This window comes from Hoplias malabaricus, chromosome 3, assembly GCF_029633855.1.
Source record: "Hoplias malabaricus isolate fHopMal1 chromosome 3, fHopMal1.hap1, whole genome shotgun sequence".
In the NCBI taxonomy this organism is placed as follows: Eukaryota; Metazoa; Chordata; class Actinopteri; order Characiformes; family Erythrinidae; genus Hoplias; species Hoplias malabaricus.
Window position 1 is genome coordinate 2,346,400 of NC_089802.1, and position 71,544 is coordinate 2,417,943.

The following is a 71,544-nucleotide window of genomic DNA, read 5'->3' on the forward strand; positions in this document are numbered from 1 at the left end:
CCACAAGGTTCATGTGGAGCGTATCGTTATGAGGAGAATGGATGGAGGTGTACTGCAGCACCATGTCCTTGTTCTGTAGCTAATCAATAGCTTACGGCTGGAAAGTGGTGCTGCTAACGAGCTCTTCTGACTGACCACAGCTCATACACACTCAGCCGTAGAGAAAGGATATACATCGCAGGTCAAAGGTCACCACTTTCTGCCTATAATTCAGTGCAGTAATGTGTGCAGGAGCAATGCGTATCTTTGGGTCACCTCACTGTTAATGGACTGTTTAACTGTGTAACCTGTGACTTACAGAGCGTTCTTTTACTGGATGAGATCGAACTTTAAAGGGCACATTTTCTCCCTCTTCTCCACAGTGGAACACAGTTCTGTTTCTTAATGAAACGTCTGTGATCAGTGGCGGATGCTGGTCTTTCAATGAGGGGAAACTCAATTTCGGCCTACATCATAAAATGTGTCGGTTTATTTATACGTAAATTCTACCCTCCGTTCCTTTTCAAGAAAATGATCTGTGACCCTGTCGTACCAACAAGGCGTCTTTTCCAGGGACTTGACTAGTGTCCTCTCAATGGCCAGCAGAGCTAGGCTTAAACGGCCTTGGCCCATGTGAAGTGTGTCCGCCTGTGCTCCCACGGATCTTTACACCAAAGGATCGCTGATTCGCTCATTTCACTGTCAATCAAAAAGGGATTCAGCCTCAGACAGATCATCCAATCATCAGGCAGAAGCTGAGCGTCCGGGCCAGTCGAGGCCAGTCCACTGCCCCATAGACCCCCAGAGACGCTGAGCGTCCGATGGGCGGGACAAAGCCCAGCATTTATCCAATGACTCGTCTCGTTTCGCTGCACTTCGCTGCTTCGCTATTGAACTCTGTGGACGCTCAGCGTTCTCACTGTTTAAAGCACTGTGAAGCTGCGGGAATGATTGAGAGGAAAGCCGCGTCTTTACCAGTGATAAGAAGCTGATTCTGAAAAAAAGTTGAGCGTGTTGTAGTGCATATTTATTCAATGACATGTACACACAACAGTATATATTTGATCAGTTATTTTTTGACATTTTAGTGGAAGCTGAGCTTCCCTTGCAGTCTTAGAGCAATCACCTCTGATCTGTGACCTGCTTTGGTCCAAACCCCACGAGCCCCACAGCAGTGTTCTCCCCCTGTGTAAACAGCCCCTGTTCAAAACGCCCGCTTTCAGCACCTGTTCCTTTAAATGATAATGAGCCGCTCGCTGTTCACCCCGACCCCGAGCGCACAGCAGTGAGGAGCGAGGAGCAGCTCTGGTTTTTAGCCGTTTTCACTTGATTCTCTTTCTTCTCTGTTTTTACTCAGTGCTCTTATTTCTCTGCGCTCGTTGTGTCTGTTCTGCTGAGTTTAACCTAATCCAGCGCTGTGATTGGACAGACTCAGACGAGGGGGCGGGGCCATTCTAAAGTCTCTGCACTTGACATCAGAAGCGGAGCAGAATTGTAACTGGGGTCTTGTTTCACAGTGTTTGCTCCAGATCCACACTTTAATGTTAGCTTGCACTGAACAAGTTGTTTTATCATAATATGGGCTCATTTTAGATAAAGATTTTAAAAAGCTTTAATGTCATTGAATATTAAGTTCCACTTTAAATGTTGTACAAATGATGCAGAGCTTCTGAATGAACACAAAGCGGGGGTTCGCTTCACTGAGGATTTTTCAAAACAAATTGTGACAAAAATGTGACTGTTGTGCTGTAATAGATCAGACATAAATATTAGATAATAAATTCATAATAAACCATCTAAGAAGGGTTAAGCTTTATAAAAACACACATTTTATAACTCTACTGTAGAGTAGCTATTAGCATGCTAGCAGGACTTCTGTGTGTGTGTGTCCAGGCCTTTTCTTAAGGGCAGACACTTATTCTGTGAATAGTCCCAGGCCTCGTAGCGGTGCTAAGAGAGGGAGAATGGGGCGGAGGGCAGGGGGCCGTGTTTGTCTGCTTAAAGTGTGATCTGGATAATAACGTTTTCATCAAAGGCAGCAATTACGCTCATTAAGCTCGGCTAGTTTAAGGCATGGAGTGGCAGGGACCAGTGAAAGGCCCTAATCCTTTCGGTCCATTGTTCCCTTTTGCTCTCTGTCTCTCTCCTTTTTTCTCCCGGCTCGTGTTCAGGGTGGAGACCAGGGCTCTGTGTGTAGCCTCCGAATTAATGACGCTTTCTCCCTAAGCCTTCTCCACTGAAATGATGCAGCACCCGCAGAGCTCCAGAGGGCTGTTACTATAGCTACACTTCTCCGAAAGAGTGCTATCTTTTCTCCAGCAGCAGCAGAGATCACTCTCTTCTCGCCGTGGTGGGCTCTAATGGGCACCGGCCAGATCCCCGCATTAATTCCTCGTTGCTTTTCACATGTTAATGGTTTGTTTTGTGCACCGCAAAAGTGCAAACAAGCCAATGAATGAGGCGCTTTAGTGCTTTTGAGCCCTGGCGTGGTTTTTAAATGAGAATCACATTAAGAGAATAAGCTCATGTGGCTCCCCCGGCAAACAGGTGCATCGTGGGAGCTCATAGGTGAAAGAGAAGTGAACTGAGACAAAGAGGAGCACACTGCGAAAAAGGAAACATGGGTCACAAAATATCACAGATTTCAGGCAGCAGTTTTGTGATTGGTTATAGTCTCTTCACCAAATGCTAGGGTGTTAGGAAGCCTCATTTTAAAGAAGTTGTTTGTCAAAAAAGTACAATAAAATAAACACATTTACATGACCTTTCACTGACCCCAGGTGCAGACGGTGAGGTTAGAACGAAAGCTGTGAGGCTAACGTTGCTAATGAAAACTGGAGGTCAGTCGTCACCCAAAGAGCTCAAAGTGTTTCTGATAAAACACATCACCACAACTTCTCTCAAACTGCAGCCAGGTCCCGGTGCTTACCTCCCAGAGCAGGGCGTGGGTTTGATGATAGCTAACTGACTGTTACAGCCGTCATAAATATTACAGGACGTGTGCAAGACCAGACTCCTCCACACTTACAACGATCCCTGCCACTAAAACTGACGTTAGATCAGTTCCAACTCCGGACGTGGTACATTAAATTGTGTAAGAGGTCACACACGGCACTCAACCCCTTGAGGGCCTGGTTTTTGAATGTATAAAGTGCATTGTCCAAAAAGGACGAGCGTAGCATTCGGGCTCACAGAGCGTTCATTCGCTTTCACAGTTCATGAGTCAAACTACGTCCTAAAACACACCGACACGTCGTCTGTGAGGCACTTATTAAGAACTGGATGCTGTTTTTGTGGTGTAAACCTTTCAGTGACTATTGACTTCCAGTACTTGTTAGCAACATTAGCATCTTAGCTTTGGTTCTAAAGCAATGAAGCAAAACTCTTACTGCAGACGACTGCATGTGGGGTCAGGGGAAGGTCATGTTTATTTGATTTCTTCTCTGAACTAATCCTTGGTTGAGGAACTGTTCTCAGTTCAGACATTGAGGGTTTTTATAAACTCCAGCAGCACTGCTGTTTCTGATCCACTCTCCATGTCAGTGTGGTTTTAATTTAGTGAATGTAAGGACGTGTTTTTACACTGCTATAATAATTATATAATAAATCAAACTCTCACTATCGTCAGTGCGGCTGAATTATTGGTGCTCGGTCCAAACTGAAGCACAATTACACTGCAATAAATCCACACTATCACCGACAGGCCGTAATTACCGGTTTGTAATGGACCTTTTCTCCAGAGTCACAGCGCAGTTTATGGGTGTTGCCCGCCACCTAGTGGCCAAAGTGTGTTAAAACGAGTTAGAAAGGTGTAAATAAGGGCACACATTTCATGCAGTGTCTCGAGGTCCTGGGTGTAATCAGTTGTGGACTTTCCCTGAACCAGAGGAGGAGGAAGTGAAGGAATGAATGTTTGAAACGTATTTAAAACTATTTTATTTATTGATGGCTCACAAAACACAGCGTATTTTGATGATTGAGGGACATTCACAGATCTGGTTTTTAAAGGAATCTCTACAAAATCCAACACAAGGCACCAATTTCCTTCAGAGAATTTACTGTAAATCACCTTTAAATCCATTTATTAACATCAGCTTGTGATTTATTTTGCAACAAAACACTAGACAGTGACACTCGTGTCCTACAGAGTGTAAAATAATCTCTACACACACAGTAGCAGGGTTTGTTTACTGCGAGTGAGGTCTGATCAAAACACACTATTAATATGTAGAGTTTTTAATGAGAGACATTTTCCTACAGTGCAACAAAACACCAAAGAAATCAGTAACTGAAAACGTGGCCTGTACTTTTGATTTTTCCCTATAAACCCCATCACATCAGCCCCAGCGCTGTACAGTTCCTGTCATGGTGTCAGGGCAGTGGATCAGTTTATTCGTGGATATCTCCATGGAGCTGCATCTAACCTGCTCCAGGGGCTGGATGAGTTTGGACCATAAACAGCTGTATCTTCTACATTTCTAACTTTTTCTTTCTCTTCTTTTAAAAGTGATCTCCTCCTTCAGTCTCAGCTCTGTGCGTCGAGTCCAAGTCTGGGTTGTGATTTTACTGAAGCGCTAGAGGTAAAGGTGTTAAGCTACAGATGATGACCTCTGTACAGACGAGAGATGGGGGGCATCAGCAGCACAGAGATGGGTAAGTTTAGGAGTCATACTCCTGATCAATGAGCTTGGCCATGGTGCTCAGCTGAATGTTAGTTGTTCCCTCATAGATGGTGCCTGCAGGAGAACACAAAATACCAGCGATGAAGCAGCATCTGAGCACGAGCCCCTTGAAAGCAGACAGCAACAGCTGCCCATATATGAACACTGAGTGTTAGGCCTTACTCTTGAAGTGGTTATATTATGAACACATCCCTTTTTAAATGCATTAACACATTCATTTAACCCACACTGAGACGTTCTGATTCTGCTCCGCTTCTGACGTCAAGTGCAGAGATTTTAGAATGGCCCCGCCCCCTCGTCTGAGTCTGTCCAATCACAGCGCTGGACCCGCGTTAATGTGAGAGGGCAAAGACGAGGTTAAACTCAGCAAAACAGACGCAACGAGCGCGGAGAAATAAGAGCACTGAGTAAAAACGGAGAAGAAAGAGAACAGAGTGAAAACGGCTAAAAACCAGAGCTTCTGCTCCTCGCTCCTCACTGCTGTGCGCTCGGGGTCGGGGTGAACAGCGAGCGGCTCATTATCATTTAAAGGAACAGGTGCTGAAAGCGGGCGTTCTGAACAGGGGCTGTTTACACAGGGGAGAACACTGCTGTGGGGTTTGATACACCACACTCTTCACAGACAGTCACCCGGAGGAAACCCACGCAGACACAGAGAGAACACACCACACTCCTCACAGACAGTCACCCGGAGGAAACCCACACAGACACAGGGAGAACACACCACACTCCTCACAGACAGTCACCCGGAGGAAACCCACGCAGACACAGGGAGAACACACCACACTCCTCACAGACAGTCACCCGGAGGAAACCCACGCAGACACAGGGAGAACACACCACACTCCTCACAGACAGTCACCCGGAGGAAACCCACACAGACACAGAGAGAACACACCACACTCCTCACAGACAGTCACCCGGAGGAAACCCACGCAGACACAGGGAGAACACACCACACTCGTCACAGACAGTCACCCGGAGGAAACCCACACAGACACAGAGAGAACACACCACACTCCTCACAGACAGTCACCCGGAGGAAACCCACACAGACACAGGGAGAACACACCACACTCCTCACAGACAGTCACCCGGAGGAAACCCACGCAGACACAGGGAGAACACACCACACTCCTCACAGACAGTCACCCGGAGGAAACCCACGCAGACACAGGGAGAACACACCACACTCGTCACAGACAGTCACCCGGAGGAAACCCACACAGACACAGAGAGAACACACCACACTCCTCACAGACAGTCACCCGGAGGAAACCCACACAGACACAGGGAGAACACACCACACTCCTCACAGCCTTTAGACTGTGTCTACATCTTAAACCAGCCTCTGTTTACACAGTAAACACCACACATGGTGCTCACTCACCTATTTTACAGTCTCTGTAGTACTTCTCGATGGGGTAGTCCTTGGTGAAGCCCACTCCTCCCATCCACTCGATGCATTTAGATGTGGTTAAAGTTGCAACCTGAAAACAGCACATTAATCCACACAGTAAGAGATGGAGCCGAAAAACACTTACAGTTTTAAAAGAATTAAACATTTAAATTAAACTGAAAAGAGAAAGACTTAAGAGTAAAGTGCAGTCAAATAAAGTAAAAACATAAAAAGGACGTTAAAATGGAGATAAAATTGCAGCGAGGGCCAAGTTTTAGAGCTCAGTCAAAGGCACATGAGGATAGAGAGGTTTTTAACCTCAATTTAAAGATCCTCTGGTGGTTAAATGACTTGTTTAAGCATTAAATTACAGTCTGTAGTAATGCACTGGGGTGGAAAAGGGCCTTGGTCTGTGCCCAGTATTTGTGCTGGGGCTCTGTATTAATGTTCTACATATTTGAGTCTGTTTCTCAGCGGAATATTCAGTGCAGTTCTGCTGGATACAGACAGGGGCAGCACTGGGACCCCACATTCAGTCTGTGTAGGGTTTGGTTTGCTCTCCCTGGGTCCACCCCCGAGCCCGGGCCGAACAGGAGGGTTACGTCGGGAGAGGCTCGTCTGGGGTTCAAATGTTTCCCTCATTCTAAAAAGATAGGAGCCTAGTGTTGTTTGAGTGTGACTGAGGACTCAGGGACATTGCCACAGAGAGGACCTTCCTGGAGGATGTTGAACACACTGCGCTGGGAAAGTTCTGACCTCTGCTGCGAAGTACTTGGCCATGCACGCTTCTTTAATGAAGGGTCTCCCCGCCTCTTTCAGCCGGGCCGCGTTATAGGTCAGGAGTCTGGCCGCCTCCAGCTGAGTGGCCACGTGGGCGATCTGATGCTGCATGCCCTGTCAATCAAACTACATTATTACCATTGGTCTGTTTTAAAATACACAGATATTCACACTGGAATTTAAGGAAGGTTTTTATTAAGTTTTACCTGGAAGTCAAAGATGCGTTTACCGAACTGGACCCTCTCCCTGGTGTAGGGAACAGTGTGATCAAAACAACCCTGAGCTAAGCCCAGCATCTGCAACACACACACACACACACAGAGAGAGAGAGACATAGAGAGACACACAGAGAGATACACAGAGAGACAAAGAGACACACACAAAGAGTGAGAGACACACACACAGAGACACAGAGAGAGACAGAGAGAGAGAGAGAGAGAGAGAGACAGACAGAGACACACACACAGACAGAAGGACTGTTACTCGAAGCAGGATTACTGAGATGGTCAGATATCTGAAGCTGATAACTTCTCTTTATATCAGTTTTATTCATTCATTCATTATCTGTAACCCTTATCCAGTTCAGGGTCGCGGTGGGTCCAGAGCCTACCTGGAATCATTGGGCACAAGGTGGGAATACACCCTCGAGGGGGCGCCAATCCTTCAAAAGGCAACACTCACACACATTCACTCACACCTACGGACACTTTTGAGTCACCAATCCACTACCAACGTGTGTTTTTGGAGCGTGGGAGGAAACCGGAGCACCCGGAGGAATCCCACGCAGACACAAGGAGAACACACCACACTCCTCACAGACAGTCACCCGGAGGAAACCCACGCAGACACAGAGAGAACACACCACACTCCTCACAGACAGTCACCCGGAGGAAACCCACGCAGACACAGGGAGAACACACCACACTCCTGACAGACAGTCACCCGGAGGAAACCCACGCGGACACAGGGAGAACACACCACACTCCTCACAGACAGTCACCCGGAGTAAACCCACGCAGACACAGGGAGAACACACCACACTCCTGACAGACAGTCACCCGGAGGAAACCCACGCGGACACAGGGAGAACACACCACACTCCTGACAGACAGTCACCCTGACGAAACCCACGCGGACACAGGGAGAACACACCACACTCCTCACAGACAGTCACCCGGAGGAAACCCACGCGAACACAGGGAGAACACACCACACTCCTCACAGACAGTCACCCGGAGGAAACCCACGCGAACACAGGGAGAACACACCACACTCCTCACAGACAGTCACCCGGAGGAAACCCACGCAGACACAGGGAGAACACACCACACTCCTCACAGACAGTCACCCGGAGGAAACCCACGCAGACACAGGGAGAACACACCACACTCCTCACAGACAGTCACCCGGAGGAAACCCACGCAGACACAGGGAGAACACACCACACTCCTCACGGACAGTCACCCGGAGGAAACCCACGCAGACACAGGGAGAACACACCAAACTCCTCACGGACAGTCACCCGGAGGAAACCCACGCAGACACAGGGAGAACACACCAGACTCCTCACGGACAGTCACCCGGAGGAAACCCACGCAGACACAGGGAGAACACACCACACTCCTCACGGACAGTCACCCGGAGGAAACCCACGCAGACACAGGGAGAACACACCACACTCCTCACGGACAGTCACCCGGAGGAAACCCACGCAGACACAGGGAGAACACACCACACTCCTCACGGACAGTCACCCGGAGGAAACCCACGCAGACACAGGGAGAACACACCACACTCCTCACGGACAGTCACCCGGAGGAAACCCACGCAGACACAGGGAGAACACACCACACTCCTCACGGACAGTCACCCGGAGGAAACCCACGCAGACACAGGGAGAACACACCACACTCCTCACGGACAGTCACCCGGAGGAAACCCACGCAGACACAGGGAGAACACACCACACTCCTCACAGACAGTCACCCGGAGGAAACCCACGCAGACACAGGGAGAACACACCACACTCCTCACAGACAGTCACCCGGAGGAAACCCACGCAGACACAGGGAGAACACACCACACTCCTCACAGACAGTCACCCGGAGGAAACCCACGCAGACACAGGGAGAACACACCACACTCCTCACGGACAGTCACCCGGAGGAAACCCACGCAGACACAGGGAGAACACACCACACTCCTCACAGACAGTCACCCGGAGGAAACCCACGCAGACACAGGGAGAACACACCACACTCCTCACAGACAGTCACCCGCAGGAAACCCACGCAGACACAGGGAGAACACACCACACTCCTCACAGACAGTCACCTGGAGGAAACCCACAACCTCCAGGTCCCTGGAGCTGTGTGACTGCGACACCTACCTGCTGCACCACCGTGCTGCCCACTATATCAGTTTTAAATCTCAATATTTAGTTTATTTAATTTTCACTAAAACAGTTTATCTTCTTTACTTTTATATCTTTATATCTAAAGTTAATAATAACTTTCGTCCATTGAACTTTCTCATTATTTTGGAGCTGCTGTGACATGTACATTTCCCCTCAGAGTTTAATGAAGAGGGCCATCCATCAATAATCATGAATCCAGTAGGAGAAGTGGTATGGGACATTCCTATTGGACAGTCCTCAGTTCAGGCTTAAAATATCAGTGTTTTTGGAGAGTTGTATCCAGTTTTACTGATTGTCTCTATTACTGCACTGCTATGTTAGAGCTGTACCTGCGCTGCGATGCCGATCCTGCCCCCGTTCAGCATCCCGATGGCGTATTTATATCCCTGCCCCACTTTACCCAGAACATTCTTCTCAGGAACCTGTTCAGATACAAACATGCTGATCAGCCTCTTCATTTCTGACATTTGGTCTGTGACTGCTGGTGATTGTGTGTGTGTGTGTGTGTGTGTGTGTGTGTGTGTGTGTGTGTGTGTGTTGGTACCCGGACGTTGTCGAAGTTCAGGGGGCAGGTGGACGAGGCTCTCAGGCCCAGTTTATTCTCCTTCTTTCCAATATGAAGCCCCTCTGTGTCCCGGTCCACAATAAAACAGGTGATGCCTCTGTAACCCTGTCAAACACAACACACCCATTAATAAACTAATCTAATCTAAGAGAGAGAGTGAGAGAGAGAGAGAGAGAGAGAGAGAGAGAGAGAGAGAGAGAGAGAGAGAGAGAGAGAGAGTGAAGAGAGCGGGAAGAAAGATGTAGAGAGTAGAGTGAAGGGGTAAAGAGAGAGAGAGAGAGTGAAGAGAGAGAGAGAGAGAGAGAGAGAGAGAGAGAGAGAGAGAGAGAGAGAAGAGAGAAGAGAGAGAGAGAGAGGAGAGAGTGAAGAGAGAGAGAGAGAGAGAGAGAGAGAAGAGAGAGAGAGAGAGAGAGAGAGAGAAGAGAGAGAGTGAAGAGAGAGAGAGAGAGAGAGAAGAGAGAGAGAGAGAGAGAGAGTGAAGAGAGAGAGAGAAGAGAGAGAGAGAGAGAGAGAGAGAGAGAGAGAGAGAGAGAGACTCACAGCAGACGGCTCTGCGTTGGCCATGACCAGGAAGACTCCTGCATGCTCTGCGTTACTGATCCACATCTTTGAGCCGTTGATGGTGTAATAATCTTTATGTTTCTCTGCTCTGGTTTTCAGGGAAAAGGCATCACTCCCTGAGCCCACCTCCGACAGACAAAAACTACCCACCTGCCCCAGAGGAACATGGAGAGTAAAGGTAGTTAGTTAGTGTAGTGGATAAAACAGTCCTCCACACGATAGATTAGGGGTTGATGTGGTGTTCGGGCAGGAACCCCATGTCATACCAATAGGGGACCTTAGGCTAGACTCCTAACGCTGCATTAGCCTCTGTAACACGACTGAAACGGAAAGTGATTCTGAGAAACAGCATCTGAGTCTGTAATTCCAGTTTAACTCGGTTCCTTCATTATAACAATGATGTTTCTTGGTACCGTTTATTTATTGTTTGTTTATCACAGGACCCTCTGGGGAAAATGTGCATTTACACATAAATATTCATCCATTCATTATCTGTAACCCTTATCCAATTCAGGGTCGCGGGGGGTCCAGAGCCTACCTGGAATCATTGGGCGCAAGTCGGGAATACACCCTGGAGGGGGCGCCAGTCCTTCACGGGGCAACACACACACACTCACTCACACACTCACACCTACAGACACTTTTGAGTCACCAATCCACCTACCAACATGTGTTCTGGACTGTGGGAGGAAACCGGAGCACTCCTCACAGACAGTCACCCGGAGGAAACCCACGCAGACACAGGGAGAACACACCACGCTCCTCACAGACAGTCACCCGGAGGAAACCCACGCAGACACAGAGAGAACACACCACACTCCTCACAGAGTCACCCGGAGGAAACCCACGCAGACACAGGGAGAACACATCACACTCCTCACAGACAGTCACCCGGAGGAAACCCACGCAGACACAGAGAGAACACACCACACTCCTCACAGACAGTCACCCGGAGGAAACCCACGCAGACACAGGGAGAACACATCACACTCCTCACAGACAGTCACCCGGAGGAAACCCACGCAGACACAGAGAGAACACACCACTCTCCTCACAGACAGTCACCCGGAGGAAACCCACGCAGACACAGGGAGAACACACCACACTCCTCACAGACAGTCACTCGGAGCGGGAATCGAACCCACAACCTCTAGGACCCTGGAGCTGTGACAGAGACACTACCTGCTGCACCACCGTGCCGCCCTCACATAAATATTAACAGTGATAATGAAAACAACTTCTCTTAGAGAACACAATTAACACATGACATAGAGAGGCTAAGGGAGGGTGTCTATGTGGTCGATACAGAGTGTGTCTCACCATATCTGTAGCGAGGCGGCTCAGGTACTTCTCTTTCTGCTCCTCTGTGCCCAGGTTGGACAGCAGCGTGTTGATGAGTGTGTTCTGGATGTCACACAGAACCGACACGGACGGGTCGACCTTGGCCAGCTCCTCGATCACCAGGATGGAGGAGAAGAAGGTGGAGCCAGTGCCTCCGTATTCTGTACCGATCTCTATTCCCATCAACTGAAAAAACACACAGGAGACCAGACAGAGCATGGATCACAGAACCGCAGACTCTTAGCATCACTCACAAAACTGCTGTCAGGTGTGAGTGTTAGTGACTGGGTGAGTGTGTGAAACTGTCCACAGGTGTGAGTGTTAGTGACTGGGTGAATGAGTGAAACTGTCCACAGGTGTGTGTGTGTGTGTCTGGGTGAGTGAGTGAAACTGTCCACAGGTGTGAGTGTGTGTGTGTGAGACTGGGTGAATGAGTGAAACTGTCCACAGGTGTGTGTGTGAGAGTAAGTGACAGGGTGAGTGTGTGTGTGTGTGTGTGTGTGAGTGACTGGGTGAGTGAGTGAAACTGTCCACAGATGTGTGTGTGTGTGTGTGTGTGTGTGTGTGTGTGACTGGGTGAAATTGTCCACAGGTGTGTGTGTGTGAGAGTAAGTGACAGGGTGAGTGTGTGTGTGTGTGTGAGTGACTGGGTGAGTGAGTGAAACTGTCCACAGGTGTGTGTGTGAGTGAAACTGTCCACAGGTGTGAGTGTGTGAGTAAGTGACAGGGTGAGTGTGTGTGTTTGTGAGTGACTGGGTGAGTGAGTGAAACTGTCCACAGGTGTGAGTGTGTGTGTGAGTGACTGGGTGAATGAGTGAAACTGTCCACAGGTGTGAGGGTGTGTGTGTGTGTGTGTGTGTGTGTGTGTGTGTGTGTGTGTGTGACTGGGTGAATGTGTGAAACTGTCCAAAATAGATTTCAGTGGAGGCAAGGAGCAAAATCTCATCTACAAAGGGGGCGCACTGCAGAGAATGTTTGGGAACCACTGGATTAGACCACATTCTATTGACTTTTCAACCAGCGTAAAAAAGAGAGACAGACCCCCTGCTCAAAGAGAGAGCTGATCAGGTCACCATCCATGGCAGAGTTTTCATCCATCTTAGACACAACAGGAGCGATGCGCTCCTGAGCGAATTTCCTGACTGTGAAAAGAAACATTGAGCAGTTAAAATTCACCATTATAATCCGGTTAATGTTGCAGCTCATGTTTAAATCATGCCTTAACTTACATCAGCTATATTTTCCCCTCAAAGCTGTGATGTACAACATTGGTGTGTATTAGAGAGAGTCTCCGATGAAAACAAGTTCATGGTTGTGACAACACACAATTGTTGTAAAGGTTTATCTCTAACAGGCAGCAGGATGTTGAATTCTGTGGCAGCTGCCAGTCAGTTAGTGGCCACTGGCAGTGCCCCAAAACAAAAAGGTATTTTCCCCTGAAACTAGCAGAAACATGTGGGTGGGGGAGCGAATAACAGCACTTTCTCCTCTCTCAGTAAACACAACGCCATTGACTAAGGCATTGACTCCCAAATGCTTCTGGGTTATGTGAGTGACATGGCTGCCCACCCACCTCTGTCTGTCTGTCTGTGTGTGTGTGTGTGTGTGTGTCAGAGTTTACTGTACAGAGTCACAATTTCACGATTTATCTCGTCTTCACAAAATTAGAAATCCGTTCTGACCTGCCTCCCTCATCATGGTCTCCTCCTCGGAGAAGGTCTGCAGCGGAGGGAACCCAGCGGCCGAAGGGGCCGACTGCTCCACAGCGACTGACCGTGACGACATCGGCCTCCGGGATGAAGCCCATGGCCGACACAGCTGCCTGCTGATCTACAAACATCAAAGTACAATTGGGAAACGTCAGCAAAGGTACTTCTATTCTGTCTGTGATTTATATTCATTCAAAACTTTCATTTACTTTCTGTAACTTCTTAATCCTGTTCAGGGCTCGGTCCAGAGCCTACCCAGAAGAACACAATCTGGACAGCGCACCAGTCCATCACCAGGCATCACACACACACACACTCACACCTGTGGACAGATTTGAATAGCCACCCCACTTCCGATAATGTATTTTTCAGCTGTGGGAAGAAATCTGAGCACCCAGAGGACACCCACACAGACACAGGGAGAACAAACCACTTTCCTCAGTATCGCAGTGTCAGCAGTTTGTCACTCTGTAACCGATTCCCAGGGATCACCTTTCTGTTCATAAATGCTTCATGTAATAGACAGATTAAACCCCTGAGACGTCTGGTTCCTATCCCCACCACTGTGAACTACTCTCAAGTCTCTAAATGACCCCTCCAGTGATATCTGTGGCTGTACATTTCCTTCAGTGTTCCAGAGACAGTGTCAAAAAACGCAGATTAAGACAGGCAGGGTTTCTTACATCACACACCTATGGAACCAATCCTGATCCACCTATGCTGAAAGAAGGTTAAAGTGAAATTAGAGATACGCTACATCTAAACCACTTTTAAGGCATTAGGGTATTTTGAAATATAAATAACTTGCTATGCGAATTAGCTGACGTTGTTTTTTAGAAGGTCAATCAGCATGGGACTTTATACAGCCACAAAAAAAAAAATAATAATAAAAAAAATGCCAATGAAGTCACAATTAAAAACCCCAACTTCCCCAAATGTATTGGATGGTTCTCCATCTCCAGGTCAAAGTATTCAATTATAAGGAGTATCTACAAAACTTTTTAACAGACGGTAAGCTCGTGTGTATTAGTTATGATTTCAGTTTTATTTATCCTTTATTTAGTGCAGTGTTTGGTCTGCAGCCCGCAACTAATGACGAGACTCAGATTTAACTCAAAAATCTTCAGCGTTATCCTCTGTCAGAGCGGACAGACACACAGCAGCGGAGAGTGGATATGTAGGACATATATTTCGCCGTCGAACAGAAATTCACAGTCCCATAAATAAATGTATTTATTCACCTTTCCTAAAATCCTGCTGAAGGGCGCCGCCATCACGGAGCTTGTTTACATACGGGCTCTTTCTTTTCGTAAGGCGTTAAGGTTAGTGTATTTTTATTGACGTATTGCTTATTATTTAAAATTACACGTATTTCCCCGGTTTCGAATAGTATATTTGTAAATGGGTAAATATTTATTTTTTAACAATAGTTTCTTCATAAAATAATCTAACTTCTGTGAAATATAGAAGACTTTTATCTTGTATTCTTCCCCCAACACGGCTGTTTATATTTGGTCAGGTCCGGTCAGGTTATTACTATATATTTTTTAAACAATATGTGATTAATATTTTATACACAACGCTATTTTAAATGTAAACAATTAACATTTATTTTTGGGAAGTGATAGATGTGACGTTCCGGAGACTTTTATTTTGTTTTTCCTTTCCAACACAGCTCTTAGTGTCTTTTTATGCTCGCATCGCGAAGTAGCTCTTAGCTTAGTGTTGGAGAAATAAAACCTTTTTCTCTCTATTCTAACGGTTGACGATGGATATAAACAATTAAATCTGTTATCTATCCTATGTGTAAGGCGCTGCGCTAGAGCTGCTACAGTTACGGAGTGTTATTAATGTTTTATTGTGTATGTTTTAATCAGAGGACGCTTCTGGTTGTGTTGTGCTGCAGGTCTCCCAGTGGCAGTGAACACTAAGGTAAGTGTCAGCATTAACCAATATATTGTGACACTCTAGTGTCCACACACAAGCCTGAGGTTTCTAATTCCAACGCCAAACGTCGGCTAAAGAGGTGTAAATCCCCAGCGCTGGGGTGTGTTCCCTATACACTCAGAAACATAGTGTAAATGTACATTTAAAGGTACAGCATGCATGTTAAAGCTTGTTGTGTTCCCTATTATAGTATTTTTTTCCCCAATGAAATTTGACTATGTTGAGTTTATGTTTCATAACATAACTACCATTAATAGAAATAACAATAATAGAAATGTAGAGCTGAAACCTGAAAGGTATATGAAATCAGTGCAAATTATGTAAAGGCATTGAAAAGACCGTACCACTGGCTCTACCACTGCAGTGACAGTGTTTCTGAGTGTAGAGGGATGGAGAGCACTACCCGGGATATTTACGATGAGTTGGAGTGAAGCTGAACGATTTATTGTGATTGATAATGTAGTTTTTATTTAAAAGGGAAATTCTATAAATCAAGGTCCTGGCCTGATGTCAGTCGTCAAAAGGACTAAGAGTTTTAAAAACTCTTATTTTCTGAAGAAATGCAGGACATGTCTTTAAACTAAACCCTTATTCATTCATTATCTGTAACCCTTATCCAGTTCAGGGTCGCAGTGGGTCCAGAGCCTACCTGGAATCATTGGGCACAAGGTGGAAATACACCCTGGAGGGGGCGCCAGTCCTTCACAGGGCAACACAGACACACACACACATTCACACACACACTCACACCTACGGACACTTTTGAGTCGCCAATCCACCTACCAACGTGTGTTTTTGGAGCGTGGGAGGAAACCGGAGCACCCGGAGGAAACCCACGCAGACACAGGGAGAAAACACCACACTCCTCACAGACAGTCACCCGGAGGAAACCCATGCAGACACAGAGAGAACACACCAACTCTTTACAGACAGTCACCCGGAGGAAACCCTCGCAGACACAGAGAGAACACACCACACTCCTCACAGACAGTCACCCAGAGGAAACCCACGCAGACACAGAGAGAACACACCAACTCTTTACAGACAGTCACCCGGAGGAAACCCACGCAGACACAGAGAGAACACACCACACTCCTCACAGACAGTCACCCGGAGGAAACCCACGCAGACACAGAGAGAACACACCACACTCCTCACAGACAGTCACCCGGAGCAGGAATCGAACCCACAATGGGTTAAAGTGCTCCAAACAAGGATAACTGGTGAAGCAGCGACAGGGTCAAAGGCACACAAGGCTCATTGATGTCCTATTACACATAAGAGCTACTGCAGCACAAACTGCTTGACGCTGGTTCACTATATGTCCTTGCTTTGAGCACTTTGGTTCCGTACTAATCACCGTACACTGGCAACACCCCACAAAGACCTGAGTTTTGGAGATGGCACATGTCAAAGTGGCTTAGGTCTTTACACTCACCATTAACGCACGGCCTGATAGAGGCTACCCCACTACGACAGGGGCCACTGTAACCGGATCATCAGTGTTATTCACATCTCCTACCAATGGAAAATACTGACACTGAGTTATTCTGTTTCTCCTGTAGTGCCGTTTAGATGCGGATAACCCACTCAGAAGCTGTGACACATCACGGTTGGACCATGGACGAGAAGAAGCAGGAGTCCCTGGACTTAGTGAAGGACTTCCAGGAATATCTCAGTCAACAAACACAACACGTTAACATGCTCTCCGGTCCTGTGGATGAGGAGAAGGAACCAGAAGATTATCAAGGAAGTAAGCCATGTTCTATCACCAGTCGAATGTTTACAGGAGCAAACGGTTATTTTCTCTAGTGAAGACCGTGGCCTCAGATATTCCCAAAATAAATCTATATTACACATGCTCGCCTTGTTTCTACACTCATTTCCCATTTTCTGTGCTCCACTGACCACACAGGAGCACTTTGTTGCTCTACAGTTACAGACTGTAGTCCACCTGTTGCTCTGCATACTTTGTTCGCCCCCTTTCCCCCTGTTCCTCAGCGCTCAGGACCCCCACAGAGCAGGTGTGATGTGGTGGTGGATCATTCTCAGCGCTGCAGTGACACTGACGTGGTGGTGGTGTGTTAGTGTGTGTTGTGCTGGTGTAGAGTGGATCAGACACAGCAGTGCTGCTGGAGTTCCTGTTTGGGTTTTGACCACTGAAAAACATGTAACGGATGGATTGTAGTGTGTGATTGTAGAACTACAGTGTTCCTCTTTGGTCAGTGGAGCTGATGACAGCCGGGCCCTGTCCCGGTCCAAACCTAAATGAGGTTTAGACCAGGCTCAAAACTCCAAAGAGAGATGCCCCTCGCAATCGGCCAGAAATTTCCACAATCTTTCCTTTCTTGGGTCCAGTCGTGAAGTGTGTAAGAGTTTCGGTGATAACAGTGACATCACTTAGCAGCAGTTTGTTCGGTGACTTGTGAGGCTCAGTAGGACTGAACGATAAATTAAATACATTTAATAAATATCAATATTCAATTTGAAAGAGTGCAATTTAAAATTGAGCCTGCACTGTCAAGAATAACTTCCTAAGTTTAACTATAACTGAGTTAGACACAACGTAGTCTGATGGACACTGCTGTTTATAACTGAATGTCGGTCTGGTGTCCTCAGTTCTGCGCTCAGAATTTCACCCTGATCTTCTTTGTCTTGGTTATAAACACAGACCTGGACCTACATTTATAGAAAAAATAATCACAATTATACTGCAGCTGCAGGGCGGCACGGTGGCGCAGCAGGTAGTGTCGCAGTCACACAGCTCCAGGGACCTGGAGGTTGTGGGTTCGAGTCCCGCTCCGGGTGACTGTCTGTGAGGAGTTGGTGTGTTCTCCCCGTGTCCGCGTGGGTTTTCTCCGGGTGCTCCAGTTTCCTCCCACAGTCCAAAAACACACGTTGCAGGTGGATTGGCGACTCGAAAGTGTCCGTAGGTGTGAGTGAATGTGTCTGTGTTGCCCTGTGAAGGACTGGCGTCCCCTCCAGGGTGTATTCCCGCCTTGCGCCCAATGATTCCAGGTAGGCTCTGGACCCCCCGCGACCCTAAATTGGATAAGCGGTTACAGATAATGGATGGATGGATGGATACTGCAGCTGCGGTGGCACTGTCTGTGAGGAGTGTGGTGTGTTCTCCCTGTGTCTGCGTGGGTTTCCTCCGGGTGACTGTCTGTGAGGAGTGTGGTGTGTTCTCCCTGTGTCTGCGTGGGTTTCCTCCAGGTGACTGTCTGTGAGGAGTGTGGTGTGTTCTCCCTGTGTCTGCGTGGGTTTCCTTCGAGTGACTGTCTGTAAGGAGTGTGGTGTGTTCTCCCTGTGTCTGCGTGGGTTTCCTTCGAGTGACTGTCTGTAAGGAGTGTGGTGTGTTCTCTCTGTGTCTGCGTGGGTTTCCTCCGGGTGACTGTCTGTGAGGAGTGTGGTGTGTTCTCCCTGTGTCTGCGTGGGTTTCTTCCCACAGTCCAAAAACACACATTGGTAGGTGGATTGGGGACTCAAAAGTGTCCGTAGGTGTGAATGTGTGTGTGTGTGTGTGTCTGTGTTGCCCTGTGAAGGACTGGCGCCCCCTCCAGGGTGTATTCCGTCCTTGCGCCCAATGATTCCAGGTAGGTTCTGGACCCACCGTGACCCTGAAATGGATAAGGGTTTCAGATAATGAATGAATGAATGAATACTGCAGTTGCAATAAGGTTGAGAAAAATCACAGATATATCTTCCCCAAATTGTTCAGCCCTGATCACAACGTTGGAAAAAGAAGGCTACCCTCGTCCACAAATAGAATGGGGATCTCCAGATCTCTGTTTAAAGAAAAGGAAAGTGGACAGTGCAAACTGCTCGTTTATGGATGAATGGACTGAAAAGATGTGCTCGTTAGTCTCACTCGTTTTACCTCTCTGGAGGTTCAGCTCTGAGAATTGTATTTAAGCGCGTCTGGCCTACACAGTCTTAAATATGTGAGTATATTTGAGTAGCTGCTGAAGCAGAAGCAGTGTGAAGTGTCACACAGCTGTGTTATGTTCTCTGCAGCTGTGTGTGAAGATGAACAGAGTGGTCTGGATCACCCCTCCATCGAGGTGTCCCTGGACAACGCGGGGCTGGCAGACAGCTTCGAGAGGACGGACGATGGGAAACTGAAGTGCCGCTACTGTGATTACGGCAGCAGAGGAATCCAGAGACTCATCGAACACATCCGCATCCACACAGGTAACACACTGACCAGTAACACAGAGGCACCCACTTAAATGTGTGACACACTGCCAATGACAATGGATTATTAAGTGATATCTAACATTTCTTATTAAGAAAACTCTATTTCTGGGCAACACTTTTTAGAGAAAGTGTTTTAAACTGTTGGCAGATAGAATTGTTATTTCTTTACCTGCCAATGAAATAAAACATTTTCAATGCAGAAAGTAACCTAAAGGGACATACTACGAAAATATTCCTTGTTCAGTGCTCATTATTGTGATGATCCGGAGCCCACCAACCCACACGCTGTGAAACAAGTCTCCCCCAGTCAGTTTTCTGTGTGCTGCCTAAGTCAGAAAACACAGGATAAAACGAGCCGTTTTGATTCTACTCCACTTCTGACACCAAGTGCAAAGACTTTAGAATGGCCCCGCCCCCTTGTCTGAGTCTGTCCAATCACAGCGCTGGACCCATGTTTATGTGAGAGCGCAAAGACGAGGTTTAACTCAGTAAAACAGACACAACGAGCGCGGAGAAATAAGAGCACTGAGTAAAAACGGAGAAGAAAGAGAACAGAGTGAAAACGGCTAAAAACCAGAGCTTCTGCTCCTCGCTCCTCACTGCTGTGCGCTCGGGGTCGGGGTGAACAGCGAGCGGCTCATTATCATTTAAAGGAACAGGTGCTGAAAGCGGGCGTTCTGATCGGGCTGTTTACACAGGGGGAGAACACTGCTGTGGGGCTCGTGTTACAGTATGTAAAATGATTTTACTGTTTGGGCTTCTGGGTATATCTGCATTAATAACCCCACCCTAAACCACAGAGTCCTGTTTAAGACACCTAATGCTATGTTCGCCTTTAAGTCACTCTAGATAATGGATAAACATTGTTACTGTGAGACAAAAACCTCTTCCTTCTCTCTGTGTGTGTGTGTGTGTGAAGGTGAAAAACCCCACCGGTGCCACCTGTGTCCGTTTGCCTCGGCGTATGAGCGCCACCTGGAGTCTCACATGCGCTCTCACACGGGCGAGAAGCCATACCAGTGTGACCTGTGCTCCTTCCGCTGCAGTGACCGGAGCAACCTGTCTCACCATCGCCGCCGGAGACACAAAGTCTTCTCCACCAAGCTGGTCCACCACTCGGCTCTGTCCGGGAAGAAGATGCCGAAGAAGTCCAGCTCTCTCGGCTACGGTCGCCGGCACCTGGTGAGCCTCAGCCCTCCGTCCATGGTGGTGCAGAAAAACATGAACGGCTTCCCTCTGCACACGGAGCCGTACGACGAAGAGCTGTCGGACGTCCACAGCATCGGAACGTCTACGAATCCCCACTCGTTGATCATGGACAACCCTTTAGACCAGCTCTCCACTCTGGCCGGCCAGTTGGCCAACCTACCCCCTCAGGAGCAGGACGACGACTCGTCTTGTAGAGACGAGAAGCCTGTTTTCATCCCCCCTGTCCCAGGACTTTTGTCTGGGACCACTGCTCAACCTCCTTCAGCCTCCACTCCGGACCAGCACTCCCACAGCACAAACAGCGTAAACTACAGCCAGCCCAACACCCCGGCGTCCGTGGCCGCGTCCGGCCAAACCTCCTCAAAGCCGCCGGACACGCTGTACGCCTGCTTGCACTGCCAGATGTACTTTGCAGACAACATCCTCTACACCATCCACATGGGCTGCCATGGCTACGAGAAGCCGTTTCAATGTAACGTCTGTGGGTACAAGTGCACGGATAAGTATGACTTCGCCTGCCATTTCACACAAGGCCACCATCAGCAGTGACTTGTCCCATAAAATAAGACCATTCTGAGTTTTCTTTTCTTTTCTCATAACCCTTTAGCTAAAGAATTCTGTACTAAACCACAGCCAGTCAATGCGCTGGCCTCAGTTGTATGTAGAGGTGGCCTTTGGCTAATTTGTATGGGATTTTCTAATGCAGTTTCAATATGATTCACTTATTGACAAAGCAGAAGGTGACGGTAAAGGTTTGAAGAAAAACGGTACGTCCTTGTGGAGTTTACTACAAGAATTGTCCACTGTTAGCCCTCTTTGACCAACGTGGAATGAGTTCTGTTCCAGTTCGAGTACCTGCTTTTGAACCACATTTGGCACATTTTCGTAATATCAAAAAAAATAGGCTCCAGAACCCGATAAATTTGCTCCAAGCTGGAACCAGTGAGTAGCTGCTTTTTCAGCATGAACCGTGATGAACTCGGCGGGAATGTCCGATTGTAACATGAAAGCGAAATCCACAGTGGTGACGCTCTTGAAGAGTGTGCAGTGGTCAGCTGAGGAATGATAGCATTTGTTGTGTGTTTGGTTTTGTCCAGAGTTTCAGGAGAAACGGGGAAGCAGCATCTAGGAGCGGCTCTGTGCTGAACTTGTGGAACATCTGGCCAAGGTTGAGTTGTGTATTGAGTTCATTCGGTCGAAAATAACTGTATGAGAGTTACGATCCATAACCTCCAGTCGTGATGTCTGCTCTACACTCCCAGTGCAGGGTTTCCCGCAGTGTTTACGGTCCCCCCCCCCCCCCCCGCCCCCGGTCACAAACAAGAACCGGTGAACCCCCCAACCACCCCGGGTCAATAAAGGTACCACCTTGACTAACCGGCCTTTTGCGGGAACCCTGCAGTGAAGCTACATGTTTTTTGTGAGTTTTGTTTGTAGTGTTTTCTGCCCAGTTTTAAAGTCACTGACCTGAATCATGTTATTTCCTTTAAACCATTTTATATTTTTTTATTATTATTATTATTATCGTTACACTTATATAGCGCCTTTCTAGACACCCAAGGACGCTTTACAATCTACACTGCTCAGAACGCTCAATTCACTCACACACACACACACACTGGCGAGAAGCGGCAGCCAAACGCGCACAGCGTACTCTCAACCAGAAACGACCGTCCACCTGGAGGACTGCATCGGGCACTAGGGTTTAACCCAGGACAGAGCGCCAATCCATATCTGGGCTCACACATACAGACATTCATTCACACACCAGGACAGTTATTAGAGAAGCCAATTCACCTACCCACCATGTTTTTGGACTGTGGGAGGAAACCGGAGCCCCCGGAGGAAACCCACGCAGACACGGGGAGAACATGGAAACTCCACCCAGATGGGAACCCAAGATCCCAGCGCTGGGAGGCGAACGTGCTAACCACCAAGCCACCGTGCCGTTGGCTTTACATCGTTTACATAATTTTAAAATTTTCATTGAGCTATTTTAAATTTAGCCACTTTTTAAAAATATTATCACAGTCTGCTGATGTGTATATTGTTCAAACACGCTTCTAACACACAGGAAGAAATACACACTTCAGGACACGTTTGTTACTGAATTGGACTGGAATTATCCGTAATTTATGCCCTTTCTGATAAGTATCCAGCAATTTCTGCTGATATCGTCCAGGTACTGACACCCAGAGGAGTCTCAGTTAACGACCAGGAAACTTCATATCAGATATTTATCTGCCTGTAACTGATGTGTTGTCTAATTAACTCTTGTCCAGGAAGCTTAATAATTATATTATTACTCCAGTTAGAGAATAGTGTGGAAGATTATTGATTATGGAACACCTCTGTCCTTTGTTTATGTCAGAGCTTTTAACTTTAATGTATTGTTTTTATAAAAAAATCTGTATTATCTCATGGTTCTCAGTTCAGACTAAACTCCTGCACTGTGTCAAAGTCAATGAATGTAATTATTTCCATTTCATTATTTATTTAATAACTATTTCAGAGGTACTTTTGTTGACACCTCAGGACCAATGGGGTTTGACACGTGCGTCTGTTGTTTACACCCAGTGTCCAGCGTAGTACAGGTGACTAAATCTGATCTGATTGATTGAATTACGGGTTCCATGCTCAGATTGGAATCAGGTTTGAATGTATCTAGTGTGTGTTGAATCCAGTGGGAACAGTTCGGATATTTTGTTGGTTTTTGCTGTTGGGTTTAGCCATTCTGGGCTCCTGTAGAGACACGGTGACGCAGCATGGCTTTGTTCACACTGCACAGGGCAAATTGGGTTTAATTCTTAAGTCTGATGTTTATACTGTGACAAGTTACAGGTGACTGAATCTGATCACTGTCAGAGTTCAGAGCTGAAAACAGTTTGAAAGCATATGTGGCTTGAAAGTCAAGTTTCTTTTGGGTTTTTACCAGTCGGCCTGCACCGAGTGTGTCCTGCCCAACGCCAGCCCGATCACAACACTGAGATATACCTCATTATAACGAGATTATTTCAAGGTGGTGACAGGTCAGGGGTTTTACAGTCCGAATGTCCGCGAGATGTTCTGATGCTTGTGAATATTATTGCCGTGTCCCAAAAGGCTACCTCACTGTTAGTTTCAGGTGTTTCATCTGCAAATCATTTCAAACTCTGTCCAGTGGCTTTTGTAGTAATATTATTAATAATAATCATATTTGTAATTCATATTAGACACTACAGTAATCCCTCGCTACTTTGTGGGTTTTTTCAAGGGGGCTTATGGCCGCTATTTCGCGGATATTGAGGAAAAATCTCGGAAAAACATAAATATTTCTTACGTACAGTACATGTATTGTTCATGTCCACATCCGAGTGAAATTTACTGACGCTAAATCACAGTTTAGGAATGACTCTATTAAAGAAACTGGTAGGATATCACATGTAGTTCCAGCTGAAAAACATTATAGAACGACTGTTTAATGCAGAGGGTGGGTTGTTAACAGCAACAGGGAGGGTTTTAAAAGTCCAAATACTCGTTAAATACATAACAAAATATTTTTCCTCTACTTCGCGGAAATTCGTTTTTTGTGGGTGGTCTTGGAACGCATCCCCCGCCAAAAACGAGGGATCACTGTATTTGCATTTGACTGACTACAAAACCAGCAAGACACACGGTTTGTAAGTGGACTGTATTCTCTAAAACAACTCTTAATTTTTAGTGTACAGGACCCCTTGTGGAAAGTATGCGCCATTGTCAAGTGAACATACATCACACGTCCATCCTTCTGTACATTTTAATGCATTTTAACTTGCTGTTAATTTGCTGAATTTGATGCTGCTGGCCAGGAAGGGTATCTCCTAGACGGCTTAACAGATCTGGGCAGTTAGCATTCCCCTCTGAGCGCAACGAGCTGTCCATTAGTGCTACGTTAATAGCAGTTCAAAAAGAGGAAGTGAAGCTTCACATTTTTAGCAGGTAACAAAACAAAAGCACCAAAGCACCAGTGTTTGCAGTAAAATAACATATTCAGGTTGATTTTTTTTTACTTAGAAAATCCGTTTAAAATGTAAACTGACCAGATGTGTCATACAACTGGATGTGGGATTATATTCCTGAGGCTCCTAATTGAAGCCAAGTGAATACTCCCTCCCTCACCTTCCTTTCTTTCCAAGTTGACACTTCCACATCAACTGCGTTAGGCTCTCTCCCGCACCAGTGTTCGATTCGTCTGTTCGAGGTTACTGTAGAGTTGTTGTCCACCGTGTGTGTGGGGGGCGTCACTGTGGCTGAACACAGCGCCAGAGCCACAGATAAACTGTCCGAGTCATGACAGGGTCATTTTTTTATTCTGTGTTCACCGTGAAGTCAGATCAGAGTGAGATATAACACTGTGTAAATGTTGCCGAGTTCAGAGGCGCTCTGCAGAGGTCGTGAACAGCGGAGAAACGAAATCAACACGGAGCCACGGCTCTGACCAACGCACATGGTGTCGCGCCAAACACAGCCCCAGAAACACACACAAACGGAGCGTGTTCCTGTTTTATTTTCTATTATTTATTCATATGAAATGCTGTAAAGGACGATAACTGTATTTGAGGCAGAACTCTTTCCTGAGTTACTGAACCTCGGCACTCTCACGAACGTCACGATTTGCTCTGAAAAAGTTTTTTTTGGTTTCAATTTGGAACAAACTTTTCTGGTTCGCAAACCAGTTTATTCCAGTGTAAACGCACAGAACGGTTCCAGATTGTTCACGAACCGGAACCTTTCTGGTTCGTGAAATGGTGGAAAGCGCTAAGAGTGCAGTTTCCTCAGTGCTAATCCAGGGTTTCCGTTCTCTCTATTAGCATCACAATGATTTTAAAGCTGTTATTATGAGGTAAAGATATTACATAGTGTTCCTTTAAATGGTGATTAAATCACACGATTCCAGACACCTTCTCAGTGCCTAGAAGCTTCTGAGTGAAATCCCACCCTAGAACTACTTTTAAAAGCTAAGTGAGAGTGCACCCTGGATTTAACGTTATTTAGATTCGGTCAGGATTTTATCTAGAACTGTTAGTTGTCATTGTGTTTCGTAAACACAAAGCTCAGTTTGTATCCCTCACAAATTCACAAGTGCTGATCATTCTACATTTCTGCTTGTAATAACGTTTTGTTTTTGTTTGTTTTTCTAATCATGTGTCTGAAATATTGCCTTATTCTGATGGATGTTATAACTGTGTAATTGATATTGTTACAGAGGGCTGGGTGGGTATATATTTGTCAATGTTGGTTTAAAATGCGGATTAGTTCAAGTACAAGCTGTACTCCTTATTTCTGCCATTACGACCCGTACCTTCACTGGAGTACACTTTAATCTGAAGAGGCCTTTTATTTATTATAATTAATATTTGATATGTTTTTTTTATTTACTCTTATTTCATAGTTTGTAAATAACTAATATTTCAGCATACTGTAGGATATCTCCGATCCTGATTTCTGAGTTTTGCTTTTGTTTAAGAACATTTCTGTTGTGGTCAGTTGTGTGATGTCACAGTGTACGGAGGTGGATTTACGAGGGATGTGATTTAACGGGGTGTTGATGGCACTTGATGATGGGAAGCGTGTCCCGCCTCTTTTGTAGTGAGTGTCGTTATTAGAGAAGCCCTGTTTTAGCACAGTTGGATTGTGATTGGTTATTGGCTGGATGTTGTGGTGTTGTGTCTGGGGCGGAAGGAAACTGCTCAAACTCAAGGACGACTGGAGTTTATGCTTTTAATTTGTTCTTGTGAAAGAAAGCAGTGCTTCCTCTATTCAACTTAATCTCAAGTTCGTCAGTTTTGATTTTGCATTCCATCATTAAAAGGACAAATAGAGACATTTTCTGATGTGATCTTTACTTTTTCAGTGTAAATGAATTAAAGAAAATCATAGTGCAACTAAATTATTCACAGAATAAAAAGTTCTGAATTCTTATTTCATGGAAATTACAAACGGGATCCTTTTTGTTTCACTGTGTTATCCTCAAACTTTGTGATATTGATATTTCTTTAATTATTTTTTTTAAATCCAGAAAAAGGCTGGAGTAGGTGAGTTTTCTAAAAAAAAGTTATATTTCTTTGAAATACATTTTACGTTCCAAAAGCTATCACTAAATCAAATGAATAAAAAGTTTCATTTCCTATAACAGCCACAGGACGGTCAAAAAACCCTGTCCAATCATTTCACTTGTCTATCTGCCTGTCTCTTAAATCACCCTGTCCTCATGTCCTGCCTGGAGGCAGATCGGAGTGCAGCACTGTTAAACAAAGGAAAGGATGATGGAGGGAGAAGGCTTCCAACAAAAAGCCTGGATGAAGCCAGAGAGTGAACATGGCTGTAGGTGTTGGGTGTTTTCTTGCATGTGAGTGAGACATGAGGTAGGTGGATGGTGTTTGAAGCTGTGCTCCTGTCTCTGTGTGACGTATAAAGCCACAGGCGAGAGGATTTGGAAGGACTGTCGAATGTAGGTTGTGACACTAATTATTCAGGGAGAACTCGCCACACTCCTCACAGACAGTCACCCGGAGGAAACCCACGCAGACACAGAGAGAACACACCACACTCCTCACAGACAGTCACCTGGAGCGGGACTCAAACCCACAACCTCCAGGACCCTGGAGCTGTGTGACTGCGACACCTACCTGCTGCGCCACCGTGCCGCCCCACTGTAATTATATATAATAATAATAATAGCAGCAGCAGCCGCCACCTTAATCCTCAGAGTAGAGCTGTTGCATTTCCTCTGATACATAAATCTGAGTATTTTCTAATCATTTTCTTGATATCAGATATCTGTGGTAACAGCTCATGCCTGTCTCTCTCCCCTCCACATGCAGACACACACACACACACACAGGGCAGTTCCTAGCTCCCCCTTATCCAATCGGAGTCCAGGAAAATTTTAATCCATCCACTGAAACGCCAGAAACACAACCTGAAACTAAGGCACTGTCCACACGGATCCGTTTCTTTTTAAAAATGGAGGTTCTTGTCTGCGTTTTGGCCTCCAGTCCACACACATTGCCACTGTTCTCGTGTGGACGAAAGAAAATTCTGCATAATTTATATTATTTAATATAAATGATGCTGTATTAGAAATAAATAATGGCCCCCTTCTGGACTGACACGAGAATGCAGCCGTTTCCGTATTCGTCTGGACGGAGTTATTCTTTAAAATCGAAGAGAGGAACATCTCAGTTTTTTTTTAAATAAAGGGATCAGTGTGGACCGGGCCTCATACACAAACACATTCTCTGAAAACAGCACAGTGTAATGTCACTGGACATGGTGCCAGGGCGGTCAGGTAATATCTCACACGGCTAAACCTCAGTTAATCAGATTTATAAAACAAACCCAATTTAATCAAAACAAAGATTTTATGCCGAATATTTCTGCGAATCGCTTCTGGCTCCAGCGTTGATGCTGTGTCTCTGCAGAACACTGTCTGTCTGCTGTTGAAAGACGTTCAAAGCTCTGTCAACCACCCGCTCCACGTCCACCGTCTCTCGTTCCCATCCAGGCAGCTGCCGGAGGACGTGTCTCCTCAGATCCTCCAGGAACACACTCTTCTGCTCGCTCAGATCCTTCGCCAGAGCCCTCAGGACCTCAGGGGGCACTTTACTCTCTGTCAGAACAAGAGCAAGACCTCAGCACCTTCCTGTAATAGCCTTATTACACACGGTAATGTTTAGGGCTGTTATTGATTACATTAGTTATCTTGGTCATTGAGTTTAACAAAGAACTACAAAGAAAATGTTCAAAAAACAGGGAAAAGGGGTCCAAATCCAATTTTCTGAACCAGTCTGATTTTTACATTCAGTCGTTTAGACTGTTTTTATAACGTGACCTGTGTTTGACGTTATTCTGAACAGATCTTGCTCTTAAACTGACCTTCACGCTGCCCACAGGTAAAAGTCAATTCATTCCCTCCACAGCATTTTGGTTTTGGCTCGATTAAAGCTTGTCGCATTTCCACTGGCAGGGCTCCCCCGTGAAATGGAGCCGGTGTCGTTGAAAAAAACCCAGTCTCTAACAGGAATCACTGGCTTTGAAAACTACAACAACGGCAGTAACGTCAGGCGCTGTTTACTCATCATCTATTAACATGTTGTTCTCACAGATCAGTTACTTGTTACACATACTGGCTTTCAAAACCCCCTCGAGGTAAAGTTACGAGGTGCCGTTGTGAGTCCGATAAAAATAAACGTAAAAAGCTGCTGTAACCTTAGAGTTTTACAAGCAGTGCCGTGTCGAGTAGAGTCCAGTAAGTTCCATGCAGTGGAAAAGCGCAAATAGTGTCAATGATGTGGAGAACTGCCTATGGTGCCCCCTTGTGGAGGCAACTTTTCAGCCTTTTAAAGGAGACACTACAGGCACAGGTTCCTGTTAGGGGCTGATAAATGCTCACGAACAAAACTGGTTCTAAAAATACTTTACTGTGGTAACTGTACCTCTAGCTGTCACCATAGCCTGTGACACCAGCCGCCGGCACGCCTGGTCAGCCTGGTGCACCACACTGGAGGCACATCGCTCTCTATCTGCGTCCTCAGAGAGAGAGAGAGAGAGAGGTTTACATGTAGATTAAAGTAATATTCAGCACAAACGTAGTCAATCATCCAATGTATGATGGGTGTCTTGGTAACATTTGAAGCCAAGATTTGGGATTTTTGCTCTTGGGCTCCCCCTACAGTCACAGAGTGTAATTCACTTTCACAGCACTGTCCTGGAATCAAGGGGGACAGGGTGGGAGAGGTGTGTTGGTGTCTTAACCTCCTCCAAAAGTTACATAGTGCAGTTTCTGCCGTGCTGAGCCTGGAGTAGCAATAACAGACGCTCTATCCTCCCTATCACAGTGATTTTGAATTAGTATTTTCAAAGTACAAACATTACCCAGTGTTGCTTTAAGTTTACTTCTTTAGTTTTGCATGGAAACGACCACTGCTTTTCTTACTCTGTCAAATGCAACACCTACAACTAAGACTCATATAGGGCCAGATGTTTCGTCGCTTGTCACAGGTGTAATACACTTTAAAGCATCCCCTACCCTCTGCTCAGAATCATCCTGGACTGGACTCAAGGGGTTCTCCAGGGCTAAGGTCATCAACTGGAGCAGGTTTTGACTTGAAAACAAAACAAATAGCACTAGGTTGAGGTACCAACGTTTCCATATCTTTCCCACACAGGGACACACTTCACTAAAGGCAAGTTAGGACTGCAGTAAACCTACATGTTGATGTCTGTGAGGTTGCTGGTGCTGTTCAGAGTCAGACTGCTTTGCTCCCACTGGTTTTTCACTGCGTTTGGAGGCTCCATGCGTTTGGACATCTCTACAATGACCTCGTCTGACACCGGCTGTCCTCTGTCCTGGTTTCTACTGAGACAAACATCCACGGGACAGTGGAGAAACACCTGGCAGAAGCCAACCGAGTCTGCAGACGAGAATCACAGCATTGTTCCAGTGTCCAGAAAGCACTGTATTATAGTCATAAGGCAAAGGGCTATGAAACTGTCCTTTAGAGCTTTAGGGGATAAACACAATTAAAACAAGAGGCTGACTTTGATCAAATTGAAGACAATACCAAGTGGACATACACTTCCTGGCGAGTTGATACACTTCGTATCTCATGCTCTGGTAGTAGAAGTTGTCGTCCAGCAGCACGGTAACCCACGGAGCTTGAGAAGACGTCCTCTCTGGGGGAGGTAAGATTTGCTGCTTCTGTATTTCCAGGTTAAAACGCTCCCCCACACTTCTCTCAGTTTCACAGGGTCTGAGATCTTCAGGATCCTTCAGAAAACCCTCCAGACAAGACAACACAGCCTGTCTGTGCTGCTTCCATCGGGTCTGCTGCAGAAAAAACAGGAAATAACCATAAGAAACAACAAAGGTGGGTAGAAACTGTGAGAATGCTATGAGTTCCAGTGTGATGCATTTACAGCATTTAACAAGTAAAATAAAAACATTATAAAACCCTACTCAAACACATCGACCCAAAGTCCAAGGTTCGTGTGGGGAAACTACCTCCCCGTTTGTGTACTACTCACTAATACTACAACAGTACATACTATGCACCAATCTTAACCCATAAGCCAATGAAGCCAAATGATGGGAAATAAAAGACCAAACACACAACATGGAACTTTTTTTTTTTTTCTCACATTTCTTGCCACATTCTGTAATTATTGTGGGGTTAAAACATCACAACAACCACGCTGTAGCCTGTATTTCAATATAAAGAGCACAGGGAACACCTGTGAGCGGTCACATGACCAGATAACTCACAGGTGAGGGGGTGTGGTTAGGGGAACACAAGGAGGGAGCAGCGGGAAACAAAGATCAAAACATAACGGAAAGACAAGAAAAATGTGAGAATGAACACCCTCCCACTGCACACCTCATCTAATTCATTACCTAATTACACACAAACGCACAGAGCTGAGTGAAACGGGGAGGAAGCAAGGTGAGTGTTATACGATGTGTCTCTTTGCCTCTGAGACTTCACTGGTTTTGTGCTGGATTTGTTTATTTGGCTCATGCTGAGCTCTCTGAACATGTCTTACCCTCTTTGTCTGGCTGCTCTCATCCTCCACAGAGCTGCAGAAGTCGAAGGCATCCTCGGTTATGAGCTGGTCGTATGAAATGATAAAAGTCCCCCAGCCCTGTTTACGGATCTGAGCAGAAGCTACCTGTGCAAGGCTGGACTTTCCTGAAGCAGGTAACCCACACAGCACACAGAGACAGACTGGGGCCGGCATGGTGAGGTCATCGGGACATAGTCCAGTCCAAAAACTGCAAACATAAAAATGATTATTTCCAGAGAAGTGTCTAAAGTTACTGTACTTCAAGGTGAACACAATAAGACTGTAGCAGGGAGCTGTGCTATTATTAGGACACTTCTCAGGCCAATCACTAAAGACCTGTTCAGTTGAGGGGAGCACATAAGCTTTATATTTATTCCCAAAGAAATGTCAGAAGTATTAACTTTAACTTACTAGTGTGTAGTATAAGGCTGAACAATTACTGCAATTATCTGTTACTATTAATTCACTGTCCATTGATTCAGTTCATTAATAAGAACAGATACAGCTTCTGCGCAACGGTCATTTTACATTAATTTAACACCCATTCATCGCTGACGTTGTAAACACTGCAGCATACACTCGTTTACGAGGTTGTTCTACAAACACGAGGGCTGTTAAGAGCTTTCTGAAACACTTATACAGTTCTGAACCCTTTTAGCTATAAAACCAAACCCAGAAACTACCATTAAACCGATTTAAATCAAATAAAAAATGCCGTTTTACCAAAGAGTATTTTCTCGCCTAGCACTACAACCGCCCGTCTGCTTTAACGACGATAGATGCGCTCATTGGCCAAGGCGAATCACGTGATACTGGACGTCATCTCATTGTTGTTGTATCATATGGGATTTGTAGTTCTTATTTATAAACATTGATCAGGCAGCTATATTAAACCCACGTCTTTGTTTCTACACTCACTGTGCATTTCTCTCAGCTCCACTGACCACACAGGAGCACTTTGTAGTTCTAGACTTACAGACTCGAACCCATCTTTTGCTCTGCATACTTTATCCCCCCTTCACCCAGTTAGTCAATGGTCAGGACCCCCACGGAGCAGGTATGGTTTGGGCGGTGGGTAACTATGTAGAAACAAACGACCACAACAATATGATTTTGTGTGTATGATCCTATAAGAATATTGTAGTTGAATCTGTCTGCATTTCCAATATTGTCCAGAAGATGGCAGTGTAATCACGATAATGAGAATTTCCATTCTAACCCTCTTAGGTCTCTAAATATGATCAGTTAGTTCAGCTTCAATAAAATACTTCATTTATTCAATGAAAGTGACTAATTTCATTGAATAAATGTAACACAATATTAAGCACAAATGTATCATTTGGACCCTTTATGATGAACAGTGTTTCTTTTCTCTTTTTTTTTTCCTTTACACAATTCAGCCAAAACATGTGTAGCCCTTGGTCAATTTTGGGATTTTAATTTATAAAGTATTTTGGTATTTTATTTCATGACGTGATTATGTTTTAAAATGTTAAAAAAATCTGTAAAAACGGTTTAATATGGGTTAAAATACGAAGTATGAGACTCAAGTTTAAAAGTGTTTTAATTGGCTATGAGTGGTTGTCATTCATTGCAAGAGTCTGCCTTTATTGGTTGACTGGGTTTCTTTTTGGAGAGAGAGGAGAGGAGATAGAGAGAGGGAGAGGGGATAAAGAGAGGAGTGGGCAAGAGGAAAACGCGGCAGTTTCAAGTATAAATATAATGTGAAACGTTATATATTTTTGGTTTATTGTTAAGTCAAGCACTGGGTTGTCAACTAGAGAACCTCGATAGCGGACTCATAAGCCCGGAATTGGAAGCGAGGGAAAATCTCCTTCGTAAAGTAAGCTCTATTCGAAGTACTGCTGTGGTTAGCATGAGGCTCGGCTAGCGTTAGCCCAACCGGCTCACCGCACCCAAGTTCGCTAAAGTTCGCTTCCCCAGTGAACTGAACCAGTGGAACTTGGTACCAAGGACTAGTGCACCGTCGTCAACTCCACCAACACCAGATAGCAGTCCGAGCGGCGAAGAGGCTCCGACTTCCCCTGGCAACGCTGAATTTCCCTTCTCATAAGCAAGGTCGCAGCTCTCCACTCCATTCTCCCACCATGGACCCTGAGTGAGTCAAGTTTTTATTTTGCGAAAGTGCGAAGCGGCCATTAAGTTTCAGGCCACCACGTTCACAAGCAGCAATTCAGGCCTGCAACGTACCCTGATACACACACACACACCAAGAAAAAAGGGGTACCCCATATCGATTTGTTTGTGCGTAAATTCTATATTAATAATTCTGAATTTAGAACTTTCAACAGGTTTATAAGGTCATTGTGTTAAGTAATCCTGGGTAACATTTGAAACCGAAAGTGTATTATAAATTTGTATTCTTATAACTATTATTTATTTTGTTTTTATTTGCCAGTTATGTGAATAGAGTCTTCAGATTTGAGTGACTGGATTGAGAGAGTTTGAGATGCTTCTTGGTTTCGCTGGTTTTAATAAATATACCAGCCAAAGGATAAAGTAATTAGTTGTGTGTATTTGTTTATTAACTATTAAACGCTGGTTTTTCCTTTTATTAAATCTATTGTATAGTAACCTATTTGAAATGTTAACTATTATCTCCTAGTCCTATACTTTAAATATGAGTATAAATGAGAGATACAACTAGGATTCACTGTATTAACAGGTAGTAGTAATAAATCTGGTATTAAGCATTGACTAACAGCTCATAAAAAAATAATAGTAATAATAGAGCACGAACTCACCTTACTCATATAGCATAGCCTAGAGTAAAGGGGGCGCTACATTGGAGGCACCGCTGGGATTTTTTGAGCTGTTTAGCCAGTTTTTTTGGGGATAAATGGAACTTTACGCAGAGATGAAGGATGAGCTTAGGGGCTGGTGCCAGGGAGAAGGTCTAGACGAAAGGCATACCATCATGGTCCTAGTCCCTGGGGGTCAAGAAATTAAACAAATTGAAGACACTCTGCAGGGCATTAAGTGTCTGGGGCGGGTACGAGTAAGGGGGAGGAAATTTAACAAGAAGCTGGACCGTATGATGGTGTTATGTGAATGCAAGGAGAAGATAAATGCTAGCAGGACTCCTCCTGAAGTAGTGACGGACACTGAAACATGGCCCATTATCATGTTAGGCGAAAGTCCAGTAATTAAAGCAGAAGCCCCCAGCCCACTTCAGAACTTAGTGGATGCACAGACACAAGGTAGCTCAGCCGAATCCATTACTCGGGCAGTTGGCGATTTGCTAGCCAAGATAGAAAAAACCCCAAGTGAAGGTGGTGGGTTTCGTCGTCTGCGTACATTTTCAGGAATTATACCAGTTCCAAGCAGCGAAGAGCCTCTAGAAAGTTGGATGGAGCAGGCTAGATTGATGATAGAAGAAAGTCCATGTTCCAACCAAGAGAAAAGGCGTCGCATTATGGAAAGTTTAAAAGGTCCAGCCCTGGGATTGGTGAAGGCAGTACGTACAGCTGAGCCAGAAGTTACTCCTGAGCGGTTGTTAGAAGCCATGGAAAGTGCATTTGGGACAGCTGAGTCAGGTGAGGACCTGTATTTTGCCTTCCGTCTGCTGCAACAGCATCCAGGGGAAAAATTGTCCAGTTTTCTTAGACGTATGGAGCAAGCATTGTCCAAAGTGGTACAGCGAGGCGGCCTTCCAGGGGGTAGAGTCGATCGAGCGAGAGTAGATCAGATGCTTCGTGGAGCAGTACACTCAGATATGATGCTAGTCCAGCTGAAGTTAAGAGAAAGAAGGGATAACCCCCCATCCTTTTTAGAGCTTCTTAATGAAATTCGCACTGAGGAAGAATTTGAAGCCTCTCGAGTGAAACTGAAGCCAGCTGTACAAGTAGCCCAAGCTCAGTGGGTAGAGGAAAGTCGACAGAATGAAATCCAAACTCTGAGAAATTAAATTAAAGAGGTGAAAGCACTGTTTGCTTCCTTAAGTACCCTGCCCTCTCCTGCCCATTTAGAAAACAGGGAATCTGTGTTGGCTTCCCATGCCCAGTCTCTGCTTAGCCATGTGGACCCAGAAGTTGATGCCTTGAAAAAACAAGTAAAGAGGTTGCAAAGAAAGGCCACTGCCAAGAAAGAGACCATAGGAAGTACCCCTGCTGCTGCTCTATTAGTGGAACCAATGATAAGGACAAGAAATTATCCAAGGCCTGACAAGTCTTCCCAAGAGTCGGAAGAACAGTTCTGCTACCGGTGTGGAGAAAATGGGCATTTTGCCATGAGATGCCGAAACCCAGAAAACCAGACCAAGGTTATCCAGAAGTTCATTCGACTTTGCAGAAAGAACAAAGGAAGTCAGTCTCCTACTGAAACTGATAAATCACCAGATACTGCATGCTCTGTAAAGAAGAGTGCTGTAGCGACAGAGAGAACTAACAGCCTTCCTGCAGGGTTAATAGGGCCCTCCTCTGTTGTGCACTTAAAAGTAAATGGCCATGCTTGCAATGCTCTGTTAGACAGTGGATCGCAGGTCACCATCATCTTCGAAAACTGGTATAAAAAATACCTGCCAGATGTTACCATTCAGCCAGTTACGGGTTTGGCCATATGGGGTTTAAGTGCCTCTAGTTACCCCTATCTGGGCTATGTAGTAGTAGACATAGAGTTCCCTGAGGAAGCCATTGGCACTTCAGCAGCTATCTCTGTCCTGGCATTGATTTGTCCTGGTCCAAACAGCCCTGATCAGACTCCCATCATACTGGGCACTAATGCAAGTCTTTTCAAACGGTTGGCTAAACTGTGCCAAGAAGAAGCAGGCATTGATATTGCTCAGACACTAGGTATTCAGGCCCATCAGAGTGTTCTGGACAGGACAGAGTATTCAGCCAGTGAGGATAAGGTCGGGTATGTGAGATGGGTTGGCCCTGGGCCCTTAACCCTAAATGCTGGGTGCAACAGTCAGGCTGTCTGCAAAGTAGAGCTGAAACAAAAACTGGATACTGACACTCTCATGGTGGAGGATTCCCCAGATGTGCCGCTACCAGCTGGGGTACTGCTACAATCAATGGTGGTACCTGGTTCTGAAATCAATGTTAATGCTTTCACTGTAGCCATACATAACGAATCTGGCAAAGACGTAATTCTCCCAGTAGGGACCATTATGGGTCATCTGTGTCCTGCTGACCCGATACCTCCAGTTCCAGTGGTAGAAAGGGTTCTCCAGACGGAAGGGGTCTCTAAGGAGTTTGATCCTCTAATGATACAGTTTGGAGAGTCACCTATTCCTGAGGCCTGGAAACCTCGTCTGCGCCATGAGTTGTCACAGCGAGCTGATGTATTCTCTGTCCACGAATGGGATGTGGGACTAGCAAAGGGAGTGGAACACCACATTCGGTTGTCAGACCCCAGACCTTTTAGAGAAAGATCTAGGAGGCTGACGCCAGCCGACATAGATGATGTGAGGAAACACCTACAGGAGCTGGTGAAGGCTGGTATCATTAAGGAGTCACGCAGTCCTTATGCATCTCCCATAGTGGTAGCCCGAAAAAAGGATGGTAGTATTAGAATGTGCATTGATTACAGGACACTGAACCGACGTACAGTTCCTGACCAGTACACCACTCCCCGTATAGATGATGCGCTGGATTGTCTGTCCGGAAGTAGATGGTTTTCGGTCTTGGACCTAAGAAGTGGCTACTATCAAATAGCCATGGCCGAAGAGGATAAGGAAAAGACGGCCTTTATCTGTCCATTAGGGTTTTACCAGTGGGAGCGGATGCCGCAAGGGATCACGGGGGCCCCAGCGACCTTTCAAAGGTTAATGGAGAGAGCGGTGGGTGATATGAACCTACTACAAGTGATCGTTTATTTAGATGACTTAATTGTTTTTGGAAAGTCGCTGGAGGAACATGAGGAGAGACTGCTTAGGGTCCTAGATCGGCTGGAGGAAGTGGGTCTCAAACTGTCCCTCGACAAATGTAGGTTCTGTCAACCCAAGGTCAAATATGTAGGCCACATTATTTCATCTGAGGGTATTGCAGCTGACCCTGCGAAAGTCGAAGCAGTCACCCGGTGGCCTCAGCCTACAGACCTGAAGTCCTTGCGTTCATTTTTAGGCTTTTGTGGATACTACCGCCGCTTCATAGAAAATTACTCTGCCATTGTTAGACCCCTCACTGATCTCACCAAGGGCTATGCTCCTACACGGCATGGACAAGAGCAGGCTACAGAAAGGGCCAAAGCCTATCGGAAAGAGTCAGAACCATTTGGTGAAAGGTGGGACTCATCGTGCACAGAAGCTTTCCATCACATAATCCATCGTTTAACCAAAGCACCTGTGCTAGCATTCGCTGATGCCAGTAAGCCTTATTTCCTGCATGTTGATGCCAGCTTAAAAGGGCTCGGAGCTGTCCTGTACCAGGAGCACCAGGAAGGGTTAAGACCAGTGGCATTTGCCAGCAGGAAGTTGAGTAACTCTGAACGGAATTACACCATCCACCAGCTTGAATTTTTAGCACTAAAGTGGGCTGTGGTAGACAAGTTCCACGACTACCTTTATGGAGCCCGTTTTACAGTACGCACGGACAATAACCCACTCATCTATGTCCTGACCACAGCCAAACTGAATGCTACGGGGCATCGTTGGCTGGCAGCTCTTGCCAACTATGAATTTGACATTCAATACCGGCCCGGAAAGGCCAATGTCGATGCGGATATGCTGTCCCGTAACCTGCCCGGTGACCAGGGCAATGAGGAATGGGGGAGTATCCCACATGTAGAGGTGAGGGCCTTATGCCAGCGGGTGGTCACGGGAGAGCCGCAAAACTCACACCCTAGATTGGTGGAGCAGCTTGGAGCCCCACCTGAGTGTATCCCGGATGTCTATGCTTACCCAACACACCTGGACAGAGACTCTGGAGTGATGATCTCCAAGGCTGAATTGGTTCAAGCACAGAAGGAGGACGTTGTCATTGGCAGAGTTTTGGAGTTCCTTGCAAATGGAGTATGGACAGAGGGAAAAGTTAACCCTGAGCTGATGCTGTGGAAGCGAGAGAGGGAAAGACTGGTTTTGAGAGAGGGACTGCTCTATCGGACGAGTAAAAAACTTTCTGGTGAGGAGAGACTTCAATTGGTACTGCCTACAAAGTTCCGAAAGACTGTCTTACATGCATTGCATGATCAGATGGGTCATGTAGGAGTAGATCGGACCAGTGACCTGCTGAGGAGCCGGTTCTACTGGCCCAAAATGGGCATAGATGCAGAACACTATATACGTACTTGTGGAGCATGTGTGGTCCGCAAGACCCCTGCTAAAAGAGCAGCTCGCTTACACCATATAAGTAGTGAGGGACCAATGGACTTGGTCTGCATCGACTTCCTTTCTATGGAGCCCGACTCAAGAGGGATCAGTAATGTCTTAGTGGTTACTGACCATTTTTCCCGTTATGCTCAAGCCTTCCCCACCAGGAACCAGACAGCCCTCACGGTCGCTAAAACACTTGTGGAGAAGTACTTCGTACATTATGGCCTTCCTGCAAGAATTCACTCCGATCAGGGGAGAGACTTTGAGAGTCGCCTAATAAAAGAGCTACTGAAGTTACTAGGGGTAAACAAATCCCGCACTACTCCTTACCACCCCCAGGGGGACCCCCAGCCTGAGCGGTTTAACCGTACATTGCTCTCTATGCTCGGTACACTGGGACCAGAAAAAAGGAGAACCTGGAGTCAGCATGTAGCATATCTAGTGCACGCCTATAACAGTACAAAGAGTGATGCCACTGGATACTCCCCGTACTATCTGATGTTCGGGCGAGAAGCCAGACTTCCCGTGGACCTTTGTTTTAGTATCCCGCTTGATGGGGTTGCAGTGAAAGATCATGTACAGTATGTAAAAAAGCTTAAGAAGGACCTGCAGGAAGCCTATCAGTTGGCTGCTGAGGCTGCTAACAAGGTGAATCAGCGCAACAAGAAGGCTTATGATAGTCAAGTAGTAGGTCAAGTCTTGGCGGAGGGGGACCGTGTGCTGCTGAGGAATTTGGGATTGCAAGGGAAGAACAAGCTTCAGAATCGCTGGAAACCCATACCCTATATGGTGGTGAGAAAACTGCCCAACTTGCCAGTGTATCGGGTGAGACCAGAGGGGCATCGTGGTCGTGAGAAGACACTTCACCGTGATCATCTTTTGCCTATTGCGTCCTCTGTGAGGCTAACTGACCTGGAAATGTCAGACAGATCTACTGTGCGTAAGAAATCACAGGCTACACATAAAAAAATAAGACAACATGTGACCCAGACAAGGGAAGAGTCCCAAGAGTCCACTGAGTCTTCCTCTGATATGGACAGTGGTCAGTTGCCCCGTCCCTACAAAGCCTATAGAGAACACCTACAAAAGGTGTCAAGTTACAGACTGCATGAGGACTCCAGTGAAGAAGAATGTGGCGATGTGAGAGTGGGTGAGTATCCGACCCAAAGTAGCCCGATACGCAGCGACAGTAGTGACTGCCCCCAAGTCCTAAGTGAATCTGAGTCTGAACATGACTCGGGAAGAGACCTTTTCATAGACCATAACCATAGTGGGAGGTCTAGCTCCAGACCACTCCCTTTAAGATCAGATAGAGCCCCAAGTGTCCTAAAAAGACCAGTTAAACCAGTCCTAAGGCTTACATATGATGAGAAGGGTAGGTCATATGATCAGCCACTTACCATAGTCCACAGAGGTATAACTATTAAGTTGGGGAAATCTAGGAATAACCTTAAGTATTGTAAGTTTGAGTAGTGTCTCTTAGTCAAGTCTTTTCTGGTGTTCAATCTGGTTTGTTTTTGTTGGTGTTGTTGTTGTTATTTTCTCTAAAACAGTCTGATGAGGACATCCAGACATTTAGAGGGGGGAGGATGTAGCCCTTGGTCAATTTTGGGATTTTAATTTATAAAGTATTTTGGTATTTTATTTCATGACGTGATTATGTTTTAAAATGTTAAAAAAATCTGTAAAAATGGTTTAATATGGGTTAAAATACGAAGTATGAGACTCAAGTTTAAAAGTGTTTTAATTGGCTATGAGTGGTTGTCATTCATTGCAAGAGTCTGCCTTTATTGGTTGACTGGGTTTCTTTTTGGAGAGAGAGGAGAGGAGATAGAGAGAGGGAGAGGGGATAAAGAGAGGAGTGGGCAAGAGGAAAACGCGGCAGTTTCAAGTATAAATATAATGTGAAACGTTATATATTTTTGGTTTATTGTTAAGTCAAGCACTGGGTTGTCAACTAGAGAACCTCGATAGCGGACTCATAAGCCCGGAATTGGAAGCGAGGGAAAATCTCCTTCGTAAAGTAAGCTCTACTCGAAGTACTGCTGTGGTTAGCATGAGGCTCGGCTAGCGTTAGCCCAACCGGCTCACCGCACCCAAGTTCGCTAAAGTTCGCTTCCCCAGTGAACTGAACCAGTGGAACTTGGTACCAAGGACTAGTGCACCGTCGTCAACTCCACCAACACCAGATAGCAGTCCGAGCGGCGAAGAGGCTCCGACTTCCCCTGGCAACGCTGAATTTCCCTTCTCATAAGCAAGGTCGCAGCTCTCCACTCCATTCTCCCACCATGGACCCTGAGTGAGTCAAGTTTTTATTTTGCGAAAGTGCGAAGCGGCCATTAAGTTTCAGGCCACCACGTTCACAAGCAGTAATTCAGGCCTGCAATGTACCCTGATACACACACACACACCAAGAAAAAAGGGGTACCCCATATCGATTTGTTTGTGCGTAAATTCTATATTAATAATTCTGAATTTAGAACTTTCAACAGGTTTATAAGGTCATTGTGTTAAGTAATCCTGGGTAACATTTGAAACCGAAAGTGTATTATAAATTTGTATTCTTATAACTATTATTTATTTTGTTTTTATTTGCCAGTTATGTGAATAGAGTCTTCAGATTTAAGTGACTGGATTGAGAGAGTTTGAGATGCTTCTTGGTTTCGCTGGTTTTAATAAATATACCAGCCAAAGGATAAAGTAATTAGTTGTGTGTATTTGTTTATTAACTATTAAACGCTGGTTTTTCCTTTTATTAAATCTATTGTATAGTAACCTATTTGAAATGTTAACTATTATCTCCTAGTCCTATACTTTAAATATGAGTATAAATGAGAGATACAACTAGGATTCACTGTATTAACAGGTAGTAGTAATAAATCTGGTATTAAGCATTGACTAACAGCTCATAAAAAAATAATAGTAATAATAGAGCACGAACTCACCTTACTCATATAGCATAGCCTAGAGTAAAGGGGGCGCTACACATGAATTCACTCCTTGTTTCTCAGCTCCACTAATTATTCAGGAGCACTTATTGTAGTCCATCTATTGTTCTGCATACTTTAACCCGCTCTCACCCTGCTCTTCAGCGCTCAGTACCCCCACAGAGCAGGTGTGACGTGGTGGTGGATCATTCTCAGCGCTGCAGTGACACATGGTGTGTGTGTGTGTTTGTGGATCAGAAACAGCAATGGTCCTTAACTGATGAAGAACTACGTTATGATTAAGACCTGTGCAGCACTTGGCATGTATTGTCCCTTGTTAAGAGAGATTGCTGATTTGTTTGTTGTTGTTATACACACACACACACACACAAATCTTCACATTCAACCTACTAGTTCAGCGCAGTTCAGGACTTTTCTAGAGTGTGTGATAAAGGACAATCTGCACATACCCCTGGAGTTAATGAGCCAATCATATGACTCCGTTTAAGGTTTGTCAGCTCTGATATGGGGCTCAGTCTGTGTGCTGTAGAACTGGGTGTGTTTGTTTTACCTCCCATCTGCCATGTTTTACCCCCCCTCCCTTTCACTCTGCTGTGAGAGATCTGGTCATTAATTAGCAGCTTTTCCCCTGAGGGATGTGTAGTAGTAATCAGAGATGTTTTTAATTAATCATCGGTGCTTGGTGTAATTAATTTACACTGCTTTACGGCCCATGAGAGCCACAGCCCACAGATTAGGGTCTGTTTCTATTGGGGAGGCCATTAATTCTTTGATTAAAGAAGACTGTAAAGAATGAAACCTCCTGATTAGCAATAAGAGGTTGTTGTAGAGACTGACCAATAGAAAAACTGGGTCCAGCTCTGAATTCAGTCTTAAACTGCCCAGTGACTAGTTCATGAAGAGTAAAGGTTTGGTGCTGTCTCTGTCACACAGCTGCAGGGCCTCGGGCTCCTGGGTGGGATCTTCTCCTCGGGTCGCTGTCTGAGGACTGTGTGTGAGTGAATGAGAGAGATGAACTGGCCGTGTGTGTGGGGTCCTGCAATGAGTCCTATGATTCCAAGTAGTTTCTAGACCCACCACAACCCTGATCAGAATGAAGTGCTTACAGAAGGTGTGTAATCACTAGCTCTGCCTTAACATCAGGAGGTCAAATCCCTGCAGTGCCACGACAATAGAAAGTGTACTTTTTTTAAAAATACCCATTTAAAAGGTCAGATCTGTGTTTCGGCCGATTTTATCGGTCAGCTGATGTATCGGTCGGGCTCCAGTCTCAGCCAATGGCTTATAACGACGTCTGGATCCAGTGTTAAAAAGAGTGCAATCTGGCGACTTACAGCAAGAATAAGGACCATCTGTTGGAATACATTAGATCTGATTCTGAATTAATCAGCCAGCTTTAATTGAGGCTGAAACCAGAACGTCTGTGTCTTGGTGCTGTCTCAGGTCACAGAGTGACATCTGGATCGACCAGGTTCTCTCCAGTGAAGCAGTAAAACTGTACAGAGCTCTACTCTCCTTCTGATGGTCAGTTTCCCACATGCTGATTAAATCAAAGCCTCAGCTGTGGTTTAGTCTGAGACTGTAGACTAAGGCTTTACTCTGTTGGAGTCGAGTCGCTGGGAGGTCAGAGGCTGGTGTTGGAGGATTAGTCTCAGATCGCATGCACCACTCCAGTTCCAGTTCGTCCTGAAGGCGTCCGGTGGGGCTCCACCAATCAGTCCAGAGAACACAGTTCCACTGCTCCACAGCCCAGCGCTGGGGGCTGTACACCCCTCAGCTGCAGCGTGGCACTCTGTATGGTGACCTTACAACTTTGAGAGCCTCTGTGATTAAGGTGTGTGTAATAATCACTGTTGAATTAACCAGCTAACCACAGCCACTCCTCCTGTGGACTGGAGCCTGTCTCCGCTCACCTGTGGAGGGCGCTGTGCTTGAGGAAATGTACAGTGGGCTAAACTTAGTGCTCTGATACAATTAAGTGAATTTATCCTGTTTGCTGGGCCCTGGAAGGGGTGCCAGTCCTTTGCAGGGCGACAAACACTGACACATTTACTCTCACACTCACACCTATGGACACTTCAACCACCAACCTGCTGTGCCACTGAGCCGCCTACGTTTATTACGTTAAGAGTTAATTCATTCTCATACCATTTTAAAACATTCAGACAAATTATTAAGATGTTGTCAAGTATTATTTAGTCATCAAATTACTATACATTATTTATCATTTTTAATTATTATTATTATTAATTTGTCATCCTCATACATTAAGTATATAGTAGTTTGTTTGTTTTTGCAGTTGTTATTTATTATTTATCCTTAAAAGGGATGTCTATGACACTCTTAAAAAAATAATAATAAAGCATTGGGTCAACAACAAAAATCAACACAAAATTTTGCGACAGTTTTTTTTTTGAGTTGTTTCGACTTTTCGTAAAATTACATTGATCCAACAAGGTGTTTAGAGTACAGTGTGTTACTTTTACAGTAAAAAGCATTTAACATTAACTTAATAAATATCACCTTCAACAGTGTGATTACTTTTATTCCGTACCGTGATCACATCTCAAATCTTTTACTTGAAACAGTAAAAAAATCATATGTTTACTCTATAAATGTCACAGTTACAAGGCTCCATTCCAGTCAATTGAGTGCGAGACAATTTAAACAATGATGGAAAAACATGAGAGCATTCATAAAAACAGTGATAGAAGCTTATTTTCTCTCTCCCTTTGTTTAACTTGTGCCTTAAGTCTCAAAGCGAGTAAATAATTCAATTACAAAAGCACCTGAGGGTCATAAAAGTGTTCTTAGCGGTTGTAGCACTGTCGCTTACAGAGTTAAGGAAAGCTAGCCTAGCCGGCTAACTGGCTAATTCTGCTAATATCCACCAAACGCAGACCATCAACACAACACCTATTTGGGTCATGAAAATGGTTATAACCCTCACCCTGGTAGCTTTTTTTTGTGCCTTATCCACAATAAAGTGTACGTGGAAGTTGTGGTTAGTCAGGAAATTGTCTTGAAACAACACTTTTATATTATTTATGTTACCAACTCAATAAAACACCACATGAAAATAAAGACTCTACCAAAATCATTCAATTACATTTTTTATCATAAAGCAGTGCGTATATTGGCTAAAGGCCACCAGCCGTTTAAGTCACCACCTTAAGTTTGAACTTTTATTATGCTGTAGGTGTCTGAAGCAGGGCTCTGTGGAAGTGACTACATTTTCTAGGAGTTGATTCTCAGGGCTGTTTCCCCTCGGGGGCTGAGAGACTGCTGAAACGGGCTGATTTCATTAAGGGTCATTAAAGGTCAGACAGATCCTTAGGTGTTTCTGATGGTGGACTCCCTGTGAAGATTAAGACTAGGGTTTGAACCAGGTTCGATGTAGATACAGAAACGGCCGGCTCATGAAACCGGAACAGAAATATGGCACTGGAACAGAACAGATTTAAACTCTGCAGCTGATCATCTGTAAATATGCAAACAATCAGTGAATTATTACAGAATTTTACTGTATTCTTTACGTTGGCCACCTGTAATAAGGAACGCATGGGGATCACTCTGCAGTGAAATCGCCCCTAATGCCGTCCTCATTATTCAAAAGCATGGCCACCGCTGCGGAGGGGAAGAGGGACGGTACGTAATTGAATCTTTTAGCTAAAGGTCACGTTTAGTTGGCGGTCAGGAAAAAAGAAAGCCATTTCAGCTCAGTGTTTTATTCCTTTGAAACCCATCAGAAAATCTGCACACTCTGTGTGTTCAAGGCAGACTTTTTTTTTTGTATATTTGAATGTGTATTTCTTTGATATTCTCTCCCATTGCACAGTACCTACTCTACTCGACTCTTCTCACTGTTTGTTACCTGGCACCTCCTTCATTTTCCACTACCACGGTCCCCCACCTCCCCAATGAATCTGGCGTTGTCTCTAACCCCGTCTCTAAGGGGAACAGTGGGCTTTGGAAACCACAACAACGGCGGCGGTAACGTTAAGCGGTGTTTACTCATGGTGTATCGGCGTGTTGTTGTTGTTTGGAACTGAACACAGCTCCGTCATCAGTTCAGACAGATCAGTAGAGTTTGTTCCTCCCTTGTTGCAGCGTCCAGCTCTCGCTGGATTCTTTCGTCGGCCACCGATCCAAGGAGCGTTTGAACCTCTTCAAAAGGGTGGTGGATCATTCTCAGCGCTGCAGTGACACTGACGTGGTGGTGGTGTGTTAGTGTGTGTTGTGCTGGTGTAGAGTGGATCAAAACTGCTCTGCTGAGGTCCTGAACATTAAAGAACAGGGGGCGGAGCAACATATGGATTGGTCTTTAATTGTAGAGAATACACTGTGCTCACGTACAGTGCGGATTCTAGCAGGTGGTAGTAATGTTATGGCTGATCTAATATTCTTTTCTTTTATGTTGAAAACAAACCTGACGTTTAGAAACGTGTCTGATGTTTTCATGTTGGATATTTCACCTCTGTTTAGTTCTTAGGCTCGTAGCTTCCCTGTGAATGTGTCGTCACTTCTCACTGACGCCTCACTTTTAGCTCGATCCATTACAGCCTTGGACACACTTCCCATTAGATTTAATTCAATTATTTCCTTTAAAGGAAACCAGTAAATCCATAGATGTGCTAATTTCAGCCTTTGACTCAGAACAGTTTCTTTCTTTCTTTCTTTCTTTCTTTCCCTCTCTCTTTCTTTCTTTCTTTCTTTCTCCCTCTTTCTTTCTTTCTTTCTTTCTTTCTTTCTTTCTCCCTCTCTCTTTCTTTCTTTTTTCTTTCTTTCTTTCTCTCCCCCTTTCTCCCTCTTTTTCTTTCTTTCTTTCTTTCTCTTTCTTTTTCTTTTCTGTATTTATTTCTATTTGATTTGTCACTTGTTTGTATGCTCTATTTTGCTCATGCCATTTTTATTTGTTTATTTAGTCACACATGTTTCATTGAGACCCAGAGCTGTGTTCCACTGTGGAGAAGTGGAGTGTGTCTCCTCTGTTATTGTTACTAATGACCTCACTTGGATGTGCCTCAGTTGTAATGAAGTGTTGCTGACTGAGGAGAGTCTGTACACAGTGATGATGTAAATCTGAGGATGAAGGCAGTGAAGGGGACGCGGAGTGTCTGTGTTCTCTGCTCTTTCAGTGAGACGCTGACGGGTTTGGCTTTGTGGTGAACAGAGAGGAGCGTCCTTCAGGGAGCAGCTGAACTCTCCCCTTCTGTCTCTGTCCTCTCTCTCTCTCTCTGTCTCTGTCCTCTCTCTCTGTCTCTGTCCTCTCTCTCTGTCTCTGTCCTCTCTTTCTGTCTCTGTCCTTCGCTCTCTGTCTCTCGCTCTCTCTGTCTGTCTTTCTCGCTCTCTCTCTCTCTCTGTCTCTGTCTGTCTCTGTCCCTGTCTCTCTTTGTCTCTGTCCTTCTCTCTCTGTCTCCCCCCCTCTCTCTCTCTCTCTCTGTCTCTGTCCTTCTGTCTGTCTGTCACCTCTGTTTAGCTCTTAGGCTCATAGCTTCCCTGTGAATGTGTCGGTCAATCCATTATAGCCTTGGACACACTTCCCATTAGATTTAATTCAATTCTCTCTTTCTCTCTGTCCTTCTGTCTGTCTATGTTCTTCTCTGTCTCTCTGTCTCTCTCTCTCCACTCCTTCCTTTAATCCCGAGTGTCAGAAAAGAAAATCTGAGAAATAGATAGATCCACCCCCTCATCCCAGGTAGAGTCTCTTTCCCCGGTTTGGTTTAAACTATTGATGAATGTTGTGGTGCTTTATTTGTTTTAAAGTGGACGATGTGGTCGTGTCTCTTAGGACTGACCTGCTCCGTACGGCACTGGACAGCAGTGCGATTCATTCAAACCACAGCTGTGTCTTTAAAACTGACCGGCAGTGAACACACTTATGAATAATAATAGAATCCATGAATCTTGTAAAGTTGTCACAGTGGAGGACGAGCGCTCGTGTTTGCAGCCGACAGGCCGCAGTGTGGAGAGTGTCTGAGTGTAATTAGAAGCAGGGAAACATGGCCGGGGTAAACGGGAGCGTCTGTAATTGGCAGCGAGGGGCCGGTGATGGACAGAGCTGCTGCGGAAAAGCCGTAAAAACACAAACACTCATTTAGGCTGCTCCCATAAACCGCTCCAGTCACTCGCCAAAATGGAAGTGTCAGATTGTGTGTGTGCTCTGATAAATTGTGTGTGTGACTCCCACAGGAATCATTCATTTTTATTTCTATGGGCTGTTTTACCTCGTCTCCTCCTCCGTTCAATTCACGTTAACACAGAAATGAAAACATGGTCAACTCAAACTCTGAAGCTCAAAGGGTTGCTAGTATTTACACCAACACTCACTTTTTACACTCTACAACACTCCATTCCACTCTTGTAAGGGCTTTGTAATAGAACTATAGCCTTGAAGCGTGTTTATAACCAAGTAATAAACATATTCATACACCATCACTGTCAGAAGTCTATTTGTTTGGGGCTATGCTGCTGTTCTAAGACGTTGACTCAAACTAAGGGTATTTATAGGTAGATACCTGCTGCAGGAACTTTGCTGTGAGGATTTGATGGCAGCTGTGAGAGCCATATTGAGGTCAGGTACTAATATTAGAACTCAAACACCACTCCAGAGCATCCCAGAGTTAGTGGATGGATGCCCAGCGCTGCAGAGAAGAGTCCCCCTGCTTTGTACTCCACTGCTGGGCTTGGGGCATGGTGTGGGTGCTCCAGAGTGTCCCATTCCACTGGGAAATGCTCTTCCACAGGGATTAAGTCGAGTGCGTACAGGTGAACGCCTGCGTCAGCACCGGCCGCGCTGTCGGAGCCGAATTCCCCTATTCCAGAGGTGTCTGTATACTTTTGGACACGCAGTCAGTGTTAAGCATGAGAAGCGTGGACGTCTTTAGAGCTGGACGTTCAGTTCCTTTCAGGAGTCAAGGCTGAGCGCTTCTCCTTTGACTCCGTGTCTGATCTGAGATCAGCTCAGTGACGGCGAGGAGAGCGGCGCGGAGCGGGCGATGCTCTTTGATTGACAGGTGCGGACCCTCTGTGACAGGCAGGTGAAGGAAGGGCAGAATATGCAGCGCAGACGGTACCTGGTTTGAATAAAGCAGCTGGCTTTGACGGACAGAGCTCCGTGCTGTTTGTTTTCCTTGGGTTTTGAATGTGCTTCTTATACAGAAACATTAAAACTAGGATGTAATGAGAGTTCCTACAACACTCTGGTATTTCCCCACCTCATAGTTGTTTTGCCTCTTGCTGAATTTGCATTCTTGATTTGAAAGCATGGGGTTTGTAAAGGACTCGGTGGGTCGTGTCACTGTGTCACTGCAGCACAGCCCTGGGGCTCGAAGGGCCTGGTTCGTGCAGATCTTTGGCTCTGAGGTGGCGTATAACCTGCTGTTTACTACACCATTGTCAAACTTGAGTTTATTTATAAAGCACCTTTCATACAAAAGCGATTCAAAGTGCGTTAGAGAAGAAACAGTCGAATTAAAAGCAAGAATAAGAATCAGAAAAGTCCAATAAAACAATTAAAATATTGAAGTAAAAGGAAACACATAAAAAGAGTGAAATGATTAAAACAATTTAAAATGATGCAATAAAAGAAAAGAACTAAAGTGCTGTTACTGAGTAATATTTATTATTTTTAATGTTGAAATATTTTTATACTCCCCCTCTCTCTCTGTTTTTCTCTGTCTCTCTCATTCTGTCTCTCTCTCTCTCATCCTCTGTGTCTCTCTCATTCTCTCTTATTCTCTCTCTCTGTTTTTCTCTCTGTCTGTCTCTCATTCTGTCTCTTATTCTCTGTCTCTCTTTCTGTCCCTGTCTCTGTCTCTCTCATTCTGTCTCACTCTGTCTCTCTCATTCTGTCTCTCTCTCTCATTCTGTGTCTTATTCTCCTTTTCTCTCTCTCTCTCATTCTGTCTCTCTTTGTTTCTCTCTTGCTCTCATTCTCTGTCTGTCTCTCTCTTTCTCTCTCTCTGTCTCTCTCTCTTTCTCTCTCTCTCTCATATTCTCTGAGTGAATTAATAACATTTGTGTAGCTGAGGTTTACAAATGATTTGTTTTGTCTTGATGTGTTTTGGATGAAGCGGATAATGTTTAACTCGAGTGTTTGAATGACGTGGTTTGGTCAAATCAAGAAGTGAATGAATCCTTTTGTTTAGTTCATTAAACGACTCCTTTGTTTGTGTTCTGTTTGCCGCAGGCTGTTGGAGCCGTTTGTTTTCGTTTGTTCAGGAGTCGCTCGCTATGGTTCAGATGAAACAAACAGGCGAATAAATCTGAAGCCTCCAGCTGTGACGGCGTCCTGTCAGGCCTCTTGTTCTTGATTAGTTTGTCAGTTAGTGGTGATGTATAGACCTGCTGGGCGTGTTAGCCTGTGCCCGTGTGTGTGTGTGCGTCCACGCGTTCTTCTGTCCCCCTCACCCTGCCTGTGTTTGATTTAGAGCTGCGACGGCCGCTCTACTCGTCAGCGCTGACTCTTCTCGCCCCGAGCGCAAAGGCAGATCCTTCTCCTGCTTTACTGTGTCACTGGGGCCGTTACTTAGGGCCGTGTTTTGTCAGGATCTCTCTAAGTGTCTGCCGTTCATGAAGAGCCTGGTCTCAAATTGCCCATCGGAACAGAACCCGATTGGGAACACCCCGTCCCATCACTCACTCCCTCTCATTTGCATGTGTTCCGAGCAGGGGTTTAATCGGAGGACGGGACCTTGGTGAGATCACCCCGCTGATGGATCAGTCTGACAGCCGCCGGCCCTCGCAGCAGTAAATAAGGCCGCAGTCTCTCTCCGCTGTGATGGAGTAACAGACACGTGATTGTGTACGTTACGGATGGACACTTGCTTGAGTTTTCATTTTTATTTATTGTTTTTAACAGTGATGTGCAGAAACGTCACGTTTACGTCACACAGTGAGCTTCCGGACGTTTGTTCTTCGTTTTACTTCAACAGTCTGCGCTAAAGTTAATGGGTGGGGGGTGCAGCTGCAGCTAGAACTACATGTTCTTCTCTGTCTGAATTGTTCATTCCACCTTAAATGGTACAGACTCTGATGCGCAATTTAACGAATCACATTCTGGTTCTGGGCGGCACGATGGCGCAGCAGGTAGTGTCACAGTCACACAGCTCCAGGTACCTGGAGGTTGTAGGTTTGAGTCCCGCTCCGGGTGACTGTCTGTGAGGAGTGTAGTGTGTTCTCCCTGTGTCTGCGTGGGTTTCCTCCGGGTGACTGTCTGTGAGGAGTGTGGTGTGTTCTCTCTGTGTCTGCGTGGGTTTCCTCCGGGTGACTGTCTGTGAGGAGTGTAGTGTGTTCTCCCTGTGTCTGCGTGGGTTTCCTCTGGGTGACTGTCTGTGAGGAGTGTGGTGTGTTCTCCCTGTGTCTGCGTGGGTTTCCTCTGGGTGACTGTCTGTGAGGAGTGTGGTGTGTTCTCCCTGTGTCTGTATGGGTTTCCTCCGAGTGACTGTCTGTGAGTAGTGTGGTGTGTTCTCCCTGTGTCTGCGTGGGTTTCCTGCGGGTGCTCTGGTTTCCTCCCATGCTCCAAAAACACATGTTGGTAGGTAAATTAGTGACTCAAGTGTGCGTAGGTGTGTGTTGCCCTGTGAAGGACTGGCGCCCCCTCCAGGGTGTATTCCCGCCTTGCGCCCAATGATTCCAGGTAGGCTCTGGACCCACCGCGACCCTGAATTGGATATGGGTTACAGATAATGGATGGATTTAATATATCATCGCTAAACCCTCAAAACAAAAAAATATGTATCTTCCAATTAGTAACTTTTATAGTTGTCGTCTTAACTTTCTATGGTCACTGTAAAGATTTATTTCAACAATTATAAACAAGTTATTAGGAATAACTTGGTGAGTAGATGAGGCATTCTTTTGGCCCCTGAAGTAAAGCATTACCACTTGACAGAGTTGAAGCCCTCAGAACTTCCCTCTGCTTCCGGAGACGGCGCAGACTCATCGGGCAATGCTTCTTTAGGTGTGTTTTTGTAAATATGTTTCAGATGTTGCTTTTCCAGGCCAGCTGTCACGGCACTGTCGCTGATGAAGTTAATGATCAGCGGTGTGCTCTCTCTGTGTCAGATCCATCTGCCTCCAAAACCCACCACAACAGCTGTGGGGGGAACGCAATTGCAGCAAATAGGCTCTGCTGGGACCGTGGAGCTAATAAACCCACAACCCCCATCTCTCTCTCTCTCTTTCTCTCTCTCTCTCTCTCTGAGAGTTTCTTCCAAGCTGTTCAGGTACAACCCCCTATCACAAACTCCCAGACTCTGAGAAGACTCTCAGCACTGCGTCACTGTGCCTGGAAACAGAGAAACAGCAGCTTGACTTTTCATCGAGGACTGGCTCTGTGCCTTGCCTTTTCAGCACCATTCGGGTACATTTCAGACCCAAGGTTCCCAAACGTTTTCACGCCAGGACCCAGGAAGTTGTGGGCAGGTGCATGAAAGTACAGTGCTTACTGCCCCTTCAACATCCACGGCTGAAGTGCTTTTGAAGAAGGCCCCTATGTGCCGAGGTAGCTGTCAGCACTGTTTGTGTGTTCACTGCCACAGATGCGATAAACGCTGAGAGGAAATGTTGATTGCACGTCCAACTGATGGTGAAGAATGGTGAAACCTGGCGGTGCTGTCAGGCAGACATTGTGTTGTTTTAATAAGGGTCAACAGATCCTCAAACTTTCAGTTTGTGTTGGTGTAGGAAAAACTAAACATAAATGTGATCTGTGCAAAAGTTACAGAATGTTTCATTTGATGTTTCCTTTTCTATCTTTATTTTGCTGAATTTTCTCCCCTGTTCTTAGTCGCCTCAAATTCCTCATCTGGCAGGGGTTGGTGTTAGTGGATGCGTCGGTCACAGCTGGAAATGTTTTAAAAAAATGAACAGAACATTTTCATTCATTGTCTGTAACCCTTATCCAGTTTAGGGTCGCGGTGGGTCCGGAGCTTACCTGGAATCACTGGGCGTAATGCAGGAACACATCCTGGAGGGGGCGCCAGTCCTTCACAGGGCGACACACACTCACACCTACGGACACTTTTTGAGTCTCCAATCCACCTACCAACGTGTGTTTTTGGAGCGTGGGAGGAAACACACTGTTCCACCTTAAAAGATGTTGCGCTTCCGAACGTAAACAAACCAGAGAGAACAGCATTTCCCCACAATCATCGATGCAAGATTCATATATTTGGTCCTGGGCTGCTCCTGCTCCTGGGAATTCACTTTCACAGCACTATCCTGAATTCAAGGGGGAAGGAGGTGAGCTTGGGTTCCTCCAAAAGTTACATAGTGCAGTTTCTGTAATGCTGAGGCAGCGACAGATTCTCCCTATTACAGCTCAGTGGAGCATCACGATCATTTTGAAGCTGAAGTGTAAGGCATGAATGCTGCCTATCTACTGGTTAAATACACAAGGATGTTACAGTATCGTAATAAAGCTGTAGAGTGAGGTCTGATACAGAATCATCTGCTTGTTTTGAAAGCTGCATAAATCTGTGACATGTTCATTATACAGTATGATAGAACACTTAAAGCCCATTCCTGTAGACACTGCAAACAGCACCTAAAGAGGAATAGCTGCATCGTGTTTTAAAGAGTGCATGTCCACGATCGGTGTCAAGGACCTCTGGATTAGGTTGTTTTCCACTGAAGTGACTAAAGACATTGTTATCTCATGATGCAGCATCACACCAGCTCCTGCAGTAACCCCTCTACCCTCGGTTCGTTAGGATTACTGAGTGAAAACAGACCCAGTTAAGGGGGAAAGTTGGTGCTATGCCCCCGAGGTGTTAACGAGCGGATAATGAGGGGGTAAATTGAGTGGGAACCCTGCCCGTTGGCTGAGAAGTGGCAGCGGCTGGACTCTCACAGCTGTCTAGAGCCTGGAGGGGGATTAGTGGTGGAAGGTAACGGAGCATCCCGTTTAGGTTTATCTAGGTTTTTGGAGCGTGGGAGGAAACCGGAGCACCTGGAGGAAACCCACGCAGACACAGGGAGAACACACCACACTCCTCACAGACAGTTACCAGGAGGAAACCCACGCAGACACAGGGAGAACACACCACACTCCTCACAGACAGTCACCCGGAGGAAACCCACGCAGACACAGGGAGAACACACCACACTCCTCACAGACAGTCACCCGGAGGAAACCCACGCAGACACAGGGAGAACACACCACACTCCTCACAGACAGTAACCTGGAGGAAACCCACGCAGACACAGGGAGAACACACCACACTCCTCACAGACAGTCACCCGGAGCGGGACTATAACCCACAACCTCCAGGACCCTGGTGCTGTGACAGAGACACTACCTGCTGCACCACCATGACACCCTTGAACAGAACAATGAAGATAAAATATGTATGCCTGGTGTATACACGATTACAGTTTGCAAAGCTACTGTCCCTGATCACCAACAGTGCCCCCAGCCTCCAGAGGGTGGAGGTGAACATGTGCTTCCACTGAAATGGCTCATTTTCAACCTGTTAACCAGGTTTTTTGTCAGTGATTTTAAAATATATTTATGAAATGGTAATTTGACCTACAGTTTCAAGTGTTTTGGTCTGTCTCCATTCACAGGTACAGGAGCCTGGGTTTGTTTGACTTTGAAATAACTGTCATAAATGGCCACTGAGTGGACAGAATTGTCTATAACAGTTTTGAAGGAGGAATGCCCCAAACGTTAGGCAGAGTGTGTTATCACTGCCTGCAATGATTTCCTTGAATTGCCCTCTAGGGTCAATAAATTGTCTTTATTTATTACAGTGTCCCTTCCCCCCGAAACAGTTCTCCACTCCTTTTAGAGGCTGAATGCAGTGTCTTCATCAAGTGGAGGGGCATTTACCTAAAGTCCGCCTGAGTTCATTGAAGCAGAACTTAACCACGCCCCCTAAAATCCTACAGAGAAAGCTACAGAAAAAAATGTAAATCTCTCAATAGACAAAAGCCTTTGTGCTCTGTGCAGCTTCAGAGCACATTCATCTAAACAAAGGCAACAGTCAGAGCTGTAGGAAAATGAGAGGATGGTGGCTTTTAAAGTGATGTTTGGAAAAATACTTTTTATAAAATTCAGATGCGTCACCATTTGCTGGGTCTCTGGACATTTACTGATACCAGGGCTTCGTAAACACAGAGCCGTTTAGAGCACGCAAAGAGAAACGGCATCTGGAGTTTTTCAGACAATGGAGAGAACTCCAAACATTGAAAAACAAGAACCGAGATAAGGACGTTGCTCTATTCCTGCTCCATAGCTGAGTAATATTGACTTATTTTTGTTGTTACAGTTACATTTAGGTGGAAATGTCTTTAAATTTGGGAAAGTGCTAACCGCATGAAAGTAAACGCAGAGCGAAAGTGCTACAAAACTAAACAGCTCGAGTTACACATGAGTTTCGGTGGGAATTCAAACAGTGAATAAACACTTACAGACAATTTACGTTTTAGGCGCCAACAAACAACAGTTGTCGTTCTCCTCAAACACACTGTTCCACCTTAAAAGATGTTGCGCTTCCGAACGTAAACAAACCAGAGAGAACAGCATTTCCCCACAATCATAGATGTAAGATTCAGGTATTTGGTCCTGGGCTGTTCCTGCTCCTGGAAATTCACTTTCACAGCACTATCCTGAATTCAAGGGGGAAGGAGGTAAGCTTGGGTTCCTCCAAAAGTTACAAAGTGCAGATTCTGTAATGCTGAGGCAGCGACAGATTCTCCCTGTTACAGCTCAGTGGAGCATCACGATCATTTTGAAGCTGAAGTGTAAGGCATGAATGCTGCCTATCTACTGGTTAAATACACAAGGATGTTACAGTATCGTAATAAAGCTGTAGAGTGAGGTCTGATACAGAATCATCTGCTTGTTTTGAAAGCTGCATAAATCTGTGACATGTTCATTATACAGTATGATAGAACACTTAAAGCCCATTCCTGTAGACACTGCACACAGCACCTAGAGAGGAATAGCTGGATCGTGTTTTAAAGAGTGCATGTCTACAATCGTTGTCAAGGACCTCTGGATCAGGTTGTTTTCCACTGAAGTGATTAAAGACATTGTTATCTCAAGATGCAGCATCACACCAGCTTCTGCAGTAACCCCTCTACCCTCTGTTCTTTAGGATTACGGAGTGAAAACAGACCCAGTTAAGGGAGAAAGTTGGTGCTATGCCACTGAGGTGTTAACGAGGGGATAATGAGGGGGTAAATTGAGCGGGAACCCTGCCCGTTGGCTGAGAAGTGGCAGCGGCTGGACTCTCACAGCTGTCTAGAGCCTGGAGGGGGATTAGTGGTGGAAGGTAACGGAGCATCCCGTTTTGGTTTATCTGCACATACCTAACCTCCTCCAACCACAGCCTGCCACCACAGTCTCTTAGCTCCACTTATCATGAAGAAGCATATACAGCTCTACAATTACAGACTGTACAGGATGTAGTCTGCCTGTTGTTCTGCATACTTTGTGGATCCAACATAGGGTGGATCATTCACAGCGCTGATTTGGTGTGTTGTGCTGGTACAAATGGATCAGACACAGCAGTGCTTCATCAGCAGACACAGGATACTACTCTCAGTCCAGCAGGTGACCACCTTTCATCAAAATAACAGAAAGATCAATCCCTTTCAGCACCTGTTCCTTTAAATGATAATGAGCCGCTCGCTGTTCACCCCGACCCCGAGCGCACAGCAGTGAGGAGCGAGGAGCAGAAGCTCTGGGTTTTAGCTGTTTTTGCTCAGTTCTCTTTCTTCTGCTCTTATTTCTCCGCGCTCGTTGTGTCTGTTTTGTTGTGTTTAACCTCGTCTTTACGCTCTGTCGTAAATGTGGGTTCAGCGCTGTGATTGGACAGATTCAAATGAGAGGGCGGGGCGATTCTAAGGTCTCTACATTTCAAGTCAGAATCAGAACAGCTCGTTTTATCCCGTTTCCTGACTGAGGCAGCGCAGAGATAACTGACTGGGTGGTTGTTTCTCAGTGTGTGGGTTGGTGGGCTCCAGGTACCCACATTAATATGCACATGCTGTGAACATGAGATTGTTAAGCATAGCTATATTGTGGTTAGCACTGAGCTGTTGGTCTGATCTTGGAAAGGAGATGTAGTGGAAGTGTTTTAGAAGCCTGTAATTTGTTTATACCCTTTTCTTGTTAGCCATAGTGTATTACACTTGTTAACAGAACACTTCCTTTTTAAATGGTACATGTGGAAAAACCGAGCAGTGCTTATTAGCCGTGTGACTGTAGTTTTAAATCTAATTTAAAGTTAATTATTCAGAGTGGCCATCATTGCCTTTGTCATTGTCATCATCATTATTTCTCTCTCTCTCGGTCTGTCTCTCCGTCTCTGGAGGGTCGAGTCTTCTCTGATCCTCCCGGGTGATTATCCCGTCTGATTGGAGCAGCCTTTGGAGGGCCCTCCATTACTTCTGCTAATTGAGTCAGTGTAATTAAGCGCTCTTGTTTAGCAAACGGCTAAACTGATTACTTTGACCTGTGTCCGTGTCACTGAGGGTTTAATGGAATAAGCCCGCAGCAGTGGCACCAAACAATACCTCTGAAGCATTACTGCAGACCACTCAGGTCCTGGAAGACCACCTCGAAGACCAGGCTGGGTTTCCTGCTCTTACCTTCGTGGTTAAGGGTGAAGTTCATGGTTGTAATCAAAAATCACTTTATTATAAAATTCAGGTGTTTCCTCACCATTCGCTTCTCTGCTGTCGGTTTGTGCTGGAAACTGGTCTAATGTGTTTATGAAGCCCCATTGTGTGTAAATGAGTTAAACAAACCGTCTCAGTCTGGTATGCTAGTGTCTCTAGCATTGTCATGGTTTTTAAACAATGGAGAGACTCCGAACGCTGAAAAACACAAACCAAGATGAGGATGTTGCTCTATTCCTGCTCCACAGTGGGGTGACACTGACTTATTTTTTCCATCATTTATGGTGGAAATGTCTCTAAACTCAGGAGATGGCTAGCTGCATTAGCGATGGTGCTACAAAACTAAACACCTCCAGTTACAATTTATAATTGTATTACAGTTACCCATGGCCTACTTTGTATAATTTACTTATTGTTCCGTAGCTGGTACCAGGAAGACTGCTAAGATCTTCTACAGAAAACACAGATTACGTTTTTATTCTGTATTATGTTGTTCTGTCTGTCTGTCTGCACTAGGACTTGTGTTTGTCTGCACTCATGTGTTGTGTTGCACCATGGTCCCAGAGGAACATTGTCTCATTTCACAGTGTACTCTGTATATATGAAAGTGAAACACCTGTCATTGTAGTATGGGAGGTGTCATGGCTAAATTGGAGCAGCCTGGTGGCCAATCTTCATTAACTCCACATTGCACCAGTAAGACCATGTGCATCCAATGGTTCAAACACTGTGTCCTGAAGGCGGTGCCGTGTATCAGGATGACAACGCACCAATACACACAGCGAGACTGGTGAAAGAGTGGTTTGATGAACATGAAAGTGAAGTTGAACATCTCCCATGGCCTGCACAGTCACCAGATCTAAATATTACTGAGCCACTTTGGGGTGTTGTGGAGGAGCGAGTCAGGAAACGTTTTCCTCCACCAGCATCACATAGAGACCTGGCCACTATCCTGCAAGAAGAATGGCTTCAAATCCCTCTGACCACTGTGCAGGACTTGTGTATGTCATTCCCAAGACGAACTGACGCTGTATCGGCCGCAAAAGGAGGCCCTACACCACACTAATAAATTATTGTGGTCTAAAACCAGGTGTTTCACTTTTATTGTCCAACCCGTTTTTGAAATGACAAAGACTCTTGAACATGAACTTTTGAGTGTTGAAGGCTATCGGGCTGAGGATGGTGCGAAATGCATTCTGGGATATCTGACTCTCTCAAGTTTACAGAAATCACATCCCAGTGCATCCTCGACATTACGAGCGGAGCAAGAACACATCCAGGGATTTGGACTGTACTTGGCTAGATGTGAACTTTTAAATGGAACAGTACTTGGGCCGAGACTGATGACGTTTCCCAAGAACACGAAGACGTAAGAACATACAAGAACCCCCACACTGAGAAACAGCTCTTGTCTTTGCACTCTCACGTAAACACAGGTCCAGTGCTGTGATTGGACAGACTCAAATGAGGGGGCGGGGTGATTGTTGGTTGGTCTTGTTTCATAGTGTGTTGGTTGGTGGACTCCAGTGCCCTGTTATATAAAACAACTTAAGTGAAAATTTCCCTTAAGATTTCCCTTAAACATCCCTTAAAGTTGTGTGTTGCAGAAAAAATGCGTAGGAAAGCCCTTAAGGGAAATCATAACCCCTTAAATGTTCCCTTAATATTTTTTAACAAGTTACTTAAGGGGCATTCAATAGTTAAGTGTTGCATAAAGTTCCTTAACTGTCAATTCCCTTCGAATTATTTAAGGGACGTCCGAACTCGCAGCGTTATTGACGTTGTCATGGAAACAGTGGAACTTTACTGCAACAAAACCTCAGTCACTGCAGTAAATCACTTACCGTTCTTCCTTAGTTCAGTGAAACGTCTGAGGGGTTTTATGCAGCACACTTAAGTAATTCCCTTGGCTCCGGAAACACCTTCCCTTAATGTTTATACTTAAGGGAAAAACCTAAGGTGTGTTACCGGCAGTTGCGGATGCTGGTCTTTCAAGGAGGGGAAGAAACTGAGATAGAAGTCAGAAAGAGTGATAGAAGTCAGTCTCCAAACACAAGCAGCTACAAAAAACCCCACCAGAAATAGAAGCTCGATTTGTCTCTAGTCGTTTTTAACAAAGAAAATGCTGCTAAGAGGTTTAAGAAAGTCTCCGGTTCAACTCAGAACAGAATGAAAATGTAATGCTCCCACGGATCTTTACACCAAAGGATCGCTGATTCGCTCATTTCGCTGTCAATCAAAAATGGATTCAGCCTCAGACAGATCATCCAATCATCATGCAGAAGCTGAGCGTCCGGGCCAGCCGAGGCCAGCCCACTGCCCCATAGACCCCCAGAGACGCTGAGCGACCGATGGGCGGGACAAAGCCCAGCATTTATCCAATGACTCGTCTCGTTTCGCTGCACTTTGCTGCTTCGCTATTGAACTCTGTGGACGCTCAGCGTTCTCACTGTTTAAAGCACCGTGAAGCTGCGGGAATGATTGAGAGGAAAGCCGCGTCTTTACCAGTGATAAGAAGCTGATTCTGAACAAAAGTTAAGCGTGTTGTAGTGCATATTTATTCAATGACATGTACACACAACAGTATATATTTGATCACTTTATTTTTTTACATTTTAGGGGAAGCTGAGCTTCCCTTGTAGTCGCCTCTGGTTACCGGGCCCTGGCCTTAGTGCCACCGTGACTGTTACTGACTGTACTGACACATGCAAATTAATTTTATGGATTATAAAGGTTAACTCTGATTAATATTATTGATTATTCTCTGCTAATGCCAACTAATCACGCTGAGGCATTGGTTTACCTCACATTGTTAATTGCTTTATGAAGAAACCAGTACTGGGTATTTGTAGACCTTTTATGGATGCGAAACAGCTGTAAGAAATTCAACTGGATGTTTCTACACATACAGTTAACAAGATTAATCTTTCTCTCTCTCTCTCTCTCTCTCTCTCTCTGTAATATCTGAGGGAAGGGCGTAGGTTGGAGTATCTCTGACGGCATGGCAGGGTGATTAGCTAAATGGAGGGAGACAATGAGATTAGCAGTGATTGAAAGAGAGCAGAGAGGGGGAGTGTGTTCCAAGGCATGAGCCGATAAGAAACAGAACATCTGTCTGGGTTAAGGGTCTGTGCAGGTTTGGAGAATGAAACATGACAACAGACAAATTCCGTATGTTACAACACTGGAAACTTCTTAATGTTGAATTATGGCTGACGTCTGAAACACGAACATTCACACTCTTCGGTTCAGAGCCACACGTCTGCGTTAGTTCTGATGATGAATCATAATCGTATGCAACAAAAGATGAGGCATTACTTGGTCCAGTCCGTTCCCAAGAGCACTGTGGTTAAGACAAATCCTACATGATATACACCACACAAATGCGATGGGTGTATAATGAGCCCTGAATGAATGAATGATTTATAGAGGAAATAAATTCATGTTTAGAATAAATCTGTTTTGTAAAAACCTAGTAAAACTAGTTTTACTGATTTATTTATTTATTTATTCTTTTTGTAGTGATAAAATGATTTTTTTATTTCATCTTTGTCTGGGTCCTGCTCCGGGTGACTGTGAGGAGTGTGGTGTGTTCTCCCTGTGTCTGCGTGGGTTTCCTCCAGGTGACTGTCTGTGAGGAGTGTGGTGTGTTCTCTCTGTGTCCGCGTGGGTTTCCTCCGGGTGACTGTCTGTGAGGAGTGTGGTGTGTTCTCTCTGTGTCTGCGTGGGTTTTCTCCGGTTGACTGTCTGTGAGGAGTGTGGTGTGTTCTCTCTGTGTCTGCGTGGGTTTCCTCCGAGTGACTGTCTGTGAGGAGTGTGGTGTGTTCTCTCTGTGTCTGCGTGGGTTTCCTCCGAGTGACTGTCTGTGAGGAGTGTGGTGTGTTCTCTCTGTGTCTGCGTGGGTTTCCTCCGAGTGACTGTCTGTGAGGAGTGTGGTGTGTTCTTCCTGTGTCTGCGTGGGATAAGCGGTTACAGATAATGAATGAATGAATGAATCTTTGTCTGGGGTCAGGATTTAGGTGGGGGGTAATTTAGCTGCTGCTGTGACATTATGCTCTGAAAAGGACACAGATGAAATCTTGGGTTGATCAGACTTTGTCAAACAAATGATTCTGTATACGTGAGCAAGGAAACATTGTGTCATTGATGTGAAGCACTGAGTGCCCCTTGTGGAGCAATTCATGAGTGTGGGTGAGTATGTATGTGAGTGAGTTACAAGCAAGTTTAATAGGTGCAACAATCCCTCTCTCGTTTGTTTGAGTGTGAAAAGTATAGTTAATAGCTTTTCAAAACAAACAGAACAAAGGGATGTGTGTGAAATGAAAACAGGGAAATAAATGCACAGAAAAAGCAAGAGTGGAGAAAGATGAGAGATAACTGAGGGAAAAAAAGGGAAAAGAACAGCAGAAGAATGTTTGTTCCACACTATGAACCTGAAAGTATGCATTTCAACAACACTGGGTGAGCCGTGGCCTGGGCGTGTAACTGAAAGGTGGCCAGTTCAATCCCCAGAGCCGGCGGGTCATGACTGAAGTGCCCTTGAGCAAGGCACCTAACCCCCAACTGCTCCCTGGGCGCCGTGGCTACAGCTGCCCCCTAGTGTTCACGTGTGTGTGTGCGTGTGTTTCACTGCACGGATTGGGCTAAATGCCAAAAACAAATTCCTCTGTGTGCAGCACAGTGGCCAATTCTAATTCTGGTACTCAGTACAATTTAAGTACTATTTACTAATTGGTTTTAAGTATTTTAACTAAATATTGAATATTTTGACTTAAAACCCCAAACAGAAATCTGCTAAATCTTGTTAAATTGAGTGCAACTTGTCGTTAGTCACTTGATCCAGTTCATTACTTTGATCATTAAGGTTTACAGTGTTCAAAAACTAGAGAAAACGAGACGAGTGTAAAGAGAACAGAGCAAAAACGGCTAAAAACCAGACTGTTACAGCCTTAACGCTGGTGTTTCTCAATGCCATCAAGTGTACCTCGTATAATCTGTAAAAATAAAACAATCAGTAATTTTCTGCTGAAACTACAAGTGTTAACACACACTTAGCCATGTACATGTGTCCACACCTGCAGATTCTTTAACAGTTCCCATAAATCAATCGCTGTATTGATTAATTTCAGAGTCAATACACTTCCTTCAACGACCCTCTGGCCTCGAGGCAAGGTCTGACCACATCTGTCCACATCAGTCATTTCCAAACCTATGGATTATGTAGATGAGGGCTGTTACTTGAGGCAAGTACACGTGTGTGTGTGAACAGAGGATCAATTCCTGCAGCCTTTAGGAGTAGTACAACTCTCTGGATTATCATCCTCACCACAGGACCCTCAGATAGACCCTCACACTCACATGTCTGCACTCAGACCTGTGCGTTTTTATTTATTTATATACACACACATACACATACACACACACACACACCCCTCTGTATTGCTATGGTGTGGTGGAGTGACAGCTGATACTTTGCCCCTAGTTGCTCTCAGTCCACAGCTCAGTGCTGACAGACACTTGGCTGAAGGGGAAGGCCTCACTGACACACTGTCAAACCCTGCCCTGTCTGAACTACACACACACACACACACACACACGTCTGCTTTCTAACAGTCAGAAATAAAACAATAGTGTGTCTCAAATATTGTGTTTATATTTTTTATTGCTCTTTTCTAAGAGTGCAACATTTAAAAAAATACAAAATTAAAAGCCCATTTTTGCTATAAATATTTATAATAAAAATAAATTAGTAAGCATTAAAATGTATTAAAAACAATGCCCATGGAATGAGTTATTAACTGAGCTCTGGTCAGACGCTCGTGATGGAGACGTATGCTGCGTCCAAAACCGTGTCCTGTTCCCTGTACAGTGCTACAAACTGGCGGACCCCTAAAATAATGCAGTGTCTGAAAACATAGCGGACAATTTTCAGTGCACTCAAACAATCCCACAATGCACTGCAAAAAGTAGCGTACAACCCATGTACACCAACAGATACCAGATTACCCACAATCCACTGCATTGTTTGGTGAAAACCCGCATGAATTCACTACCGTCCTGAATTCAGTTCCCTATAACAGTGCAGTGTATGGGGAATAATATATTGAATAGGGAGCCATTTTGGACTCGGGGGTAGAGATCTGATCAATAAAAACAGGATGAAAAGACTTGTCTTGCCTCGCAGATGTAACTTCACTGGACACAGACTTGTAGGAACTCAAAATGAAAACTTTGAGCCCAAATAAAGAAGTAAATCAAACACAGAAGTATCTTGGGCTGGGACGCCATGAGCAACCCCTGGGCCAAGGTCATAGGTCACAGCTCAAAACACAGAGAAACAGAATCTGACAGTGAACACCTAAAGCACTGCAGACACACACACACACACAATATTTCTAAAGCTGTTAAAGTGCTAAAAGTTGAGGTGTTTTTAAACACAACTCAGGACAAGCAATCAGTCATTCCCCATCAGCCCCTGCACACAGTGGGGTCTCAGTAGGAACTGGTGACAATCACAAATCTCTCTCTCTCTCCCACCTGTAGGGGGCTGTGCTGATTGCTGACTGTAGACTGTGATGTCTCTCAGAGGATGAGACCTTACAATTATTCAATCAGTCCAACAGCCTTTTTTTTAACCCTTAAGTTTGTCCTACAATTTGAACATGTTCCACGCGTCTGATTTACCACAGATTTATGTGTGAAGTACAGTATTCTGCAAAAGTCTTCAGATTATGATTAAATTGAATGTTCTTAAATGTGTTGTAATAAATACAAAATAAATAAATAAATATGAAATTTTAAGATTAGAAGCTGTGTTGTGAGTGAAGGTTGTCTCCGGATGTTCTCTCTCACACACACACACACAAACACACACACACGCACCCACACACACACACACGTACCTACACACACGCACCTACACACACACACACACACACACGCACCTACACAAACACACACACACGCACCTACACACACACACACGCACCTACAACTACACACATACCTCCACACACACACGCACCTACACTTACACACACACACACGCACCTACACACACACACACGCACCTACAACTACACACATACCTCCACACACACACGCACCTACACTTACACACACACACGCACCTAAACTTACACACACACACGCACCTACACCTACACACATACACACACACGCACCCATACACACACACACGCACCCACACACACACACACACGTACCTACAAACACACACACACGCACCTACACACACACACACACACACACACACACACGCACCTACACAAACACACACACACGCACCTACACACACACACACGCACCTACAACTATACACATACCTCCACACACACACACACACAGTCACCTATACACACACACGCACCTACACCTACACACATACACACACACACACCTATACACACACTAACCTATACACACAGACTCACCTGTACACACACATGCACCTACACCTATACACACACACTCACCTATACACACACACATGCACCTACACCTACACACACGCACCTACACACCTACACCTATACACACACACTCACCTACAAACACACACACACACACACACACACCTCAGCCATCAAGATCACACCCATACCAGCGAAAGGAGTGGAAGAAAATCCCCCATCATTGGGTTGTGGGGCTGTGGTTTTCTGGTACATTTTAAGAAGCCTGAGGGGGGTGGGGCGGTGAACAGTATTGGGTCCCCCTTTTTTCCTGAATATCGTCTTGTACTTGTCCCTGGCTCCATTTTTTCTGTCTCATCACAATTCTCCCCGTGTTGTCTCTCACCCTGTCTCCATGGAGTCACCTTCAGGCCCCTCCCTCCTTCCTTCCTTCCCTCCCTTTCTCTTCCTCTCTCTCTCTCTCTCTCCATCTCTCTGAGGCCCGTCCACTTAAGAGCACTTAACTTTATTAGAGGCAGGTAGAATTAATTACAGCAGTGAGACCTGACCGAGCCCTGCACCGCTAATGCACATCTCAGATATTACAAACAACCTTCCTCCTCTCTCCGGGGTATAATCCTCGCTGTGTAAATCTTATTGCTCATGGAGCTTCTTGACATGTGCCTTAATGGATGTTGCAGTGGCTTTCCTGAAACTTGTTTAATTGAATTCCCCCGTCAGGACGGTCAGAGACAGGCTGACTCACCGCTGACCACTCTGACCTGCAAATATGACGCAAGAAGTCAGGTCGTCCTTATCGTCCTTATCCCACTCTTTCCAGCAGAGATGACGTGGTTTTGAGAGTCAGGACCTGACCACACTAATGCTCTTCTGTCTGAATGCCATCAAACCTTCACCGCAATGTTTGTATGCAGCGAAGAGGAGGCACAGACCTGATTAACATCCTTAGTTTTAGAGGAAATATTAGATGAACACGTGTCCACTCACTGGTTTACAATAAAATGTAAAGACGGTCATTTATAGCTTTTTTCCACTGCGTGGTCCCTACTCTACTCTACCTCCACCAGGTGAATCAGGTCCTGGTTCTGGAAGCGGGTTCTTGTTTAGTGGCTGTTCTCTCGTGGTTCAGAGCGAGTCGAGTAGGGACTAAACCGTGGCGTGTAAACCTTGCAGAGCGCTGATCGTCCAGAGAGAGTCGTCACTCTACGCCACGCGACGCAGACGACCAGCACCAACTCTCCATCTGTAAAATCTCCAGCTGCAGCAGAGATCACGTTTGTTTTTATCCGACTCACGACGGCAGCTCGTAAAATGACGCCGTGGTCTTTTGAAGAGGTTCAAACGCTCCTTGGATCGGTGGCCGACGAAAGAATCCAGCGAGAGCTGGACGCTGCAACAAGGAAGGAACAAACTCTACTGATCTGTCTGAACTGATGATGGAGCTGTGTTCAGTCCCAAACAACAACAACACGCCAATACACCATGAGTAAACACCGCTTAACGTTACTGCCACCGTTGTTGTGGTTTCCAAAGCCCACTGTTCCCCTTAGAGGTGGGGTTTTGAGGCAACACTAGATACGTTTTTTGAGGGAAGTGTAAATGATCACTGCTCCTCTAGGCCTCATCTTAGACTCCTTTAGCCAATGCTCGATATGATCTTAGCCTCATGTGTAGCTCTAGGGTATTCTATTCAGTGTACTTCAAAGATTGATGTCTGAATACTTTAGGACGGGCATCACCAACTCACCTCAGTCTGGAACTGAAGCAATGGTTCATGGGACAGTGTGTCCTGGTTCAGAATAAACACCTTCTTTACTGCATCACGTTTCTTTAAATACAGATGAGGAAGGTTGTGGTGATTCGGCCGGATCTGATCCAGTGGGTCTTACAGCGTCTGAGTGGGGCATTAATCAAGAGCAGCATTGTGAAGCTCCACTGAGACCAAGCACAAACCCTGAGGTCTGGACCTTCACTGGGAGGAGATTTTACCAACTGGACCTCAGTGAGTTTAATTGAATAAACCTGAGCCTCTGTCCTGAAAGTCTAAAAGGTCAGAGTCCGGGGAAAGGCCCGTGGTGGTGGAGTCTGAGTGGAGGCTTTGGTTTTGGAAACAAAGGCCTTTTGGAAAATGATGCTGATGCTGATGATGACATTAAGATTATGGTAATGAACTTCTCCAGAGGCTTCTGTTCACCTGGTTATTTCAGTTCTGACGAAATGTGCTCCTGACCTTTTGCTGTGTTTTTTTTTGGCCACACCATCACTCTGCAAATCAGATACCTCAATGCTCCGCACAGAGAGAGAAATTGAGATGTGTCTCCTGTGGTCCGGGCTGAATACCTCCAACCAATAAATCAGTCAGTCAAATAATTATTTACTGTAACTAATTTGGTTCAGGGGTGGCACTGTGGAGCAGCAGCTTGTGTCTCAGTCACAGCTCCAGGGTCCTGGAGGTTGTGGGTTTGAGTCCCGCTCCGGGTGACTGTCTGTGAGGAGTGTGGTGTGTTCTCCCTGTGTCTGCGTGGGTTTCCTCCGGGTGACTGTCTGTGAAGAGTGTGGTGTGTTCTCCCTGTGTCAGCGTGGGTTTCCTCCGGGTGACTGTCTGTGAGGAGTGTGGTGTGTTCTCTCTGTGTCTGCGTGGGTTTTCACTCTGTTCTCTTCTTCACTTCTCAGTGCTCTTATTTCTCCGCGCTCGTTGTGTCTGTTTTGCTGCGTTTAACCTCGTCTTTGTGCTCTCACATAAACCCGGCTTTAGCGCTGTGATTGGACAGACTCAGACGAGGGGGCGGGGTGATTCTTAAGTCCATACACTTGCTGTCAGAAGTGGAGTAGAGTCAGAACGGCTCGTTTTATCCCGTGTTTTCCGACTGAGGCGACTCACGGGGGTTCGCTGATCTCAGAACTGATTTTCATGTCAGTGTGTTTCTGAAGGTCCTTGGCAGAGGTCAGTGTTAAGGAATGAATGTGCTGACCACATCCAGATCCCAATAAACTAAACAGTCTGGTCTGTAAAAGCACTCCAGCCTTTGGGATGTTATGCATTTAATTTTTACGATGGCTGTCTGCCAGGACTAAATCATATTAACTAATGCTCTCTGTGGAGTTGAGCCACCTCCTCCGTCTAAGGACCAGTGGACACTGAGAGGGAAGGATCTACCGTTGGGAGACTGGGCAGTTTTGTGATGATGACCAAGGTTTCTTCTGAGATCTTTTTCAAATATGTGGTCCTACTTTACTGAAGTTACAACTTCTACTCCTCCACAAAGGAAACATTGTTGTGTGGATTTGATGCATTCAGCCACTTAAGCATCAGTGAAGTTCAATGCTGATGTTGGAGGATTAGATTTGGATCACAACTATTGCTCTAACCTGTCCCAAAGGAACCTCCAACCCCAGGAACACAGTTCTACTGCTCCACAGCCCAGTGCTGGGGTTTACACCCATCCAGCTGAATTTTGGCATTAGGAATGGTGACTTGAACCAAACATATGAATACAGAAACAATAGAAGCATGACAGAGAGACACAGCAACTTCCAAAATTGTGTAGACACTCGTCATCAATTTAAGCCAGTGACATCAGTACCTGGCCTCATTATTGTTCTCATGACCAAATGCCAGACTTTAAGATGGCCCCGCCCCCTCGTCTGAGTCTGTCCAATCACAGCGCTGGATCCGCGTTTATGTGAGAGCGCAAAGACGAGGTTAAACTCAGCAAAACAGACTCAACGAGCGCGGAGAAATAAGAGCACTGAGTAAAAACGGAGAAGAAAGAGAACAGAGTGAAAACGGCTAAAAACCAGAGCTTCTGCTCCTCGCTCCTCACTGCTGTGCGCTCGGGGTCGGGGTGAACAGCGAGCGGCTCATTATCATTTAAAGGAACGGGAGCTGATCACTGCTGTGGGGCTCATGGGGCTTGGACCAAAGCAGGTCACAGATGTTTATTTTAAGAACCAGTTACAACTGAGTGAAGGTCTGCTTCAATCACAGAGACTTTTAGAGTAAACTCAGATCTGCTTCTAAAGATGGTACTCCAAAGAAAACCAAGAGGAAAAGGTTGTTAGGGTGACTCCAACACACACACACACACACACACACACACACACACAGAGCTTGTGAAGAGGGACAGCTGCAGGGATGAAGGAATGTGAGGGAAAAGCAGATTAATGATTCATAGGGTGCTTTTTCAAAGCTAATTAATGACAGTGGTAATCAGCTGAGGATATCATTCGCTAGAATAGCTCTTAAAACCCTTCCCTCTCAGATCATCAGCTGTTTGTCTTTTCCGACCACTTACTTTCTGTTTCCATGGAGCATTTCATGTTTTTATGGACAGACAGAAATAGATCTGTCATTAAAACCCCTCAGTGCTTGAGCTAGAGCTGCTCCTTCCCTCAGAAACTGAGAATCGGGACACGGACACTTTATTTGGTCCCACTCACTCCAGGAGATTTACGGTGTTCTGTTGTATCCAGAAGTTTGTGGAGCAAAGTTTTGACGTGAAAACAAGTTACACATTCACTGAGGAGAACAGGCATTAAGCGTTGTTCGTTTACTGAATAACAAGTTGTGAAAGCCTCGCATGGGCTGCGTGTGTCTTTGGAGAGTAAACAAGATCAACAAGAACTTGAATATGCGTTACTAAAAAGAGACGTCCCGATACCTGTAAATATATCTGCTTTGATTATTTATTCATTCATTCATTCATTATCTGTAACCCTTATCCAGTTCAGGGTCGCGGTGGGTCCAAAGCCTACCTGGAATCATTGGGCACAAGGCGGGAATACACCCTGGAGGGGGCGCCAGTCCTTCACAGGGCAACACAGACACACACACACACACACACTCACACCTACAGACACTTTTGAGTCACCAATCCATCTACCAACGTGTGTTTTTGGACTGTGGGAGGAAACCGGAGCACCCGGAGGAAACCCACGCAGACACAGGGAGAACACACCACACTCCTCACAGACAGTCACCCGGAGGAAACCCACGCAGACACAGAGAGAACACACCACACTCCTCACAGACAGTCACCCGGAGGAAACCCACGCAGACACAGAGAGAACACATCACACTCCTCGCAGACAGTCACTCGGAGGAAACCCATGCAGACACAGAGAGAACACACCACACTCCTCACAGACAGTCACCCGGAGGAAACCCATGCAGACACAGAGAGAACACACCACACTCCTCACAGACAGTCACCCGGAGGAAACCCACGCAGACACAGGGAGAACACACCACACTTCTCACAGACAGTCACCTGGAGGAAACCCACGCAGATACAGAAAGAACACACCACACTCCTCACAGACAGTCACCCGGAGGAAACCCACGCAGACACAGGGAGAACACACCACACTCCTCACAGACAGTCACCTGGAGGAAACCCACGCAGACACAGGGAGAACACACCACACTCCTCACAGACAGTCACCTGGAGGAAACCCACGCAGACACAGGGAGAACACACTACACTCCTCACAGACAGTCACCCGGAGGAAACCCACGCAGACACAGGGAGAACACACCACACTCCTCACAGACAGTCACCCGGAGGAAACCCACGCAGACACAGAGAGAACACACCACACTCCTCACAGTTGATTATTCATTTATTTCTTTGTGTTACTTTGCTAAACTATTATACAATCGAAGCTCCTGTCCACTGGTGGCGTTGTTGCTTTAAATTCACGAAAAGGTACCTGTAGAAAAATGAGAGAAACAGTGCTGTAAACTGTTTGCAGGATTGTTTCATGTGTAGCATCCTTTAGAGTTATGGCAAATCTTAGGGTTATTTATTTATTTATTTATTTATCTATTCTCTCCCTAATGCTGTATAGCCATCAGAACTAAACTTTCCCAGCTTTTGTAATGTGTACAAAGTCCAGACTGAGAGGGAGTGGGATTACAGAGAGCAGCCAATAGCTGCAGCCCTCTGCTCTCACACACCTGTGGAGATGGACCTGGGCGCTGAAATATATTTTGTGATTAAATGCATGTTATTATCCTTGCTTTTATTTCACCAAAATATGCAGTAGTTTGTTCCAAGGGGTACCCCAGGGGTGTTCGGTAAGTTCTGGGTGTGGATATAATCTACCGACCCTGGTCATTTTAATAGTATAAGGAATATAAAGAAAATATCAGCCCATTTCTATCATTAGTTTTGTTGCTGTGAGTTTTCATTACTCTATTTACACAGATGTTTATCACAGAGCCATAGCACAGCTCTCCTCTGTGTTGTAAACAATGAGGGCGCGATACGGACACAACACTGCCTTCGATCTCAGAGATTCTCTTCATTAACTGAAGGCTGGAGAGGACGATCAGTTTTTTAAACAAATGAAAGCCCCAGGGTTAAAGGAACACTGTAGTATTTCCACCTTGAAATTACAGCTTCTAAATGATTGTAATGTTCCACTGAGCTGTAGCTGGGAGAATAGAGCCTCTGTTGGGGCTACGCTGGGTGCTCTGCTGGTTACTGCACTAAGCAACTTCTGAATCACAGGGCGGAGGACTCTCACGAGAAATGGGTAACAATTAACGGCACATAGTTCACAGGTGGATGGTTGCCTAGCTTCAAGAATAATCTATCTCTGTGTTCCCGGTATGAGTCGAGCCGAGCCTAAGGACACAAGTTTGTTGCCCTTTTTTTCCATGTAAAGTGTTATAATCAATTTGTGAGGGTCTCTGAGCAGTGAGTCTGTGTTTGCAGCTGCTAACTTTAGCCGGATTAGCTCAGTTTTTCACATTAGACATCAATTCTGGTAATAAGTGCTTTTCTCTGGTTGCTGTGTGGATTTAATGACTGAAGTTACACTTTTTGTTGGTGGAACCCAAACTTGAAGACAGTGTTATTATCAGGTTTTGAGAGT

The 71,544-nt window shown here is 45.5% G+C and overlaps 3 protein-coding genes across 5 annotated transcripts; 1 reads left to right on the top strand and 2 right to left on the bottom strand.

Moving 5' to 3' along the window:
- Positions 1 to 3,929: 3,929 nt before the first annotated feature.
- Positions 3,930 to 14,800, bottom strand: acadsb (acyl-CoA dehydrogenase short/branched chain). The gene is made up of 11 exons (XM_066666127.1): positions 14,674 to 14,800; positions 13,406 to 13,553; positions 12,765 to 12,865; positions 11,703 to 11,909; positions 10,362 to 10,532; positions 9,801 to 9,926; positions 9,586 to 9,678; positions 7,047 to 7,136; positions 6,817 to 6,954; positions 6,052 to 6,151; positions 3,930 to 4,715 (listed from the first exon to the last, which is right to left on the bottom strand). Exons 1-11 carry the CDS (start codon positions 14,704 to 14,706, stop codon positions 4,639 to 4,641), a joined length of 1,284 nt encoding a protein of 427 aa, XP_066522224.1. The 5' UTR covers positions 14,707 to 14,800; the 3' UTR covers positions 3,930 to 4,638.
- On the top strand, positions 14,702 to 22,309 carry LOC136692594 (zinc finger protein Pegasus-like). The gene is made up of 5 exons (XM_066666128.1): positions 14,702 to 14,754; positions 15,310 to 15,364; positions 16,945 to 17,132; positions 19,397 to 19,573; positions 20,499 to 22,309. The coding sequence occupies exons 3-5, from the start codon at positions 16,955 to 16,957 to the stop codon at positions 21,335 to 21,337; spliced, it is 1,194 nt and encodes a 397-aa protein (XP_066522225.1). The 5' UTR covers positions 14,702 to 14,754; positions 15,310 to 15,364; positions 16,945 to 16,954; the 3' UTR covers positions 21,338 to 22,309.
- A 3,987-nt stretch (positions 22,310 to 26,296) lies between these two features.
- LOC136692393 (L-seryl-tRNA(Sec) kinase) lies at positions 26,297 to 32,190 on the bottom strand. 3 transcript variants are annotated; one of them, XM_066665760.1, is made up of 7 exons: positions 32,096 to 32,190; positions 31,352 to 31,580; positions 30,386 to 30,635; positions 30,021 to 30,222; positions 29,838 to 29,913; positions 29,245 to 29,338; positions 26,297 to 28,418 (listed from the first exon to the last, which is right to left on the bottom strand). In XM_066665760.1, exons 2-7 carry the CDS (start codon positions 31,544 to 31,546, stop codon positions 28,171 to 28,173), a joined length of 1,065 nt encoding a protein of 354 aa, XP_066521857.1. In that variant the 5' UTR covers positions 31,547 to 31,580; positions 32,096 to 32,190; the 3' UTR covers positions 26,297 to 28,170. The 3 variants fall into 3 exon arrangements, with proteins under 3 accessions (XP_066521857.1, XP_066521855.1, XP_066521856.1); XM_066665758.1 differs by having other exon boundaries at positions 30,386 to 30,638; XM_066665759.1 differs by lacking the exon at positions 32,096 to 32,190 and adding an exon at positions 31,784 to 32,079 and having other exon boundaries at positions 30,386 to 30,638.
- Positions 32,191 to 71,544: the final 39,354 nt, after the last annotated feature.

Coding starts and splice junctions, on each gene's coding strand:
- LOC136692393 (XM_066665758.1), bottom strand. CDS start 31,546: ATGCCGGCCCCAGTCTGTCTCTGTGTGCTGTGTGGGTTACCTGCTTCA. Junction 30,223..30,385: donor GTATCAACTCGCCAGGAAGT/GTATGTCCACTT, acceptor TCTCGTCTGCAG/ACTCGGTTGGCTTCTGCCAG. Junction 29,339..29,837: donor AGGATGATTCTGAGCAGAGG/GTAGGGGATGCT, acceptor TCTCTCTCTGAG/GACGCAGATAGAGAGCGATG.
- acadsb (XM_066666127.1), bottom strand. CDS start 14,706: ATGGCGGCGCCCTTCAGCAGGATTTTAGGAAAG. Junction 9,927..10,361: donor CCAACGCAGAGCCGTCTGCT/GTGAGTCTCTCT, acceptor TGTGTTTGACAG/GGTTACAGAGGCATCACCTG. Junction 6,152..6,816: donor CCAAGTACTTCGCAGCAGAG/GTCAGAACTTTC, acceptor TGCTGTTTTCAG/GTTGCAACTTTAACCACATC.
- LOC136692594 (XM_066666128.1), top strand. CDS start 16,955: ATGCGGATAACCCACTCAGAAGCTGTGACACATCACGGTTGGACCATG. Junction 17,133..19,396: donor ACCAGAAGATTATCAAGGAA/GTAAGCCATGTT, acceptor TGTTCTCTGCAG/CTGTGTGTGAAGATGAACAG. Junction 19,574..20,498: donor ACACATCCGCATCCACACAG/GTAACACACTGA, acceptor GTGTGTGTGAAG/GTGAAAAACCCCACCGGTGC.